At 42.6% G+C, this 72089-nt stretch overlaps 2 protein-coding genes and 1 long non-coding RNA gene across 3 annotated transcripts; 1 reads left to right on the top strand and 2 right to left on the bottom strand.

Annotated features, from left to right (window-relative positions):
• Positions 1-12455: 12455 nt before the first annotated feature.
• LOC116980237 (sodium-dependent phosphate transport protein 2B-like) lies at positions 12456-25269 on the bottom strand. The gene is made up of 12 exons (XM_033032330.1): positions 25185-25269; positions 23801-23929; positions 23562-23690; positions 23136-23279; positions 22870-22981; positions 20899-21094; positions 17488-17583; positions 16803-16923; positions 16193-16360; positions 15043-15159; positions 14807-14931; positions 12456-13062 (listed from the first exon to the last, which is right to left on the bottom strand). The coding sequence occupies exons 1-12, from the start codon at positions 25267-25269 to the stop codon at positions 12493-12495; spliced, it is 1992 nt and encodes a 663-aa protein (XP_032888221.1). The 3' UTR covers positions 12456-12492.
• A 5643-nt stretch (positions 25270-30912) lies between these two features.
• Positions 30913-36078, top strand: LOC116976665. Its single transcript, XR_004413017.1, has 3 exons — positions 30913-31010; positions 31580-31652; positions 34849-36078. It is a non-coding gene; the product is annotated as an uncharacterized LOC116976665 (long non-coding RNA).
• A 16541-nt stretch (positions 36079-52619) lies between these two features.
• LOC116973226 (sodium-dependent phosphate transport protein 2B-like) lies at positions 52620-67138 on the bottom strand. Its single transcript, XM_033021137.1, has 12 exons — positions 67054-67138; positions 65621-65749; positions 65382-65510; positions 64956-65099; positions 64671-64782; positions 62691-62886; positions 59447-59542; positions 57406-57526; positions 56792-56959; positions 55639-55755; positions 55403-55527; positions 52620-53421 (listed from the first exon to the last, which is right to left on the bottom strand). Exons 1-12 carry the CDS (start codon positions 67136-67138, stop codon positions 52852-52854), a joined length of 1992 nt encoding a protein of 663 aa, XP_032877028.1. The 3' UTR covers positions 52620-52851.
• Positions 67139-72089: the final 4951 nt, after the last annotated feature.

Below are 72089 nucleotides of genomic sequence, written 5' to 3'. Positions count from 1 at the left end.
AGGGACTTTCGGTCTGAAGAAGGGTCTCAACCCGAAACGTCACCCATTCCTTCTCTCCAGACATGCTGCCTGTCCTGTTGAATTTCTCCAGCATTCTGTGTCTATCTTCAGTTTAAACCAGCATCTGCAGTTCCTTCCTAAGCATTGCCCTCTCCTTCATGCTATTTTTAATGTACGAATTGCAGATAATGCAGGCCATTGAAATATTGCTCTGACAGTAAGCAAACATTTGTTAAAATTAATTCCATCCTGGGCTACAAGCCAAAGCTCTCATCCGTCCTCCTCAAAAAAGACAATGGTTGCATACTCCGATTCCATTCTGTTAGTACTTCAGAAACTTTTCAATTACCATACCAAATCATTCCCTTGATAGATTTCCTCATTTCTATTTTCAAATAAAGAAATCAACCCGACCCGACTCCACTCTATGATCTTTGCTGATTACACATTCTACGGAAGTTGGGTCGCGTTTGCTAAAATGGCGGACGTCCCGCCCCATTCCGTACTACACGTTAGTCCATTGGATTTTGCAGGAGCGGACCATCTTGCTCTGCTCTATGATCTTTGCTCTCAAGCTCCGTGCCGAACAACTGGCACCGGTTTACACAGACATTTCTAACCAGTCCCTGCAAACTTGTACTGTCCTTGCCTGCTTCAAAGTCTCCACTATTGTCCCTGTACCCAAAAAGGCAAGGATTACTGGTCTTAATGACTACAGGCCTGTCGCACTGACCTCTCTAGTCATGAAGACACTCGAAAGGCTTGTGCTGGACAAGCTGAAAAATTTCACAAACTCCCTGCTGGACTCTGCAGTTTGCATATCGGGCCAATAGATCTGTGGATGACGCAGTCAACCTGGGTCTGCACTTCATCCTCCAGCAACTAGACTGCCAGGGGACCTATGCGAGGATTTTGTTTGTTGATTTTAGCTCTGCATTCAACACCATTGTGCCAGAGCTACTACACTTCCAAGGAGTTGACAGTGTCTGAACCCCTCTGTCAGTGGATCATCAGCTTCGTGACAGACAGGGTGCAGCATGTGAGGCTGGGAAAGCACATCTCAGACCCGCAAACCCTCAGCATAGGAGCATCGTAAGGCTACGTACTCTCCCCTCTCCTCTACTCTTTACACCAATGACTGCACCTCCACTGATTCCGTTGTCAAGCTTCTCGAGTTTGCAGACGACACAACCCTGATTGGACTGATCCAGGATGGGGAGGAATCTGCCTACAGACAGGAAGTGTCTCAGATGGCGTCCTGGTGCCATCGCAACAACCTGGAGCTCAATGCTCTTAAGACAGTGGAATTGATTGTAGACTTTAGGAGAGCTCCCCCTCCCCTCACCCCACTCACCATCAACAACACCACAGTCACATCTATGGAGTATTTTAAGTTCCTGGGAACCATCATCTCCAAGGACCTTAAGTGGGGGGGCTATCATCGACCACAGTCAAAAAGGCACAACAGAGGATGTATTTCCTACGGCAGCTGAGGAAGCACAATCTGCCACAGGCAATGATGGTCCAATTCTATAAGGCCATCGTAGAGTCTGGCCTCACCTTCTCCATCATGGTCTGGTTTGGCTCAGCCACCAAGCACGACACCCGGAGGCTGCAGCGAATCGTCCGATCAGCTGAGATTATTGGCTGCAACCTTCCCTCCATTGACGAACTGTACACTGCAAGGACCAGGAAGCGAGCGGTCAAGATCATCTCTGGGTTCTCACCCTGGCCACAAACTCTTTGAATCACTTCCCTCTGGAAGGCGACTCCGGACTGTCAAAGCTGCCACAGCCAGACATAAAAACAGCTTTTTTCCACGAGTTGTAGCTCTGCTCAATAACCAAAAATCTGTAGCTTTCTTTTGCTCTGGTATTTTATTTGGTTCACATGTTTGATCAATGGTGTTTTATTATTAATGTTTAGTGTTTTATGTGTCATTCGTAACTGTCACTATATGTCACTGTTGTCACTTGTGGGCGGAGCACCAAGGCAAATTCCTTGAATGTGAATACTTGGCCAATAAACTTCATTCATTCAATACTATTGTGAGAGAAGGGTTAATAGGGATGGTTGATTTATCCTAGAACTCTGAAAATTATAACTTAGAAAGAAATAAGGTGTCAGCAGAAGCCAGACTGCTGGTCGAAGAAAGTAACAATATACAGGACAGAGGGAACTTCTAGATAAAGAAGTAACAGATAAAAACTCCAGCAGAAGCCTTTGACGTCAGGAGATGTTCCGAGACGTTTCTGGACGTTCTCGTGGGAATGTGGGCTTTATGTTATGATTGGACGAAGCTCGATGGGGAGACATGAGGTGGTGACCATAGTGAAGAAAGGTATAAAAAGATAGATACAACCTCCATTTTTGTGTGTCTCTAGAGGATGATAGAGGAGGGACACCCTTTTCTGCGCAGAAATGTAATAAAGGAAAACTTGTTTCTTTGATTTTGTCTCTGAAGAGTTTGTGATTGAATTTGTATCTCACAGATGGGGGCTCGGTTCCGGGATCAATTACTCCAGCCAGCTGACGGGAGTAGACGGACGAAGGGAAGGTGCACCCTGCTGATTTCAGCAGTCTCAGACTCCTTGCTTGCCGCCAGCTGTTTGAGCAGTAGTATCCAGGACCACACAGAGAGACACGAGAAACAAGTGATAGCGTGGGAGTGGTTGGAAATCGCGAAAAATCAATTGAGCAATTCCAGTGCATGGAACCCAGGTAAGAATAGACTATTAAGTACTTCCTGTGCGATTGAGAATGATGAACACGGTATTAAGAATAGACTATTAAGTACTTCCTGGGCGATTGAGAATGATGAACACGGTATTAAGAATATAAGACCTTGTACAGGCAAGGCAGGTGTGATGAACACGGTATTAAGAATATAAGACCTTGTACAGGCAAGGCAGGTATGATGAACACGGTATTAAGAATATAAGACCTTGTACAGGCAAGGCAGGTATGATGAACACGGTATTAAGAATATAAGACCTTGTACAGGCAAGGCAGGTATGATGAACACGGTATTAAGAATATAAGACCTTGTACGGGCAAGGCAGGTATGATGAACACGGTATTAAGAATATAAGACCTTGTGGTTAATGCCCTGAAAGATTCAGGGGTCTATACGGGCAAGGCAGGGATGATAAACACAGTGTTAAGAAAAAGGGAGGGAAAAGGCTGTGGGCCAAATCCCCGCATTCTGCCCAATTGGGGCAAATGCTGGACCCTGGAGGGCAGGAAATACCCAGGGGTTGGAGAAGCCAACAATGATAAGGTATAGTCAGTTGGGGAAAATGCAGAGCTGCATATGGGCAGGAGATGTCCACGGAAAATGCAGAGCCGGAGGGGGCCAAAATACCCAAAGGAAAGAGAAGACAGGGGCCGGGGTGGACGAAAATCACCCGGCCAACAAGACGGGGAGTCAAAGGGCAGAAGGGGAAGATAAGACGTTCGGTAGAAATTAGACCCGAGGGAGGTACCTAGGAAAGGACCCTGAGGGGGAAGGGAGTTTGCCTCCTTGAAGATTCATTAGGTCTGACGAGAACAGTTAGATCAATTCCTGAGAGACAGGAAAATTCCTGAGACAGGATGATAAGGGAGTTACTCCCGAAAGTAGCAGATAAGAATACGGCAGAGGCCGCGAAAGGGGGATGTGATAGAAGACGGCAAAGGCCGGGGACAACAGTGCAGGCAGGGAGAAAATATAAATTGATTAATCTATTTGAAGTAAGAATGAAACAAAGTGATTTGTTTGAAAACCGGTTTGGAACAAATGGTTAAAATGAGCAAGTTGTAAAATTGAACACAGACGCCCCGTGGCGGAGGTGGGAATTCCCACTGTGTTTGGGCCGTGGGGGATTGCGAACAAGCTGCAAAAATTAACTCTTTGTATCCTGGTAACCTGAAAAAGAGAAGTTGTAAAAATCGTTTCTTGATGTTCTTTTAGATTTCTTGTCAGTAAAGTTAACTGGAAATAAGTTAATTGATGAAACATGACCAGCTTTTATGTTGTTTTATGGTAGACATACAAGTTGAGAAACACAGACAGAGAGAGAGAGAGAGAGAGACAGACACAGAGACACAGAGAGAGCCAGATACAGAGAGAGAGAGAGAGATACAGACACAGAGACAGCCAGACAGAAAGAGAGATTTTATTTATTTAGCGAATGCAAAATCCTTTAGCCAAGCAGTTGCCTCTTGATCTGCTGTGTGAAGGGTGACAAGTCCTCCTTTGAGTCTTTGTTGAAGGCATGCTTCAATGATGTGTTGTACGGGAGTGCCACAAGCACACCGTGGGGTTGGGCTGCTGCCCCATTTGTGAAGGCTGGCCAAGCAGGGGCCATGTAGTCCTGAATCTATTCAGCGTCGAGAAAGAGAGAGAGAGAGAGAGAGAGAGAGACAGACACAGACACAGACACAGACAGAAAGAGAGAGAGACAGACAGAGAAACAGAAGTAAGAGACGACAGATTATCCCTTGGAGCACCCATGAACTGAGAGGGCTAAAATTAAAATTAGAAAAAAAAAAAAAAAAAAAAAAATGGATTAGGGCTTTGGAGGAGGAGAACGTGGGACGATTGTTGGCCATGGAAGATTTGAAGGCACCATTTGTGAAGTGGTGGGAACCACTATGTTAATTGTTACAATGACCGGCAATAGACTACAAACATGGCCGCCGTTCAAAACTTACCGGCAACAGCGCCACCGTTAGGTCAGCTGCTGTTACTGCTGCCTGACTACCGCCTACAGCGCCATCTTCTGGTTGGATGCCGTCACTGCAGCATGACTACCGGCCACAGCGCCATCTTCTGGTTGGATGCCGTCATGACCGAGGGTATGCAGGCCCCTCAGCAAATGTTACCCACTTAAGGTGAACCCCAAGGAACAAATGGGAATGAAAAGGTGGAGAGTTGAAAATGAACAAGAAATAGAAGGCAACCAGTTGATGAACATTATATTATGAACTATTGTGGTGGAAGCCATTCTTCTTAAAGTCAAGCAGAATCAGTAAACAGTTGGTCTCTGTGGTCAATGTCAATGAACAAAGCCTCTGGTTGAAAAGACTGAAATAAGTGATGAACTGACACAAGTGAGTCCTATGACGGAACCAAGCGGGGCCAGAGAATTACATGCCAATAATACATGTCTTGGGGAACTTTTCCTCGAAAAGTCCTATCAGGAGTGAAATTAATCTGGAGACGATAAGGCCTAACAGGACTGGGGTCCCCAAGAGAGAGGAAGGGATTTAAGGAAGGATGTCAAGAAAGGCTAGGATGAGGTAGGTTTTTTAAATTAGATGGGAAAGGCAGAGTTGAAAGTTGAGGGGGAACTCCTTTACTCAGAGAGTGGTAGCTGTGTGGTATGAGCTTCCAGTGAAGGTGGTGGAGGCAGGTTCGATTTTATCATTTAAAAATAAATTGGATAGTTATATGGACGGAAAAGGAATGGAGGGTTATGGTCTCAGCGCAGGTATATGGGACTAGGGGAGAATACGTGTTCGGTACGGACTAGAAGGATCGAGATGGCCTGTTTCCGTGCTGTAATGGTTATATGGCTATATGGTTATACCCTTAGAAAGTATTTGCTGATGTGGACAATTTGTTGGTTTGTTCCACAAGTAAAGAGAGAGAGAGAGAGAAATACTTCAGAATATAAGACAGCAGATGATGACCTTGGGAAAGGCAGGATATAGTTAAGACTAGGTCGGAAAATATGTTGAAATTGTATGGTGAAACGGAAAAAGTACATGTCAAAGAAGTTAAATTAAAATGCAGACAAAGCAGCTGAAACAGCATCTGGAAGAGATGTCCAGGGTAAGTCTGAATCAATTTAGGTATAAACACTAGAGTGTCGTTTATGATGAATAAGGTAATTAAGAGGTTTGGTAAACCTACAGAAATCAGCTTTGACAACGGATTGTTTTCATTTGATGAAAAGAATAAATGGAACATTTGTGTAATGCTCTTCCATTGGCACTGAAGAAATGTTGCATGCAAACTAACCAGCCGTGGGTGGCACAATGGAGAGGTCCCTGCAGGGGACCGAGTTTGGAACAGTTACAGATCGAATAATAAAAAAAAGTATATGAAACAGTTAATAATGATATACAAGTCTATTTATGAACAGGTAAAGTAAAAGCTGTCGGAGATGGACCAGGAGGAAGGACCCTTTAAACCTGAAGACAAGGTGTATGTATGAGTTTTCTAAATCACCGACCGATGTTCGTTTAGAAGGTTGAGATACCTAGTACAATTTCAATAATTACATGAGGGCTGTCCTGCAGGTATGAATAGATAATAGCCCTGAGGTAAGTGAACAAGAGGACAAAGAAGAGTAGAGTTTTAACAAGAACGTTGTTTGACATCAGTGGTGGGAAATAATGGAAAGGATACTAAAGGCAATATTATAGGGATTTGGATAAATAGGGTAGGATTAGGAAGAATTAGCATGGATTTGTGATTGTGATATTTGACTAATCTTGATTTTTTACTTTAAAAAAAAAAGGTTATTAGGGAAATTGATGAGGTTAAAGTGGTGAACTTCAGTAAGGCCTTTGACAAGGTTCAATAAGGAAATAAGGTTGGTTAAGAAGAGGTTAGTAAGGAATAGCAAGATGGATTAAAAAGTGGCTGTATGGGAAATGAGGGAGAGTAATGGTGGATGGATGTTTGTCAGGTTGGAGGTCAATGACTAGAGGGGTACCTCGGGGATGTGTGCTGGGTCCACTGTTGTTTGTCATGTGAATCAATAAAATGGATGTTGGTGTGGTAAGATAGATTAAGAAGTATGTAGATGATACTAAGATAGGTGGTGTTGTGAATAATGAAGTAGATTTTAAAAGTGTACAGAGAGATTTAGGTCATTTGGAAGAGTGGGTTGAAACATGACAGATGGATTTAATGTTGATAAGTGTGATACATCTTGGCAGGACAATTCAAATTAGACGTACATGGTAAAAGATTGTGAATTGAGGAATGAAGTTGAAATCAGAGCATTGTTTATAGAAGTTGGGTTGTAATGTTAAATTGTACAAGGTATTGGTGGGGTCAATTGTGGAGTATGGTGTATAATTTTGGTAGGCATATTTATAAGAGAAAGGTTGAACGAGTTAGATATTTGGGGAAAGAGAGAAGGAATACCCACCATAGAGGGTAGTGATGTTTTCTTAAGGAACTATTTACTGGCAGTATCTCGTTCTATTACAGAATTAAAAACCAAGGGGCTGCTGGCACAGAGTCCCGATCTCGACTTGCCACTCCATTCTGTGAAAGCAGAGAACTGGGATCTTGTAAAATCATGGAAGGAAGAAAAGCTGTAACCTAGGTGGACTGGACCCTACCTTGTGTTATTAATCACCGAGACAGCAGTACGAACAAAAAGAAAAAGGGTGGACACACGCAAGCCGATTTAAGGATCCTGTGGAGGCCCCACCGGACAATATCAGCCCATGGACTGTGCGTGAAGGGAAGGAACCATTGACTTTGTGCCTATTCGGATGTTGTATCATTCCCTGCGCACGGGGTCTGGCTCAGCGATTTATAGAGACAGCCCTGACAAAGAACAGCACCGTCATGATGGCCTTCAGAACACAGTATGACTAGCGAGAGGAGGATAGGGAGGCGAAGAATCTGCTGCTAGCACTAGAAAAGGAAGATATAGTATAAATCAAGAGTTGCGTAGCAAAAAGAAAAATGGTGGATTGTGAGAGAAGGGTTAATAGGGATGGTTGATTTATCCTAGAACTCTGAAAATTATAACTTAGAAAGAAATAAGGTGTCAGCAGAAGCCAGACTGCTGGTCGAAGAAAGTAACAATATACAGGACAGAGGGAACTTCTAGATAAAGAAGTAACAGATAAAAACTCCAGCAGAAGCCTTTGACGTCAGGAGATGTTCCGAGACGTTTCTGGACGTTCTCGTGGGAATGTGGGCTTTATGTTATGATTGGACGAAGCTCGATGGGGAGACATGAGGTGGTGACCATAGTGAAGAAAAGTATAAAAAGATAGATACAACCTCCATTTTTGTGTGTCTCTAGAGGATGATAGAGGAGGGACACCCTTTTCTGCGCAGAAATGTAAAAAAGGAAAACTTGTTTCTTTGATTTTGTCTCTGAAGAGTTTGTGATTGAATTTGTATCTCACACTATTGTAAAAAGGCAAAGATATTCTGAAAAGCTGCACTGTTTCAACTTACGCTCGGAAACTCTGGTTGCTATGACAACAGGAATCTCTGCCCTTGTATTAAGAATGGACTTAGCCCTATATCACACTTGCTCAACTGAAACCAACAGATGAAAACAAGCAGATCGGCAGCAAGGAGAGACATAATTCTGAGCTGTGTTTGTGTGAAACTGATAACTGGCTGCCAATGCTTACTGGACTTTATCTGCCATGAATGAGCTTGACGGAGTGCCTTCAGCAAATGAGCTCGGACAGACTACTGATTTTTTGAAGTAAGAAAGCACCTGGGAAGATATGGTTTCAATTGAACTTGATGAAATTGAAATTCAGTTTGACTGCTGCATATCCAAAATCTCATACAAATTACAAGGTTGCCAATCAGTCACAATTTATCACTGGGGCATCTGTATAGACAAGTAAATAATGAACATATTTTTTTACTAGAATTCAAAACTTTTCAAAATGTACGTGTTAGCATCTTACACTCAAGCGAACCTGGTTAATTGTTCAAATCTGAAGTCATGCAAAGAAGTGTAAAGCCCCTGTCTCACTTTCACGACCTAATTCACGACCTCTGACGAGTTTGCCCTTGACTCATACTCGCAGCATGGTCGTAGGAGATCTTCCTCATGCTTGTGAGTGGTCTCCGCGTACTCGTGGCATCAAGTAGGCTGCGGCGTTTTTTCTAGCCTGATAAAAAATGTCCCTAAGTAAAAAAAAGGTTGGCATGGAAAAAATTTGATACTTTTTACTCGTAGGTAGGTCGTAGTAGGTCGTGATGCTAGTTGTAGGTAGTTGTAGGTAGTCGTAGGTGATCGGAGGCAGTCGAAGGTAATAGCTCCGGGGTGAAAAAAAGGTCAGTAGAAAAAAAGGTATTGAAACAGCAGATCGTCACCTCTATCACTCCAAGGCATGTTCATTCATAGCTGCAGAGTTTTTTGGAGAGGAGACTTGTGTTTTAGAGATGGCACCAAAAAGGCAGCAGCGCAGGGGGAGGGCACAACCCTAAAAAAAAAATGGCCATGCAGGTGTTGCCCACCCAAGTGGAGGAGTGATTCCACATGTGGTGATAGTGCAGGAGGAGATAGCCCTGCATGAGAGACCCCCGGAGGAGGAGACTAGGGTGATAGTATATGTCCCCACCACCACCCCATCCTTCACTGCCTCATTTGAAGGCAGCAAAGCAGCCCTTTCTCCTGACACAGAGGCAGATGCCCCATTGGTGGTGAGGGAGGGCTGGAGGAAGGTTGTGCCCTACACCTTCACCAGGCAGCAGGAGGGGGACCTTGAGGAATGGTTCCAGCAGAATGCCATCCTGTACGAAAAGGAAAATGAGGGGTACAGGGACAGGGACCAGAATGGCATGCTTGCCATCCACTGCTCCACATGTGTGCTTAAAGTTCCATCTTTTGTCAAAGCCCAGCGCCACTCTCTTCCAGTCATCTGGTGTACTGGGACAGTCCATCACATCATCTCCATTCACCCATTGAGACCTCTTCTTGTGCTTCCTCTTCACCTTTCTTAAAAGGCTGCTGAAGCAAAAGGGCTACTGCAAACAGCAGTAAAACGTACATGGTCCAAGCCAGTCTTCAACATAGTCGAAGGAGGTCGAAGGAGGCCTTCAACATAGTCGTGGAAGGTCATAGGAATTTAGGTTGTGAAAGTGGGACAGGGGCTTAAGGCCTGAGACCACTTGCCTGAACTTACTTCAGCTAACTTCTCTTACTTTGCCGAATCAAAGTGGAACATTGGTGTTTTGAACTATGCTCGACTTAGAAAAAATAACTGGGTCATATAGGTGGTCTTAAATAAAAGTCCTATCCACAAATCTATTCTGGAAGCCTATCAGAGCCAGGAAACCCCTCACCCTTAGAGCATTTTGAGAAGGATCTAAATATTAAACTGGATCTTTTGTGTGCAAGGAAATTATTAGGTGGTGTTGAATTAAGGAACATTTCAATGTTTTTATTAATATGCTCTCAGGAAACTGTGCCTAAGGACTGCCATTCAGAAGCAATTGAAAGCTTAAAAGTGAAATATAGAATTAAAAATGCTATGCTATTAATTATTTAAAAAGAAAAAGATCAATATTTTTGAAATTATAATTTTTCTTAAACCTACCACAAATAATTTATAAAAGTAGCATAACTTATACTTCTTATTCTTCCCCACTAGCCCTGCAATCCCCATTCAAATCCCCATCAGTGAAGGGTCATTGCCCAGTGTATATGTGGGGAACCTGAGGAAGACCATCTCTACAGCCCAGCTGGCATAGCACAGCCAATAACCACAAGGAAATATATCGGCACTTACACAGAGAAATGGTGGCATTCCCATGAATGAAAGCAAGTTAGTAAAATAAATCACAGCAAAAAATGTTTTCCGTAACGTACTTGCAATATATATATTTCAAATCACACATTAAATGTTGTTTAAAATCTACAGTACAATAGAAAAATAAGTAACAAAATATACACAGATGTCCATTGTTCAAATTGATAAGTTAGAGCGCTGTTAGGCAACTAGTCATTCAATACATAAATTATATATTCTATAAAAAGAATAAAATATTGAATATGTCTCTTTACTGTCTCTTGACAAATTTACAATTTAGGGGAGTCCATTTAGTTTGTCATTATACATTTTATATAGTACATAATTTCACCATAGAATCCTAATTTCCAGTTCTGCTGCCATAAACAAAAATAACCACTCTCTCCAAGGCCGTCATAACCTTTCCTGTTCTCTCTGGGCTGAGCTGCCATCAGAGAGGAATCACCCCGTCAGTTGTGGTTTTGCCCACAGATTATTCCACAGTTCTGTATAACTTTGTTAAGAAATCCTTACGTTCTCATAGCGGCAATGAAAGGTCTTTGGCCAATGAAACCCTGAAATTCAGCCAGGACTATGAGGTCTATGAGGGTCTCTTCCTTGTTTGAATGTCCCTTTCTCATCACCGTTTTCAAACATTGTGAAAGTAGCATATGAGAGGTATTAATGCAACTCTGCAGACATCATAATATGTTCAATCTCAAAAAGTGAAATCACTGGTTGGGAAAGTGATGGAATAGTTTCAGACTGATTACAATAGTTTCTCATTATTTTTATAATTGAGGTTGTGAAAACTTGGAAGTGAAGAAAACAGTTCATTGTGAACTCTGCAAGCAAGAGTTATTATTCTAGTACCATCCAGCAGAACTAATGTATCCTTGATTACTTGGAACTTGACCTTCAATGATTTATTGTTGGAACCCCAAGCTTGTGACTGGATGAATCTGAGGGGCAGGAATCCACCTTTGGTCGCTGACGTGCAAGAGTATCTGCCTCTAGTTGTACTCAACCTCTGCACATTCGCTTCCACTGCAGCCAACAGAACTAAATGTGTCAGCATGGAGCACTGCTGCTGACGTTTCCCAAATAAATCTAGTTTGAAGTTATTTTCTATCAGTGGGAGAGAATTTTCTGGCACCATTAAATGATGAATCCCCCACTAAATAGAAACCAGCAAGGAACCACTAAATAAAATGACTCCAGTCAACATTTTACTAATAACACCTGGGATAAAGATGTTGTGTCTTTTTCATAGCTTCACTTTGAATTTGTATTAGCACCTCTTTGTTCATCTCTACATAACAAAAAGTATTTGTCTTCTTTGTGTGTATGTGTGCCAATCTGGTTAATTCCTATCTTCTTCCAAACGCTAAGTCACAGCCTTCCCATTTTCACACATCCTACTCCCATGTTTCCCCTGGTGGCGCTAAACATCTTCCCGTCGCATTTCCACCTATATTTCCAAAGTTATTAATCTTTGAAATTTTAAAAACAGCCAAAACCCCCTTCTCGCAGACAGCTTCCAGCCATCTCATAGTGATGATGTCACAATGCCTCTCCCAGTGGACCAATCACAATGGGCTCTCAAGCTGGCTGCCAATTGCCAGAATGACATCACAATGGGACGTTGCCAACAGTAACAATGGGCTCTCAAGCTGGCTGCCGACTGCCACAATTACATCACAATGGGACATTGAAAACGGTAACGAGGTTCCTGCCCCTCTACGCATTGAGGGACGGGACCCAATGGGTCCCACTTGGTCTAGTATACACTATAATAAAGGTGTGCACTTAAGAGCAAAAATTGAATACAAAACAGTATAAATTGGTGAAGGAATCACTTCTAGCACAAAATTTGTTAATGGCACTAACCATTCAGGATACCATAAGTGATAGGAACTCATATAGGTTAAACCTTACAAAATACTGCACCACTTTACAAAGACATGTTTAAGCAATTCTGTGGTTCAAATGCTACATAGCTGTTGAATTAACTCTTGTTTCACTTAAAGCTGGGAATGTCTTGAGATCTTTTTTCTCATTCTCTAAAATGACTGGATTATCATAAGCCTCCAAAGATCTGGCCAGCTTTTCCTTTTTATCAACATTTTCATCATCATTCTTCTTGCAGCAACCACACTTACGAAAACACCGATTGGAACAACATATTGTAGCATGCTGTACCACTCCGTCCCATGGTCTTAAAGAATGAAACCAAATTGGAAGGAAGTTCCATGTTTGCAAAACCTTTGGCAAGTACCTTGGACATTTTGTTTGCATAACGTTGGTAACAATAATAAAAATTACAAGCACCAGAATAGGAACACCTACTCCAGTCAGAACCTGCCAACCAGCAACAGACAGCCCAAATATAACTAGAGGGAGCAGCAGGAAACACAAAATCAAGTAGGTAACAGCAAACCACCTATAGCTGGCCGTATAAGTGCCCAAGGCTTTGGCTAGACGAATGGGCAAGCGCATGAATGGCAGAGGGTACCAAATGAGGATCCCAGAGACATTAAAAAAGAAATGACACAAAGCAATCTATAAAAATAAAAAACAACTTTTAGTATACATTTAAAGTCTATTTTTCAAAATTAAAAAATTATAATTGAATATTGACTACTTTTGTTATAATGAGAACTATTAATAATTATGTACATATAGATTCTTACTTCAGATAGCTATTCATGTATATAACAGCAAAACATGACCATTAATGTTATTATTCAGTCCTTCCTCTACAGTTGTCAAGTATTACTTATTTCAGAACAATTAAGACCATATTTGTTGCCCCAAATTGGATGTTTTGACGAGTTATGAGTTTCAGCAACATAGAATTAAAAGATCTTTGACTTCATTTCTTGCTACACATAATAACCTGTACAGTGCAGTGGTGCTGTAGGTAGAGGCCAGTCTTCCAGCTCTAGCGATTTGGGTTAAATCCTGACCTTTGGTGATGGAGTTTGCACATTTTCTCTCTGACTGTGTTGTTTTCCCTGGGTACCCCTGTTCCACCCCACTTCCCAAAGACATGCTAGTTGTGGGAAAATTAATAATGGTAAATGTGGCTGAAGGAAATCAAGGGGTTTTAAATCGTTGTATGTGATCTCGATTTTTGGGGGGAAATAAGTGAACCAGTATGAACCTGATGATCCAAATGACACCTTCTTGAAAAAAGTATTTTCGCAATCCCACTACCACCTCCCTGCTCTCTCCACAAAGCTGCAAATTTAAGTTTCTCCTTCTGAAGTATTTTTAAAGTCACTAATAATTCTGGTTTTACCACCATCCAATGTCAAACAAAAACATCTTACTTCCTCATAGAGTCATAGTCATGCAGCGTGGAAACAGGCCCTTCAGCCCAACTTGTCCAAACCGACCAACATGTCCTATCTATACTAGTTCCACCTGCCTGCATTTGGCCCATATCCCTCTAAACCTGTCTAATTATGTCTTAAACATTGCAACAGTCCTGCCTCAACTACCTCCTGTGGCAGCTTGTTCCATACACCCACCACCCTTGGTGTGAAAAAGGCACCCCTCAGATACCTATTAAATCTTTCCCCCCTTCACCTTAAACCTATGTCCTATGGTTCTGGAGTCCCCTACTCTGGGCAAGAGACCCTGTGCGTCTACCTGATCTATTCCTCTCATGATTTTATACACTTCTATAAAATCACCCCTCATCTTCCTGCACTCCTCGGAATAGAGTCCCAGCCTACTCAACGTCTCCTTATAACTCAGACTCTCGAGTCCAAGCAACATCCTTGTAAATTGTCTCTGTTCCCTTTCCTACTTGAAAACATCCTGAGTACTTTTGCAACATATCTCAAATATGATTATCAACTCTCCCATCAGATGGTTAAAATTCCCTAAATTTTCAATCAAAAACATTTATATTCTTGATTAATATTGGTTAACTTTGGGAAAGAGGCAACTGCACCTGGTACAATTGACAGGCAATTATAGAGTCGGGGGTGAAAACACCAGCCAGGATTATTGCGTTTGATCACTCTTGAGCCAATCACTCTCAGAGTAAAGGATAAATAAATCCAGTGATCAAAATGACACATGGGGAAAATATTACCCATTTGAACAAAAGACTGGATCTAATCCTGGAATGGTTCATTGTTGTCATTTGCCACATTTAGTAAAGGATGTTTACGAGAAAGATATGTTCTCTGATTATCAACTCAGGCCTCTGGATTGTCGGACTAAACCACTGAACGATCTGCCAAGTATATAAAATAACAATTACTAAAGCAGACTGGTTGTTTGTGCTCACCTGTAAAGAATTAGCTAAGGATTCTCCTGGACTGGCAAGTGCAGCTATAATAGCAGTAGTGGTTGTACCAATATTGGAACCCAGTGTAAGGGGATAGACTCGCTCAATACTGATCACACCAATTCCTGACAAGAGGGGAAAAAATACAAACATGATACATAAAACACAAAAGAAGGGAAATATTAGAACATTTTAACCACTCTGATTTCCCCATAAATGTTTTCCTCAAAACTCACCAACCAATGGTGTAAGAGCAGAGGTGAAAATAGAACTGCTTTGAACAATAAAAGTCATTCCAGCACCCACGAGAATGGCAATATATCCTGTCACCCAACCAAATGGATATTTGAAATCTGCAAAAAGATTAGGATTTAATTGAATACGGGTTATTTTGACTGTCAGAAATGACAACATGTAAATTATGGTAAAATAACTAATATATGTTTTGATATTATTGCATGTACATTCAACATTGACATACAGATTAATTGTGTTACATGTATTCAAATGATTAAAGGTCACAATGGCAATTAAATTACATCAATGTACAATAGAGATCAACTCCAACTGCTTTGAAATGTTCCTTTTTAATATTTAAAAAACATTTTAAAAGTTTTATCTTTTTACGACAATGGTCTTTGCCAGATCCTTCCTATTTATTGTACATTTTTTGCAATATGTTTGAAAGGGATACAATAAAATTGTATTGATCCAAGATTGTAAAATATATTTATATCTTACATGAAGGAAACAATATATCTAAAACTATTGTAAAACCCAATAGTGTCTCTATTTAACATGCCATTATTTTAACAATAATCTCTTTTTACATTGGAATTTTACAGCATATGTGTTACATCAAATTTAAAAAAATCACAATATCAATTGAGATAACTTTCAACCATCTTTGCCCTGGCAGTAACCTAGAAGAGAGTATTGTTGTCCGAGGGCATAGTCTCGTGTTTAACATTTATACTCCTTTTATTTCATTGATTTCAGTGGCGGACTACAATCAGGAATTGTAAATTGCAGGAATTCACTCCACTATATTAATGCCCAAACTAAAAAGATTCACATTTCTGCAGCTTCTTATAGATTTTTAAATACATTTGTATTTTAAAACATATTTTAATAATCTCAAAAAGAATAACTCCGGTTGATAAATACCTAGAATGCCCAGAAGTGTTTACAGTTCACAATCTTCAATGTCCAAATGTCTCACAGTGCAAAATATAATAAATTATTTAAGATAAGGAAGAGTAGATCCAGAATAGCACCAAATGAAAAGAGCCAAAAAGTAATCACGAACTATATAGTATGCAGGTGAAGTGCGAAGAAAAATATACATTTTATCCTAGATATTTAAAGTTTATTTTTTCCGTTTACCTGTATTAATAATTTTTTTGATAACAGTGGCGACCTGTCCTTTTAACATGGAGTTGAGAAGTTTGACAATTAATATCAAGCAGCTGCACAGAATAAACAAGGAGCCTGCAAGAAGGATGAGGCCAACTCCTAAATCTGATATGGTGGTATTCACAAATAAATGGTGACCTAAAATCAAAAAGGTAAACCAGAAGCAACATCTTGGTTAATTAATCTAATGTATATACTGGAATGCTTCTAAATATCCTTATGTTCAGGAATAATGTTTTATATCGCAGAGTACAGCATCCATACTTTGAAACTGTTTTTGATATTTAGCAAATAATGGGACATGGATGGGTAGACAATTTCATATACATCACATAAAAACATCTCAATGTGCTTCACACATAAGTAATTAGATAAAAATTGCCAACAAGCCAAAAGTTGACAGAGAGTTAAAGAAGAGATATAAGCTCAACAATTTTTAAAGAGTGTCTTCTTTCATTTATTCATATCTACCAGTATTCTTCACTATGCCAAACATGTATTTATACATGACAAAAACCTCTTCATTTTTTGCTTTTGTTCTTAAATAATATCAAAATAATCGAATGAAAAATTCACTTACATTTTTGAATATATATTGTTTCTGATATATTTTTCAGAGTCAAAGTATTATTGCCATCCATCCAACAAAATTCGGGTGATGTGCAATTGAGTGAATTTGGGACAGTCACGTTTTTTTCAACCTACAAGAGAGGAACAACCATTTCAATCATTTTCAGTCACCTTTTCCGTAGCAAATGCTGTCTGAAACTCTACACAATTACATCGGCAGTACCAGCAATTGGCAAAGGTACACTGGTTAAAGTTACCAAAGTTTTTGAAAGGACTTTTCAAAGGACTTGCGTCACTTGTTATTAGATTTAATATTGCAAGCTCAAAGACAACTATTGTGTATCAAACACTCCTCCACTGTCACCCAAAAAGACATCACACCCCTAACCTTCCAACAAAATATATCACATCTCTCCTTCCTGTCACCCAAAACCCTTCTCCTGTCAGAATCTTCTTGCCAGAAAAAAACAAAGAGAGCCCAAAATTTCTCTCTCACACAGAGATTCCACAAATTGTATCTGGGCCACAGTAACAAAGGTGGCAGCTTTTAAAAGTTTCTATGGTTTGCTTATACCACTCGACTATTATTCAATAACAAATTGTGCCAATTTTCATGATCATGTATCATATATAAGCAGTCACTGAACCAGACTGACAAAGTTGGCATGAGGTAACTACATTTTTTGTTCACTTGCCATTTCATTTGTGGTCTTGCACCATTCTTTGATGAGGCTTCGGTTTGCTGCTGCTGGATTTCCCGTTGCTATATCATTTAATACAGATTTGTCCAACTGAAATGAAGTAATTATTTTATGATTTAGACATGTCAGAAAATACCAAGTCATCGATTTTTCACTGAATATGGAATTCATGCTTTAGGGAAATGAACACAGGCCTTGGGACACAGACTGACAAAGCTCATTGTTGGTTATTCATGGACAAAGCTTATTTGCAGATCTTTTGGTGTTTTCCTGCAGTTTTTTATAGTTGGAGTACTTAATAAGCCTCGTAAGAAGGCACCCTTGTTAGTCTGACAAAAGAGTCAGGTGAGGTAAGGACTTCAGGCCTTGATCCCCAAGACACGCACTTAATGTAGGCAAGCATTGACAGAGGTTCAACAGCTTCAAGTCGACTTTTACAAATATCATTTTTTAATTTCAAAGCTGAATTACAATTCCATTGTGGAATTTGAACTCATGTTCCCATATTTACTGCCATGTATTTGCATACTGTATTTGGTGTAGTGAAAAACAAAATCTCAATATCCTTCCAAGGACCATTATCAAGTAGGATTGGATCAAGACTCTGAGATAGTAAAGAGATAGCAGTTCAGGTTGCCGAAGGTTTAATGTTGGTTTAGAGCAAGAGTTAGGGATGTGGGGGCAGGGGTATAGAAGGTGAGAATTTTAGGGAGAATAATTGAAAAATATAACCATGACAACAACCATATCCAACTTTTCACTATAAACTCCAAACTATCATGGTTTCCATTCAAAATGTTGACAGAGGATAAGGAAGAATAACAATTTAAATTAATAAATCAGCATTCCAGATTTCATGATGGTGTTAATATGCAAATGTTCTGCTTTCAGAGTGAACAATTATAATTGCAGTAGCGAAATGACTGCAGTTCAAAATATGCTCAACATGCAGAAGAATGCATTCTGCATAAAATAAAATGATGCAATACTGGAATAATAAAGCCTAATTTAGATTGAATAGAATAGAATAGTTTCTTTATTGTCATTGTAACATGAACCATGTACAACGAAATTGTAAAATGTCAGCCAGTCAGTGCACCATTCAAACATTTCTAAAAGCTAACGATACATACAAAGTAAAATATTTAAAATTGTGAAACAATGAAGTTTTGCAGTACTACACAGAATGAAGTCACTTAACCCATCATATTCATGTCAACAGAATAATCCCATCACTCCCCTGACCCTCCTCCTGTTTGTCCTTGCTGCCCTGTGATGTATCCTCACATATATGACCGCCACTTCCCTTAGATTGCTTTGCCAATTACATGCACTAAAGGTGTAGATTGCAGTAGGTAATTAACTCTCCATCATGTGTTTGGGATAATGGAATAATCTGGAGCACCCTGTAGAATCTCATCTCGTAACAGTGAAAACATGCAAACTGTATACAGACCGCACACAAGATCTGGACCCCAGGTCAGTGGAACGGTGAGGCAGCAACATTAACTGTGCTGGCACAGTGGTCCAGCAGTTAACATGACTGCTTCACAGGTCCAGAGACCCTGATATATCTGTGGTTGTGCCGCTGCATGTAACTGTGTGGATTTCTGCTGGGTGCTTTGGTTCCACCCCACATTCCCTATATGTACTGAGAAGTTGAGTAGCTGTTGTGAATTACCCTGTCAATAGCAAAAGGAATCAAGGAGGAGTCAATGGGCAAGTGAGAAAGGATAAGGTACAGGGCTACAGGGAAATCAGTAGAGGGGCAATGGTACTAATGGGATTATTCTTCTGGGAGGTAACATGGACCCAATTAATTGGATGGCCTCTTTTTGTGTAAAAGTAAGAAGGAACTGATGCAAATGTTGAACTATTCCTCACTTAATCTCCAAATTGTATAGTATAGTATAGTATACAATTTCTTTCACAGAGTTAAGTCAAAGAGAAACTTTTATTCCTCACAAAAAAACAATATAACTCATAAAGCTGCCTCTTGATATATCTCCTCGGCCCAAGTTCATGCTGGAAATATTTGTCCTACTCAATCGGACTATCAGTTCAACGACACTGCGATGCGGTTAATCAAAAAGTTTCCTTTTTGTTTTTACAGATTTTATGATTTTCTTCAAAAATTCTAATGGACAGTATGATGACAATTAACTGTATAAATTAACCATGTATTTATAAAGGAAGTTCAGTTTAAACACTCATCCAGAAGTGGCCCAAATCTCAATACAACGCTCTTTCAGCGCTAAACTACAGCGTCTGCCCAATAAAATGCTTGTCCCAATAACACAGTTGGAAACTATAGAATTTTAAATTACACGCTAACACTGATCCTTGGAGTGATCTTATTTATCTTAATGATATAAAGCATTATGATTTATCCGTCAAATAATTGATAACTTTCACTAATATTCTTTATTAGATTCAGTTGCACAATAACTATTTCACACCTTGTGTGCTGTAACCTGTAGGAACCTATGAAGGCGATAAAGTAGGAAGAAAAATTGTTTAAAAGGACACAAAATGCTGGAGTAACTCAGCAGGTCAGGCAGCATCTATGGAGAACATGGATAGGTGACGTTTCGAGTTACTCCAATACTTTGCGTCCATTCGTGAATTAATCAGCATCTGCAGTTCTTTGCTTCTCCAATAAAAATATTTTCATAGTTTTATTTGATAATATTAGTGTGAATTCTTCATCATCATAGCGGGTGTCATGGAAAGTATAGATGGTGTCCTGTTAAATCAGGCCCACTCAGGGGATATGAGATGAGTGGACATTTATGACTTACCCACCGTAGTTACACCAATATTCCCCTGAAAGGAAGAAACAAGGAAGTGCCGATGTTGGTTTACAAAAGAAGACAGAGTACTGGAGTAAGTCAGTGGATCAGGCAGCATCACATGATAACATGGATTGGCAACATTTCAATACAGGGCCCTTCTTCAGACTGAAGACTATCCATCTTCTCCTGAGATGCTTCTCCTGGTCCACTGAGCTACCCCAGTCTTCTTACTCTATAAATGATATAGTTAGGGTTTACACTGGGATCCTTGGGTTTGAAGAGGTGAAGGGAGAAAGGAAAGAGGTCTGGATGAAGTCTGGAGAGAAGTTGGAAGTCAAGTAATTAAGGTGTAAACTTTTCCCAACCAGACCTTTGGTTCAAGATCTCCAGGGTATCAGCAGCACCCAAAATATCCCTCCATATTCGTGGCCAGCACAGAACTGAGGCTCGGCAGCCACTGTCTTGCGCTTGACTCTCTGACACACCACAAGGTTCTGGAGAGCTCGCTGGCAGTTAGATACTCAGTGTTTCTCCCCACGGCACCTGTCCACAGAGAATGAAAGTAAACAATCTGTGCTGGTTTAATATGAATCCACAGCACATGGCTTACCTGCACAATAAGCTTTGTGAGGGGATTGGTAATAACTTTTAACATATCTGGAGCATCTTCACCACTCTGGATATCAAATGACTTGGCAATAATTTCAGTGAGATGGTATAGATAGCCAGAGGCTGCTTCTATCGGCAGTAGAATTAGCACCGAGAGCCAATTAAAGAAATCATGTACAGTTGCACCTGCAAAGGCTCTAGGAAGGAAATAAATATGATTAGCACATTCACAATCTTAATCATTTTTGACAAGGTTGACCCTGGCATCACAACCCAGGCCCCCACCATTCTCTGTGCAATGAAACCTGCCCTGCACATCTCTTTTAAACTTGACCATCCTGTGAAAAGGTTCTGACTGTCTAGCCTATCTATGCCTCTCAATCTTATGTACTTCTATTCTATTCACTTGGACCATCTCTGACATTTCTAGATCTCACCGTCTCCATCACAGGTAACCGACGTCTACTACAAACCTACTGACTCCCATAGCTATCTTGATTACACTTCTTCCCATCCTGCTTCCTGTAAAGTTTCTATCCCCTACTCCCAATTCCTCCGTCTACGCCGCATCTGCGCCCAGGATGAGGTGTACCATACCAGGGCATCGGAGATGTCCTCATTCTTTAGGAAACGGGGGTTCCCCTCTTCCATTATAGATGAGGCTCTCACTAGGGTCTCCTCAATATCCTGCAGCTCGCTCTTACTCCCCCTCCCCCCATTCTTAACAAGGACAGAGGCCCCCTTGTCCTCACCTTCCACCCCATCAGCCATCGCATACAGCATATAATCTTCCAACATTTTTGCCTCCTCCAACGGGATCGCAATACTGGCCTCATCTTCCCATTTCCACCCCTTTCTGCTTTCTGCAGAGACCGTTCCCCCCCAAAAACTCTGGTCAACTCAACCCTTCCCATCCAAACCACACCCTCCCCAGGTTCTTTCCCCAGCAACCGCAGGAGATGCAACACCCGTACCTTTAACCCCCCCCCCTCTCGACTCCATTCAAAGACCCAGTCTTTCCAGGTGAGGCAGAGGTTCACTTGCACCTCCTCCAAACTCATCTACTGTAATTAGGTGTCAACTTTTCTACATCGGCAAGACCAAGCACAGGCTCGGCGATCGTTTCGCTGAACACCTCCGCTCAGTCCGCCTTAACCTACCTGATCTTGCCTGTGTTTGGGAGGAAAGGTCTTCATCAAGGCCCCAGCAATCTCCTCAATAACCTGGCATAGACTATGAGGTCCTGGGAGTTGCCACCTTAATGACCCACAAGAGCCCCACCACCACTCTGATCTCACTATCCTCTCTACCCTTCTCATTAATGAAAACTGATGCAAGGTACTTGTTTGGTATCACGCCTACATCCTCTGAGTCCAAGCATAAATTCCCTCCTTTTTCCTTGAATAGTAATGTGCATTACTTTTTCTTTCTTGTTTTCTCTTGTGAAGCACCTCTATTCACCAATCCTTCTGCCAAGGGAACCAGTTTCCCCTGATTTAGTTAGTCAAAATCACATGTAATTTGAAACACCATTATCATGTCACGGCTCAAAGGAGAACTCCAATTTCCTTGCACAACTGTAGGTTAGTTCATCTTTGGTTTCATTCTGGTAAATCTGCACAACGCCCCAGTTTAATACTGAACAGCCTTCTCAAATTGGCCTGCTACAGTCCACATCTCAGGTAGACTCCAGCCTCTTTACAAATATGCCAATTAGTTTCTACTTTCTCTCCTCCTTCAAGATCAATCACTTTAAAACTCTCTGTATAAATCTAATCTGCACATTCTTTACCAGCCTCTTTGGGCAGTGAACTTCCCAACGGCCGTACAAAACAAAAAGCGATACATTCGTGGACTGCCTGCCTAAAATAATAGGACTTCTGTCTTTTCCTCCCCTCCCCTCCTAAACTGCTTTGTTCGGATGCTGTTAGCTCAGAACTTAAAAACAAGAGTCCACCCGGGGAAGGCGTACCTTCTGAATTCAGTTCGGTCTCCAGATTGCATCAGAGCCACGATGGTGTTGGTCACCGAGGTACCGATGTTGGTTCCCATTATCACAGGAATGGCTGATCGCACTCCTAACACTGAGGGGGGGAAGTAAATAGGGAAAGTGAGATGAGCGGGAGATTGAAAGTTGGAAGGTGTCTGTCGCTGCCACACCTCTCCAACATTAAAATTGTTTTTTCAAACAACAAACTCTGCGCCAGTGTGATGGATCTGAGAACACAGTATACTCACAGCCAGAGGACACCATGCTGACCACGATAGAAGACGATGTGCTGGAGCTTTGAACCAGAACTGTGACCAAGATGCCGATCACCAGGCCGGCCACAGGATTTGACAGAACCGCGTTATCTTTGAAAATATCTCCCGCGGCTTTACCTGCAGAGCAGCAAATAGCAACAGACATTAAAACAAAATGCAGACCATTCTTTCGTGAAGCTGTAAGTGCAGATGAGAGGGAACACCTTCCGATCCTGTGCCCGTGTGGACGAGCAACAAGTGCCCTGCTAACATGGGAAGCCCAATCTGCAAAGTGTTTCTCTCCTAACCTACCATGCAAAACTGAGCCTGTTTCTCGCCTGTCATTACCCATTTCCTACCCCTGGTTCTGATTCGATAACGGGGCATAAAATGTTCAGTCGAGAACCCCAGATATCTCACCTCCAACAAGTTGGAAGGCCGAGCTCAGGATGTCCAGCGAGCAGACGAAGAGGTAAAGAAATCCAAACAGTGAAGCGATCTTCAACACTGTGCTCAGCACTCGAAACATCCTCATCTTAGTGTTCAGTTCTGTCAACGAGAATGATTATTTAAAGGGTTTGACTAGTCAGCGATCAGTGTTTTCTGCCAGAGAACAAAGGCGGACATTGGCTGGGCATTGTAGAGGGACAGATAAATACCTGACCACTTGACGCCGGTAGCCTCGAGTTTAGGCAGTGCCCAGGGATCCTCAGGCTCATTCTCCGTCAGGGTTATGGTAGAATTAGCAGGGTGCAAAGGAGGTTCATTCACGGTGGTCTCTCGGATTCCTAGAAGATCAAAGATTGATGAGTGAAAGAGTCAATACCAGCACGCAGTGGTCACAACATAAAGATCTGGATACACAAGAAACTGCAGGTGCTGATTTTTAAAATCAAAACATGAAGTACTGGAGGAACTCAGCGGGTCAGGCATCATCTCTGGAGGGAATTGATAGATGACCTTTCGGGTCTGGACCCTCTTGACCGAGGTGGGGGCGGGGGAGAAAACTGGAAAAGAGAGGTCGGGAGGGATGAGCAAACCAAGGAGTTGTGGAGGGATCCATTCATCCCTTCCCACCCAACCCATACGCTCCCCAGGTACATTTTCCTGCAATTGCAGATGTAACAGCTGACCCGACACGCCCTTTCTCGGTTCCATCCAGGGATCACAGCTGTGTTTCCAGGTGAGACAGAGGTTCACCTCTTCAAATCTCATCTACTTAATTCGGTGCTCCCAATGTATAACGTGGCCCCCTTTATATCGACGAGATCAAGTATAGACTAGACGCCCATTGTGCCGAACACTTGCGCTCTGTTTGCCGCGTATTGCCAGATCTCCCGCTCTAACTAACCATTGTAACTTCCCTTTCCCATTCTCAAACCAACGTTTCTGTTCTTGGCCTCCTCCGTTGCCAGAGTGAGCCCACAAGCAAACTGGAGGAACCTTACCTCATATTCCGCTTGGGTAGCTTACAATCCAAAGGTATGAATGTCGGATTCTCCAACGATAAATTATACCCCCTACTCTCTCCCCCCCCCCCCCCCCAACCCATTCCCACACCAATATGCCCCATGAACCACTCTCCCCCAATCCCACCCCAGTCCTGCTTCATTCTCCTCCTTCCAAAAGTCTCATATCTCCATTTTATTTCCTCTCTTTTCCTTCTGCTATCCATTCCAACCCATATCCACCCCATGGCTATACATTTCACTCCCTGTCTTACACCCCCTTTTCCATCTCCAGCCTTTGTCCACGCATCTACCAATTTAACCCCACTCACCTGTATCCATCTGTCACTTGACAAGCTTTGCCTGCCTCTATCTCTCTTTACCACCTTTCTCCGCTCATCCACCCAGTCCGTTCTACCCCCACCCCCTCCCACATCTCCCACTCTCCATCGTTGTGAAGAACGGGGGGGGGGGGGGGGGGGGGTCCGGACGCCGCGAAGCATCGTCTGTCGATTCCTCCACAGATGCTGACTGGCCCCTCCAGCGTTCAGTGTTTTCCATAAGGAGCTGGTGGGTGCGTGGAGCCCCGACTCACCGTTTATCCTCGGCTTGCAGTCATCGTCGGGCTCCGCGGTCTCTGTACTGCCCTGCGAGCCCTCCAGCCCAGCCTGTGACTCCATGGTCGCCTGCAAGGAGCAGTGGTCAGATGTTAGTTCGATTCCAGACGGAGCCTGTTGGAATTTAATATTAGCCCGCTTTTCCCTTCTATTCCTGCAAATTCTCTCAGATAATATTCACCCCGCGAGAAACTCCGCAATAACTTTCTGCTCAATAGAATAGGCAAGGAAAGTCAAGGGAGAAGATAACTCGCATTTGAAAGTCAACGACAGCACAAAGACACAAGAGCTTTGAACGCGCTCTATCTAATATGTTAAAATGTTTTTAAAAAACGAATGAGTTTGAAACCAAAATAGTAAAATAAAGTTATTTTAAATTGATAATTAGTAAACTAGTGTCAATTCCGTGGGGTCTGTCGGTTAAATCGTCTGCTCACCGATTCTTGCTGTCAGAAGTTAAAGAAAATCCTTCAATATTGGTTATGAGATCTTTCCCTCGCACCCTGGGCACAGTTTATATATAGTTTGCGAGGGAGCGAACAGAATGACGACGAATCATGTGATGTACTTCCTGAAGAATTACCTGACTGGCCTTTTAACCTAACCTGCAAACTGAAATATAGCAAGTATATTGCTTTGGAGGTAGCGCCAGATCGGCTTACACTTAAATCTATGCAACTCTTCAAGATAGCTATAACTTATTAACAAAAGTGATTTCTTCTTAGTTTCACAATCAGATCTGTCCACCTGTCAGATGCAGATCCAAAGTTAAAACTTCCATAGGTTATCTATGTTTTGGATAGAGTTAGAAAGTTAGGAAGGCAGAAATTAATGGCACAGAAGAAGGAGATTTTGTCAAGACCTGTCCATTATTGCTTTAAAACTTCCTATTCCTCATCCATTGCACTGTGTACAGTGGTACAGCAAGTGCTCATCTGAGTACTTCTTAAATACCCTGAAGGATTCTGTCTTCAGTAATCTTTCGGGCAGTGCGGTCCAGACCCATGCCATCCTGTAGCTGATCAATTCTATACTGACCTGCCCTCTGGTCCTTCTTTACTCTATGTCCCCAATTTATTGACCTATCCACTGAGAATAATATGTCCTTCCCATTCATAGAACAATACAACACAGGAACAGGCCACTTGGCCCACTATGTCTGTGCTAAACATGATTCCTAGTTAAACTAATCTCCTTCACCTTCATGTGATCCATACCCCTCTATTCTCTACATATCCATGTGCCTATCTGAAAGCCTCTTAAATGTCATTATTGTTTTTGCTTCCACCACCAACCCTGTCAACTTAATCCAGGCACCTACCAGTCTCTGCAAAAAACTTGCCCTCAAACTTCTGTCTGCAACATGTCTGTAATGTAATGAAACAGTCTGAAGAAGGGTCTCGGCCCGAAACGTCACGAATTCCCTCTCTCCAGAGATGCTGCCTGTGCCGCTGAGTTATTCCAGCATGTAGTGTCTACTTTGCTCTAAGTGCTGCCACTCTCACCTTAAGGTTATGCCCTGTAGTTTTTAACAATTCCCATCCTGGCCAACATTGCCAACATTGGGTGAGAGGTGAGAGTGAGAAATTGCGTGGGAGAGGGGGGGGGAAGCTTTTGCATTTTTCAGTTTGAAATTGTGGAATCCTCTATGGAATCTGGTGCATTCTTTTAACTTAAACTTGATGCAACATTTATGCTTCAAATTGGATTAGGTGTGAGTAAGATTAGACTGAATTACATTCCTAATTACATTCCACAGTAGAGCCAGGCTTTGATCAACAGGTGCAGAAGCCACAAGAGAACCAAACATCTATCTGAGCAGGACCAAACTGAAGTATGCCCCCACTCCAACCTACCTCGGAGTGACCCTTGACAGGACCCTATCCTTCAAGGAACATCTTAAAAGAACAGCAGCTAAGGTGAAGTCCAGAAACAATCTCCTCAGTAAGCTTGCTGGCTCAAAGTGGGGGGCAGCAGCCCCCACACTGCGCATTTCAGCACTAGCCCTTGCATTTTCTTCAGCCGAATATTGTGCCCCTGTTTGTTCCAGGTCATCCCACACACACCATGTGGATACCCAATTGAACTCAACAATGAGGATCATCACAGGAACAATCCGCTCAACACCACTCCCCTGGCTCCCTGTCCTATCCAACATAGCCCCTCCACACATCCGGCGAGTAGTCCTCACTCAAAGGATGCTCCAAAAGACCAAAAACTCCCCTCATCTGCCAATTCACATGGACATCTTCAACCCACCCACTGCTCGTCTTCCATCTAGACGACCAATTTGGAAGAACCCACCACCAGCTGATTTCACCATCCAATCAGCTTGGAAAAGGGAATGGGAGTCCAAGGACGTCCCAAATAAACATCTGGTGTCAGACCCCACCCTACCGGTCCCTGGCACCAATCTCCCAAGGAAGCAGTGGACGACGCTGAATAGATTCAGGACTGGACATGGCCCCTGCTTGGCCAGCCTTCACAAATGGGGCAGCAGTCCAACCCCATGGTGTGCTTGTGGAGAGCAGCAAACAATGCAACACATCATTGAAGCATGCCCTCAACAAAGACTCAAAGGAGGACTTGTCACCCTTCATACAGCAGATCAAGAGGCAACTGCTTGGCTAAAGGACTTTGCATTCGCTAAATAAATAAATAAGCACATGAATGACCTTAGTATATTCATGTATGGAAATCAGATTATAATTCATGCTGTTATGCATATATATAGAGAAACAAAAACATAGAAACAAGGCAAGAGGAGGCAGACTTCCATTCTTAAGGGGTTGGACAGGCTAGATGCAGGAAGATTGTTCCCGATGTTGGGGAAGTCCAGAACAAGGGGTCAGTTTAAGGATAAGGGGTAAATCTTTTAGGACCGAGATGAGAAAAACATTTTTCACACAGAGAGTGGTGAATCTCTGGAATTCTCTGCCGCAGAAGGTAGTTGAGGCCAGTTCATTGGCTATATTTAAGAGGGAGTTAGATGTGGCCCTTGTGGCTAAAGGGATCAGGGGGTATGGAGAGAAGGCAGGTACAGGATACTGAGTTGGATGATCAGCCATGATCATATTGAATGGCGGTGCAGGCTCGAAGGGCCGAATGGCCTACTCCTGCACCTATTTTCTATGTTTCTATGTTTCTATCACTGTTCTGCACAAATAAATCAATTAACCTTACCCTTTGACTATAGAAACAAGATGAAAATACTGCTACATATTCAACCGTATATGGTTCAATGAAATTAAGATTTATATGTAAAACATATATATGGAAACAGGCCCTTCGGCCCACCAAGTCGACACCGACCGCAATCTACCATACACCAGTTGTAGCCTACACGCCAGGGACAATTTACAGAAGCCAATTAACCTACAAACCTGCACTTCTTTCAGATGTTATGGTGACACGTCAATAAAGATGAACACATGATTCTGATTTCTGCCTTTAGTTAGATAACACACATCTCCAGTCATTGTGTTTTATTTCTGAAACATCACCTATTCTTTCTCTCCAGAAATGCTGCCTGTCCTGCTGAGTTATTCCAGCTTTCAGTACCTATCTTCAGTTTAAACCACCATCTGCAGTTCCTTCTTACACTCTTTATTAAGCAAAACAGGTCCTATTCTCATAATATTATTCACCTCAACTAAGTATTTTCTTCACCTCTGTTGTTGCAGAGAATACAATCCCAGTTATCAAATCTTTCTTCAAAGTGAAACAAGAATTCCAGCCCTGCCAATATGTTCATAAATCGACCCTGGATCATCTCCAGAGCAATTGCACCCATTCTACAGTTTGTCATAGTCTTACCGCATGGAAACAGGCTCTTCATCCCAACTTGTTCATGCAGATCAAGATGTCCCATCTAAACTCGTCCCATTTACCCTTATTTGGCCCAAATCCCTTTAAACCTTGTGTGTGCCGGTGTGTGAGTAAGGCTGTGTGTTAGGATGTGCGTGAGAGTGTGGGTCAGTGAAGCGGCGACAACACCCGGAGTGAGCAGAGACTTGGCGATGTCCGGGGAGCATTTACCTCTCCCCCCCCTCCCCGGGAATGCGGGCCGGCCCAGGTGCTCTGTGTCCAGCTGGGGTCCAGGGGAGGTGAGGGTCAGTGTCCTGCTGGGGTCCGGGTGAGGTGAGGGACAGTGACCCGAGGTCGGGCCCTTAGCCCGAGATTCATCCCCGCGGCTCCGGAGGCGGCACCGACACCCCCACTCACCTGGTCAGCTCCTGGCTCCGGGCCGGGGTTAAAACTCCATGCGGTATGGACAGAGCGGCCACCGGACACAGAGCCGCCACAGGTGAGGATGGGAGGTGTGAGCAGTGCCTCGTGGGGGGGGGGGGGTGGGGGTCGGTGCTGGGACCACCGCCGTGTCTCACCCATCACACCATCTGCACGGGAGTGTGAATGCGGGTGAGGCAGCATCTATAGAGCAGGGGACAAAAATGCTGGAGTCTGAAGAAGGATCAAACTCAGACATAGATGCTGCTTCACCCGCTGAGTTTCTCCAGCATTTTTGTCTACATTGCCATTTTAAATACTGTGCGATGGAACCCGCTGACAAAAAAACAGTTCTCATTGGTGAGTGTGGAGGAGTGTGACTTTATTTATTTATTCATATATTTTTTAAAATATTTTTTTGAGAGTGAGAACTTCTGTTATCAGCGTGAGAGCTTGAGAATTTCCTCAAATGCGTTAGTCTCACGCTCAATGCGTGAGAGTTGGCAGCCCTGAATATACATACTTTGTGATGGACAAAAGTGCTGCAGTTACTTTCTTCATTTGACTCCTAACAGGCATTTTATAACTTGGGCTCACTGGCAGAGGAGGGTCTTCACATTCCACAGAGTGTTTCAGATCTCCTGAACCTGAACACAAGAAACCAATTCACCAACTTCACACTTCAGCAGGAATTATATGAGAGGTAATAGCAAAATATATTTAAACAATGCAAACTTTGTTTAATTCTGGTCAGCTGTCAGATTGTTGAGTCACAGAGTTTAATGATGCAAACTAACAATTTAAAATATTAAACAGTGATCACGCTGTTACGTCTTTGTCATTCAATACCGTTGCACAATCAAATCCTGTCAAGCGTTGTCAACCTAGTCAAAGAAAACTGTTGTAATGGAAGAAAATACCATGCTCAAAATTTAAAATCGACCAAGGAAATGGTGATGGACAATGAAAAAAAGAAAATGTTCAGTATTTAAAAAATTCTATTATGAAGAAAGAGAGGAATAATTGGGTTATCAATCTAAAACACGTTTTCAAATTGTGAAAGAAGTTAAACGCAGATTCAAGTCACGTCAGCTGCAAAAAGAGATTAAAAAGGCAAAGGTTGACCACGATAAAATAAAAATGACAGGAATGAGCGGGAAAACTATTGGAAAATCCACCATCACCTTGTTCAGCCACCAAATGTTCTTTTTCTAAATTAAAGAAAATTATTCTGTGCCCTATGATGAAAAAAATGAGAACTATTTTATGAATATTTTACTTTTTCTGCACATTACCATTCAGATGAATGTGTGAAAAGCAGCAATGGCTACAGGTTTATCAGGTAGCCACTATAAATCCTTTTGGGACCAGTAACTTTAAACCGCTCGTATTCTGAACTGAGAATATTTACAGAATAACACAGTAATTGAATTCTGACAACCATCTTGATTTCATTAAATTTCCTTGTTTTTAGGTGTCTAACAGTTGATGTTGAAGAGGCTTTTATCCCATGCTCGATAGCTTTGCTTCGTGTTCACTTGAAAACAATGTGGATTCATACCTACACTCCAGTTTTAGTACGTATTCCAACAAACACCTTTGATCTGTTGCTCTTTATATATTGCTTCTACATATTTAATATACAGATGACTGAACATGCAAAATATTTTCCAAATCATGTATTGAAAATGATTTTGAATTTTAATCGGCATCATCTTCATGAAATGATTGGAATCATTTTAGGTATATTTGCATTAATGGAGATTTGCAATGTTGTCATCTCGATAATTCACAATATAATTCACAGCAAGGTATGTGTTAGCAAACAAAACATACTTGCCAAATAAATTGTCATGCAGTGTGCCTCTCCATTAATAATGTTTCTGTGATGTCTACACATTCAAACTTTTTACATTTGTGTTCTGTGCCCAGTTATAGCTTAACATCCAAATGGTCAAATATTTGTCAATGGTTTATCGAACTAAAGCAAGTTGCAGTTTCCACATAAGAATTAAATATCTATGGTATCTGGTGCAGAATATTTATTCACCAATACGATCTGCAAAACTTAGTGCATTCTGTTATTGGTATACTTGTTGAAGCTTTCAAAAATGATCTATTAAATCATGTATGTTTTTGTTTCCAGTTATATACTGCAATCTCAATGCTCCTGTCCACATTGATTTGTTTTGCTATGAAACGTTACTGGGACTTTACAGGTAACATATTGTTATATCTTGAAGAAATTTAGCAGTTTGAATTTTGTACCATTTACTTTTAGAAAAATGGGGAAGTAGAATTTAAGTGATTATATTCTATTTACCAGAATGCTGCCTGGATGAGAGGTTATTAGCTATAAGGAGAGGTTGGACAAACATGGATTGTTTCCCCTGGAGCATCAGAGATAAGGGGAGATCTGATAGAAGTTTATAAAATTATGACAACAACTGATGTGGTAGACAGTCACAACTTGTTTGCCAGGTTGGAAATATTAAAGACTAGAAGGCATAGACTTAAGGTGAGAGGGGCTAGTTTAAAGACAATGTGTGGTGGAGATATTTTTTTACAGAGAGTGGTGGGTGCGTGGAATGCGCTGCCAAGGGTGGTGGTGGAGGCAGCGCATTAGCAGCATTTAAGAGGCTTTTGGATAGATACTTGGATATGCAGGGATTGGAGGGATATGAATCAGGTGCAAGCAGAGACTAGTTTAACACGTGCCTGTTTGGCACGGACAATTTAGGCCAAAGTGCTGTTCTATGTTATATGAAATTTCATGATACAAGATAAACATAAAAATATGGTAAAACAAGATAAATAAACCTAGAAATTGGATATGTTAGTGTCTGCTTTTCATGTCAAATTACTGGAAATGTAATTTAACTTCATCCAGGGTCAATCACCTTGATGGTCGTAACACAGTCAAACAGTATTCGTCAGAAAGACTGACTATTTCTGTCCACTATTCTCAATACATACCTTTGGACATCTCCAAATGGCCAGTGTTCATTTTCATCAATAAAAACATAAATTGAGCTTTAGGATACAATCCTCGAACATCGATAAACAGTTACAGCACACCCAGGAGCACATTGTGCAACATTGCTACATGTATTGTATTTAAAGTATTGGGATACCTGACTGGCAGCTTCAGAAATCATAACAAGCTGCTCAAGCACCTTCCAAATCCATAGAGTGCTAAACTGAAAGGGATTGATATGTTCAGCAGTTATCCGCCGGCATCCTTAGCTAATGATTGCCTCAGTTATGACAACTGCTGGCAGTAATCTGTTAGTGGAGGTGCTGGTATGGCAATGAATGGCCACTCAAAACTGGGTTGAGGGCTGATAAGGAGGCAAAAATATGCCCTTCTGCAAAGACCCTTGCCCTTTGACCAAACTTGCCTATGCTGGGCAAAGATGCTCCATCTATGCTAGTCCCATTTTCTCACAGTTAGCCCGTATCTAAATCTTTTCTATCCGCGTACGAATCCAAATGTATTTTAAATGCTGATATAGAACTTGCCTCAACGACCTCCACTTGCAGCTCATTTCATATATTCACCATCCTCTGTGTGAAAAAGTTGCTCCTCAGGATCCTATTAAATCTTTCCCCTCTCCCACACCAGGCGTTTTCTCATTGTAGAGACGACCACATCGTGATTGCTGAACCCAATTCACAAAATCTGGTGATGCTTCTGGTCAACAAAATGGTGGCACTGTAATGGCTGCAGCCCCTGCAGTTCGCCTGTCCTTTTTTTTTTAATGTTCCGTTGAGTGTATAGTTTGTTGTGGTTTTTATATTGTTTTTAATTGTGTATATGGGGGGGGGGAAACTTTTGACGCTGGAGCGACCTGGTGACTTACCATTGTGGGGCTGGCTGGCCTCGGAGCTTGGAGAGCTGTGGTGGCGTGCGACTGCGACCCGACTTTGGAGCTTTGGAAGCTCCAGCCATAGGCCAGGTGGACGATAACATCGGGAGCTCGCGGGTCCCTGGTGGGAGACCGCTCTTTGGAGCTCCCGCGGCGGCAGCTTCTCCCACCCGAGTTGCGGGGCTGAAAACGGAGCGGAGCCTGACATTGCCCGGCGTGGCTTTAACAGCCGCGGGACTTGCCATCGCCCACCGGGGGCTCCAACGTTAAGATCCGGAGCAGGGCCTTACATCACCGGCGCGGCCTTAACGGCCGCGGGACTTACCATCGCCCGCCGGGGGCTTTGACATCGGGAGAGGATGGAGAGCAGGGGAGAGACAAGAATTTGCCTTCCATCACAGTGAGGAGGAGATTCACTATGATGGATGTCTGTGTGAATTGAGTTGGTTGTGTGTCTTGTGGAATTGTTTCTTTTTGTTGTGTGGCTGCAGAAACCAAAGTTCCTAACGGAAAAAGAAAGTTAATTGAATTGAATTGAACTTTGTGGGGTCAAAAATGTTAGATCCAAGTATTTTTTTGGATACCAAGTAACAATAGTCACTTTTTTTAAAAATAGTGCGAGGATGAGATATTAGACAAAAAAGAAATCAAAAATTTATTAGAGCATTAAACTCTATATCCTTAGAGCTAGAATACAAAATGAATTATCTTGCAAAAAGTTTTTCAAACTACTGGTTAGAACACCTCTGATGTGCTGTGTATAGTTCTGGGAATCACACCATGGAAGAGATGTAATGTACTTGGAAGAAAGTTCCACGGCAGTGTTACAGGTCTGAAGGCATATTCTCAGAGTTGGATGCAGGCCATTGAGGAGAGAACACAGAGGGCGATATTGATGTGAAATCTTCAAAAAACAATGTATGGTGATCCCATTAATAATTGTTACTGTAATTGAAAGAGTTTTGCCAGTCAAAACAATTGAGATAAAGGGTGGGTCAATAGAGTTAGGACGGAGATGGTGTGAAAACAAGAGATAAAAAAGCATGTGGAAGGGAAGGAGATCCTACAACTTGCAATGGTAGACAAAAAAGCTGGAGAAACTCAGCGGGTGAGGCAGCATCTATCGAGCGAAGGAATAGGCGACGTTTCTTGTTGAGACCCTTCTTCAGACTTGATGTTGAATGTTGACTTCAAAGGTGCAACAGAATCTCTGGAACTGAATGAGACAAAGTCCATGGACTAATTGCATCATCGGCAATCTGATCGGAACCATTATTAAATTAATTGAGTGCTTCATCAGTCTGAAGAAGGGTCTCAACCGGAAATGTCGCATATTCCTTCGCTCCATAAATGCTGCCTCACCCACTGAGTTTCTCCAGCTTTTTTGTCTACCTTCGATTTTTCCAGCATCTGCAATTCTTTCTTAAACACTACAACTTGCAATAATCTTTTCCTATTTTGATATTTAAAAAAACTTAAATCACTACATTTGTGACAATTTATATGATATAAATAAATAAATTGTGCTGTGTTTATGTGCTTTTAGCAGTGGCCTCAAGTGTAAATGAACATCCTCCAGATTTGAACTCTTCCAGTGAAAACATTCAGGCGGGTGAGGCTTTGTCTGACGAAGCATCATGACCTCAAAGGTGCAACAGAATCTCTGGAACTGAATGAGACAAAGCCCATGGACTAATTGCATCATCGCCAGTCTGATCGGAACCATTATGAAGAAATTAATTGAGAGCTTCTTTTTGGAATATTTCTACCCTTTGCCGAGTCACATAGATATTTAGCACAGAATCATCTTGTCCATCGAAGGTGACCTACATTAGTGGTTCTGCTCCACATAAACCATTTCCCACTCTACTCCATTAAACCGATCATCACATTTCTACTATTCCATTGTTCCTCATATGCCTAATCAGTTTTCCCTTACATTATTTCATAATTCACCTCAAATGCTGGATATAGGATCAACTCCCATGTTCTTACCATTCCCTGAAGGGATCGCTCAAAGGTGAGAAGGACAACATTTAAAGTATATGTGTTGGGCAGTACTTGGTGAGTACTTGGAACGTGCTGCTGGGGTAGTGATGGCCGCAGATACAATAGTGTCTTTTAAGAGGCTGCAAGGTAGGTACACAGGTATGCAGGGAATATGAATGTAAAATGGACAGAAGAGATTAGTTTAAATTTAGCATCATGTTTGCCATTGTGGGCCGATGGGCGTTGTTGTGCTGTACTGTTCTATGTTCTAATAAGAATTATTATCTTCCCTATATTTATTCTGTTAAACCCCTTCATAATCGTGGGAACCTCCATCAGGAAATCTTTAGCCTTAAGGGTCCAGTTCTGCATTTCATGATACATTCCAGATCTTCAGTTCTAGTATCCTTGTAAATCATTTTATAGAGAGGAAGACCAGAGCTAAGATGAATATTCCAACTCTGGTCTCGCTAAAGTTCTATGCATTCTTAACACTATTTCACTATTTTGTTCTATTCATGAAAAATTTCCCCAGGGCATTGTTTATAAGTTTACAGATTTGTCATCTGGTATTTGAATGTTTTACGATGGTTTTCCTCTGTCACTTTGTTTTACTTTACCTTCCACACGTTTTAATGAGGGTAGGCAGTCAATGGATGTAATCATATGGCTAGAAATCACTGACATAAAGGCATATTCTGTATGATATGAGCCAATGTAAATATTGATTAATTTCACACACTTTCAATTGAGCTACAGTAAGTTATTCGGTTAAGTGAAAAAAAAGTTAACTAATCTTAAATGATGAAAACACTGAATAAAAATATTTACTTGAATTACTTGAATTAATTACTTTAGGTAATCATTGTCAAAAATCTGATATTGTCCATTAGATTAAATACACTTAACGTCTCTCATTAAGAATATAAATATTGCTCAGTATAATAAATAACAGAGAAACTATCACTCATTCCATAGATGCTGCCTCTTTGCACAATTTGCTGCCTACAGCACCTGCACCATTTTCCTTTAGTACTGTTAATTAAATTGCTTTCTCCGATAAATGTAGCAAACAATGCTTCCATGTGGCTGAGTTAGCATTACATTGTGTATCAGACTGATCGTGCATGATTTGGACTTTTATCAATCATTTTTGCCAATTTTATGTTGGTGGGGTTGATCACAAGATTGTGTTAGGGTTAACAGTAATCAATGTAAAGCTCTCTGTATGTATGTTTTAATCATTGAAAAATTTCATGATTAAATGTTTTAATCATGGAAAACTTCTGCAACTGGAGGGTAGTGCAGGGACAGGGGTTTGCTTGGGTCGTTGCATGAAATACTGATTTGGGAATATCTCATCATCATTGTGGCTGTGAAAAAACCCTGGAGCTCCCGATCCAACAGCATCATGCAAACATCTTCACTGGAAGGACGGCAGCTGTTCTGAGGTTGGCTGACCACCATCTTTTGAAGAACACTTAGGTATCGGAAGTAAGTGGTGGCCTTGTTAGCGATGCCCGCACTCTGAGAAATAAATACATTACTGAAAGCACTGTCCATCTCCCAGCAATGAAGGAGTAATGACATTGAGTGATTGGCATCTGGAACCAACTCCTTCATCATTTTCACAGCTGGGGTTCTCAATCTGAGGGCATATCTGTGTGGACCTGTTAAATATAAATCAAGCGTAGCCATCAGGCATTTAAATCTGTTAATTTTGTGTTGCCTTGCCATAGAAAAATGCCACTGAGCGGCCTGATGCTCAACAGAAAAAAAAAGTTATTGCAGGCAGCACAATGTTTAGTTCAGTTTAAGATAAAGCATGGAAACAGGCCCTTCGGCCCACTGAGTCCACGCCGACCAACGATCCCTGTACATTATCACTCGGGACAATTTACAATTTTACCAAAACCAATTAACCTCAACCTGTACATCTTTGGAGTGTGGGAGGAAACTGGAACATCCGGATAAAACCCACGTGGTCACGAGGAGAACTTACAAACTCTGTGCAGTCAGGATCAAACCCGGGTCACTGGAACTGTACGAAAACAACTCTAACGCTGTGCCACCCTAACGTGCAGGGGCTCGTCCTTGGACTTCAATTTAATGACAATCCATCGTATCCTGAGGGATGAGAGATTGTTAAGTCCCTTTGAGCTTAAATGGCAGCATTACTGGAGAGTGAGCTTATTTCCTTTCCATGTCCAAGTTACAAATTACTGGTAGGAGAACTGGGAAGAGAACCAATCCTCCCCCTTCCCAGTTCTATCATTCTTATGCCCCTGTCCCACTTAGGAAACCTGAACGGAAACCTCTGGAGACCTTGCGCCCCACCCAAGGTTTCCATGAGGTTCCCGGAGGTTTTGGTCACTCTCCCTAATGGTCGAAAATGGTTTCTGCGTAGTCGAGGCTTCTTCTATGTTCATGCGATTATTTCAACAAATTCAAAACCGGCCTCAACTAAACTTAGGTTGCCGTTTGGTCGAAGCCAGTGGAGTGGGGTTGCTATTTACTTACAGGCAGTCGAAGGCAATCTCCTTCGCTGACCGGCCATTTTGATTGGCTCATTGGAGTTTTCAGCAAAGATCCTGTAGGACCTTTGGTTTTCAGGACCTAGAAGATCCGCCGGCTAACTTTATTAAACACCTTCTCCACACCCACCCCCCCCCCACCCTTTTCTCCCTTTCTCCCCCCTTCTCCCCCCTTCTCTCTGTCCTTCTCTCTGTCCTTCTCTCCCCTTCTATCCCTCCCTCCCGCACTCTCTAAAGGTGCGGCCTTTCCTGCCGGAGACTGGCCGGACCTTCAGCTTCAGCAGCGGCGCAGCACTGAAGTACAATCGCGGTGCGGGCGATGTCTTACTGGCGTCACCGTGTGGAGCTCCGGAGTGCTGGGACTGCCGACTTTAACATCGTGGAGCTGTGGTCTGCGGAGCTTCCAGCCGCGGGCGGCGCTGACCTTAACATCGCGGAGTCCTGGGATCCCTTTGCCGAGGGCCGCCAATGTTGAATCTCTGCCCAGCTCGGCCTGAAGACTTTGGGAGCCAGGGTCTCGGTAGGAAGTGGCCGATTCAGAAACTCCAAGCCGCTGAGAATGTTCTTCCGTTGTGACGTCGGAGTTTCGTCGGAGTTTCGATCATCCCGGCGAGAGGGCCACCGTAGCGGCGACTGTGGAGGCCCCGACCAAGGGGAACAAAGAGGAAGGAAGATGATTGAACTTCATTGCCTTCCCTCACAGTGCTTTCTGGAGCGCTAGCATGGTGTTGTGGGCCGAAGGGACTGGTTTCCAGAGGGCTAGTATAGACATTGTGGGCCAAATGGATTCTTGGGCTGGCAGCTCAGTCACTGAGACCACAGACACTCACTTACACACACACACACACACACACACACACACACACACACACACACACACACACACACACACACACACACACACACACACATACATACACACACAGACACAGACACAGACACTCACATACACAGACACACACTCACAAACACATACACACACACTCACTGACTCGCACACCATATATATGGCAGTAAACTTTCACGACTCTCCACTTGGGGGCTTCCGCAGTCAGCGGCACTTCCGCAATCAGGGTGACCTCTGCACTTACCGGAAATTACGCAATCAGCATGACCTCTGCACCCACCGGAAATTACACAATCAGCACGACCTGTCCACTAAGCGGAAGTCACAAAATGAGCGGGATTTTTTAACCAAACACAGTCGGACCTAATAAAGTATTTATTCCTTCCAAACAGTCGGACCTAATAAAGCATTGCAGTTTCAAGCACAGGCAGGGCAGCAGGCTAAACAACTCATGGCATTGTCATTAAGGGCTAACAAATCATTTATTGCAAGTACATTGCAGACTCACAGTTCAGTTTATTCACAGCTTAGATGAGAGACGTGGCCTCTCCCTCGCGATCTTGCAGAGTGACTGAGTTACATCCAGGCATCCAATGCTTTATAGTTCTGCCCCCGCCCCCCCCGGAAGGGGCGTTACCTTCATCGCGGTGATTGACGGGCGAGAGGATCTCAAGGTTTTTAAACACTCATAACTTTTTTATTTTTCTCCGATGGGAAAAATCCTCGGGGCCTGCTCAGCAGATTCAGATTCAATTTTAATTGTCATTGTCAGTGTACAATACAGAGACAACGAAATGCATTTAGCATCTCCCTGGAAGAGCGACATAGCAAATGATTTAAATAAATAATAATAAGTGATAATAAGTGTCCGGGGGTGGGGGGTGATATGGCAGTCACCGAGGTACAAATGTTGAGTAGAGTCGACAGCCGCAGGGAAGAAGCTTTCCTGGACCTGATGATTCGGCAACAAGACCTGTAGCAATCCTATGTGGTAAGAAAGAACTGCAAATGCTGGTTTATACCAAATATAGACACAAAGTAATTGAGTAATTCAGCAGGTCAGGCAGCATCTCTAGAGACAAAAGTTAGGTGACGTTTCTGGTTTCCTTCTTGTTCAGACTGAAAGTCGGAGGCAAGGGGGGTGATAAGATGTAGGAGAGAAAAGACCAGGACCTATCAGGGCCAGCAGCAAATGACAACAATGGTGATAGCTAGGGAAGGTGTGATTTAAAGAGGGATACAATGCTGTGAACTGTGGAACTGGTTCAACGACTAAGATGGAGGAAGGGGGCAAGGGGGGAGGAGAGGGAAGCGTTAATAGAAGTTGCCAACATTTAGAGAATTCAATGTTGATACTATAGGTTGTAAGCTACCCAAGCAAAATATGAGGTGCTGGTCCTCCAGTTTGCCTGGGGCCTCACTCTGGCAATTGAGAAGACCCAAGACAGAAAGGTCAGTGTGGGAATGGGAAGGGTAGTTGAAATGGATGGCAACTGGGAGAGCCTGTAAGACTTGGCGGAAAAAGTGGAAATGTTCAGTGAAATGGTCATCGAGTGAACGTTTGGTCTTGCCAATGCATAGGAACCATATTGGGAAAACCAGGTGTAGTAGATGAGGTTAACCTCTGTCTCACCTAAAAGGACTGTCAGGGTCCCTGGATGGAGTCGCGGGAGGAGGTATAATGACATGTGTTGCACCCCCTGCTCTTGCAGGGGAAAGTACCTGGGCAGGCAGGGGTTTGGGTGGAAATGGATGAGTGAACCAAGGAGTTGCGGAGGGAGAGCTCTCTGTGGAAGGCGGAAAGGGGTGGATGAGAAGATGTGATTAGTGGTGTGATCCCGTAGGGGGTGACAGAAATGTTGGAGGATAATGTGTTGGATGGGGAGGGTGGTGGGGTGAAAGGTGAGTACCAGAGGAACTTTGTTCTTGTTGTGTTTGGGGGGAAGGGGGCGGGGGGCGAGAGCAGAACTATGGGACACAGAGGTGACACGTGTGAGAGCCCCATCTATGACAGAAGGGGGGAACCCATGTTCTCTGATGAATGAGGAAATCTCGGATGTCCAAGTATGGAACACCTTATCTTGGGAGCAGATACGGCGGAGACGGTGGAATTGAGAGTAGGGAATGGCATCTTTACAAGAGGCAGGGTGGGGAGACTAGTAGTCCAGATAACTGTGGGAGTCAGTAGGTCTGTAATACTCGTCTCCTGTGATGAAGACAGAGATATCAATACAGGGGAGAGAGGTGTCAGAGATAGTCCAGGTGAATTTAGGGTGAAAGTTCGTGATGAAGTTAAAGTTCATGAGTTCTACAGGGGTGCAGGAGGTAGCCTCAATGTCGGCATTGGTGTAGCAGAGATAGAGTTGGGGGATAGGGCCAGCGTATGCCTGGTAAAAGGACTGTTCGATGTAACCGATAAAAAGACAGGCATAGCTTGGGCCCATGCTAGTGCCCATGGCAGACAAAAATGCTGGAGAAACTCAGCGGGCGAGGCAGCGGTACCCGGACGTGGCGCTGACAAACAAGAAGCCGAAGCAAAGAAGTCGAAGCCAAAGAACCGAATGGAAATGAGGCCGAAACGGCAATAAACCGATTGAGTCCAAAGACGAAACGCCTACTAACCGAAAGGATGGGACGCCTAAAGGCAAACTAACCAAAAGGGCGGGACGCCTAAAAGCCAACGAACCGAAAAGCTGCGTCGGCTAAAAGCAAACTTACTGAATGGCTGCTCTGTCGAAACACCATGGACGGGCGGGTCTGGACCAATCACTGACAAGTCCCGCCCCCGGCAACGTCATGTCTGTTATTGGACGTTTCTGTTGAGTGGCAGTCGGTTTGTTGGCCTGTATGCGACGCCGCCTTTGGGGTAGGTGGCGTTTCGACAGAGCGGCCATTCTGTATGTTTGCTTTTAGGCTATGCAGCTTATCAGGTCGTTGGCTTTTAGGCGTCCCGCCCTTTCGGTTAGTTTGTATTTAGGCGTCCCATCCTTTCGGTTAGTAGGCGTTTCGTCTTCGTAATCTTTCGTTTTATTGGCGTTTCGGCCTCGTTTCCATTCGGTTCATTGGCTTCGACTTCTTTGCTTCAGCCTCTCGTCCGTCGGCGCCACATCCGCACACGGAGACAGCAAACAAGGGAGTGAAGGCAATGAGCAACATTTCGGGCCGAAATCCTTCTTCAGTCTGAGGAAGGGTTTCGGCCCGAAACGTTGCCTATTTCCTTCACTCCAAAGATGCTGCCTCGCCCGCTGAGTTTCTCCAGCATTTTTGTCTACCTTTGATTTTCCAGCATCTGCAGTTCCTTCTTAAACACTTAGTGCCCATGGCTACACCTTTGATTTGGAGAACATGGGAGGAGACAAAGGAGAGTTTATTTGTGGGGAGGATGTTCCATTTGGCGGAGCAGAGTTTTAGTAGAGGGAAATTGGTTGGGTCTTTGATCGAGGAAGAGAGGGATGGCCTTAAGGCCCTACTGGTGGGGGATGGAGGTGTAGAGGGACTGAACATCCATTGTAAAGATCAGTGAACAGGAGAATGGAAACTGAAAGCTATGAAAGTGTTGAAGAGCATGTGATGTATCTTGGACATTGGTGGGAAGGGATTGGTCAAGAGGGGGATAGGATAGAATCGAGGTGTGTGGAGGTGAGCTTACTGGGGCAGGAACAGGCAGAAGGAATGGGCCTGTCAGGGCAATTCTGTTTGTGGATTACTGGGAGGAGATAGAAACAGGCCATGCGGGACTGGGGAACAATGAAGTTGGAGGCTGTGGTTAAAGAAAAATGGAATTGAAACCCATCCAAGAGAAAAGGCATCTGTCACACGAACAAAAGGTGCTGTTGCTTGTTGCACAACTCTAATTCCGAAACATGACAAGATCCAACGGCACTCAACCCTTCTGCACCCACTGCTCCCCATTCACCACTTCACGTACTTAAAGCAAGACTCCAGTCTGTAAAGACTGGACCCTTTCCCACCCCAACCAACACTTCACAGCCTAACCTCAGTCTGCAAAGACTGGGCCCTTCTACACCCGCTCCTCCCCATTCACCACTTTACACATACTTAGGGCAAGATTCCAGTTTGAAAAGACTGGACCCTTTCCCGCCCACCCCTCTCCAATTACCACTTCACACCCAATTACCCACACCCTCCGTGCTGAACAACATCACTTCTCCATCATTAACAATAAAAATAGAGGAGGTGGAGAGGCTTTTCAGAAGACAGAAAAGCCAGAAATCTCCAGGACCGGACAATATTTCCCCCTCAACTCTCAAGCAAAGATCATAGAGGGGAGCAAGATAGTCCACTCGTCCAAAAAGCCATAGTAGGTCATGGGTAATCCTCAGCGCCATTTCCGTAACTGGCTTCCGTCTCCGCTCCAATCTATAATCTTTGCTCATGGCGTCCAGCCTATGAACTTTGGAGTGGACTATCTACAATCTACATTTAGATTGGGTGAATCTACATATAGATCCGGTGAATCAAATTGGCAGGGGTGCTGACGAATAAGGATTTCTTTGAATGTATGCGGGATAGTTTTCTAAGCTAACATGTAGAGGAACCAACGGGAGAGCAGGCTATTCTAGATTGGGTATTGAGTAATGAGGAAGGGTTAGTTAGCAGTCTTGTTGTGCGTGGCCCCTTGGGCAAGAGTGACCATAATATGGTTGAGTTCTTCATTAGGATGGAGAGTGACATTGTTAATTCAGAAACAAGGATTCTGAACTTAAAGAAAGGTAACTTTGAGGGTATGAGGCGTGAATTGTCCAAGATAGACTGGCAATTGATTCTTAAAGGGTTGGCGGTGGATATGCAATGGAAGGTATTTAAAGACTGCATGGATGAACTACAACAATTGTTCAGCCCAGTTTGGCAAAAGAATAAATCAGGGAAGGTAGTGCATCCGTGGATAACAAGGGAAATCAGTTATTAAAGATGGGATAGCAGCACATTTGGAAAGTGGTGAAATCATTGGACAAAGTCAGCATGAATTTATGAAAGGTAAATCATGTCTGACGAATCTTATAGAATTTTTCGAAGATGTAACTAGTTGGACGAGGGAATGATTTGGACGAGGGAATTGAATGCAACATCTCCAAGTTTGCGGATGACACGAAGCTGGGGGACAGTGTTAGCTGTGAGGAGGATGCTAGGAGGCTGCAAGGTGACTTGGATAGGTTGGCTGAGTGGGCAAATGCATGGCAGATGCAGTATAATGTGGATAAATGTGAGGTTATCCACTTTGGTGGAAAGAACAGGAACGTAGACTATTATCTGAATTGTGGCCAATTAGGAAAAGGGGAGATGCAACGAGACCTGGGTGTCATGGTACACCAGTCATTGAAAGTAGGCATACAGGTGCAGCAAGCAGTGAAGAAAGCGAATGGTATGTTAGCATTCATAGCAAAAGGATTTGAGTATAGGAGCAGGAAGGTTCTACTGCAGTTGTACAGGGCCTTGGTGAGACCACACCTGGAGTATTGCGTACAGTTTTGGTTTCCAAATCTGAAGAAAGACATTGTTGCCATAGAGGGAGTACAGAGAAGGTTCACCAGACTGATTGCTCGGATGGCAGGACTTTCATATGAAGAAAGACTGGATAGACTCAGCTTGTACTCGCTAGAATTTGGAAGATTGAGGGGGGATCTTATAGAAACGTACAAAATTCTTAAGGGGTTGGACAGGCTAGATGCAGTAAGATTGTTCTCGATGTTGGGGAAGTCCAGAACAAGGGGTCACAGTTTAAGGATAAGGGGGAAGTCTTTTAGTACCGAGATGAGAAAAACATTTTTCACTCAGAGAGTGGTGAATCTCTGGAATTATCTGCCACAGAAGGTAGTTGAGGCTAGTTCATTGGCTATATTTAAGAGGGAGTTAGATGTGGCCCTTGTGGCTAAAGGGATCAGGGGGTATGGAGAGAAGGCAGGTACAGGATACTGAGTTGGATGATCAGCCATGATCATATTGAATGGCGGTGCAAGCTCGAAGGACCGAATGGCCTACTCCTGCACCTATTTTCTATGTTTCTATCTTACTCCGCTGTATGATCTTTGGTTTACTTCCGAAGATGGACACAATAAGCTGGAGGAACTCAGCGGTTCAGGCCAGGCAGCACCTCTGGAGAGAAGGAATGGGTGACGTTTCGGGTCGAGAGCCTTCTCACCCAGGTGTTAGATAAAGTTAATTATATTTCTTTTGATTACCTGTAATTGTGCCGTTCTCTAAAACTACAGACGCTCGCTTCAACTCCGAGCTCAATATGTATGAAATTGTTGCAATGCAGAACACAGTTCTGAATCTAAAGACCGATGCATTTCATTTGCCCAAGTGCGTGCCGCACACAGAACTGTGGCGGTTCCTAATGGATCGGATTGGGAGTCTAAAATCATATTATAATCTGATGTTTCTTGATGCAGTTTCTTAATTGTGAATTAGGAATTTATGCACTCAGCACATTTTTCCTCGATTTGTGTTTTGGGAAAATATTATTGGTTTCTATTTCAAGTGGTTTACACCATTAACTAATCACAACTGAAGAAAACTTTTAAAATCACGTTGATCCTGCAATTTATTATTTACGCGGTTTAAAAAAAATATATATGAATACCAATTAGCAGAATATAGGCTAACCAGCTATGACCATGTGTAACTATTTATTTTACTGGAAAGAAATATTTAGATTTTAAAACGCAGGCATTTTAAGCGTCGGATTACAGTAACGGTGCCACAGCATTAAGTGTTCCATTTCTCTACAAATCTCCAAAATGCTACCCAGCTAGATAGGGCTCTTAAAGATTCCGGAGTCAGGGGATATGGGGAGAAGGCAGGAACGGGGTAAAGATTGTGGATGATCAGCCATAATCACATTGAATGGCGGTGCTGGCTCAAAGGGCTGAATGGCCTACTCCTGCACCTATCGTCTATTGTCTATTGTTTATAATAAAATAAATTTCCGAATTCCGTGTAAACGTCTCACTTTTATTTATTCGATCCAAAATGAAAAGGTGAAATGTTAATAAGATGCTAATCATTACAAGCTTTTTTGGTTGTTTGTGGCAAGAATCATCATGTTGTATTGTCATTTGCTTTTAAGCGCATTGAAACAAGTAAAGAAAATATCTATATTGGGCTAAGATTCAAAATCGCTGTATTTTTCACCCATTCAAACGGGCTCCAAAGCATTGTGTGCGCTGATTTTAGAAGCTGTCATACATAATGAAAAGAAGGGAATGAAGCATGTATTTACTGGTGATTAATACACCCTGGGATCGGGATGAAGTTAAGTACATAAACTGGAGCCAGGTGCATTAATCATCCTTGAACACAAAGATCAGCTCCGCTCTATGATCTTTGCTTGAACACTCGCTGTTGTATTTCGATCGGCAATTGTACCCTCGACTGGACAGACTGATGTGTGTATAGGAAGGAACTGCAGATGCTGGTTTAAACCTAAGATAAACACAAAATGCTGGAGTAACTCAGTTGGACAGGATCTCTGGAGAGAAGGAATGGGTGGTGTTTCGGGTCAAGACCATTCTTCAGACTGAAGGTCACGGGAAAGGGACTTTCGGTCTGAAGAAGGGTCTCGACCCGAAACGTCACCCATTCCTTCTCTCCAGACATGCTGCCTGTCCTGTTGAATTTCTCCAGCATTCTGTGTCTATCTTCAGTTTAAACCAGCATCTGCAGTTCCTTCCTAAGCATTGCCCTCTCCTTCATGCTATTTTTAATGTTCGAATTGCAGATAATGCAGGCCATTGAAATATTGCTCTGACAGTAAGCAAACATTTGTTAAAATGAATTCCATCCTGGGCTATAAGCCAAAGCTCTCATCCGTCCTCCTCAAAAAAGACAATGGTTGCATACTCCGATTCCATTCTGTTAGTACTTCAGAAACTTTTCAATTACCATACCAAATCATTCCCTTGATAGTTTTCCTCATTTCTATTTTCAAATAAAGAAATCAACCCGACCCGACTCTGCTCTATGATCTTTGCTGATTACACATTCTACGGAAGTTGGGTCGCGTTTGCTAAAATGGCGGACGTCCCGCCCCATTCCGTACTACACGTTAGTCCATTGGATTTTGCAGGAGCGGACCATCTTGCTCTGCTCTATGATCTTTGCTCTCAAGCTCCGTGCCGAACAACTGGCACCGGTTTACACAGACATTTCTAACCAGTCCCTGCAAACTTGTACTGTCCTTGCCTGCTTCAAAGTCTCCACTATTGTCCCTGTACCCAAAAAGGCAAGGATTACTGGTCTTAAAGACTACAGGCCTGTCGCACTGACCTCTGTAGTCATGAAGATCCTTAAAAGGCTTGTGCTGGACAAGCTGAAAAATATCACAAACTCCCTGCTGGACCCTCTGCAGTTTGCATATCGGGCCAATAGATCTGTGGATGACGCAGTCAACCTGGGTCTGCACTTCATCCTCCAGCACCTAGACTGCCAGGGGACCTATGCGAGGATTTTGTTTGTTGATTTTAGCTCTGCATTCAACACCATTGTGCCAGAGCTACTACACTTCCAAGGAGTTGACAGTGTCTGAACCCCTCTGTCAGTGGATCATCAGCTTCGTGACAGACAGGGTGCAGCATGTGAGGCTGGGAAAGCACATCTCAGACCCGCAAACCCTCAGCATAGGAGCATCGTAAGGCTACGTACTCTCCCCTCTCCTCTACTCTTTACACCAATGACTGCACCTCCACTGATTCCATTGTCAAGCTTCTCAAGTTTGCGGATGACACAACCCTGATTGGACTGATGCAGGATGGGGAGGAATCTGCCTACAGACAGGAAGTGTCTCAGCTGGCGTCCTGGTGCCATCGCAACAACCTGGAGCTCAATGCTCTTAAGACAGTGGAATTGATTGTAGACTTTAGGAGAGCTCCCCCTCCCCTCACCCCACTCACCATCAACAACACCACAGTCACATCTATGGAGTCTTTTAAGTTCCTGGGAACCATCATCTCCAAGGACCTTAAGTGGGGGGGCTATCATCGACCACAGTCAAAAAGGCACAACAGAGGATGTATTTCCTACGGCAGCTGAGGAAGCACAATCTGCCACAGGCAATGATGGTCCAATTCTATAAGGCCATCGTAGAGTCTGGCCTCACCTTCTCCATCATGGTCTGGTTTGGCTCAGCCACCAAGCACGACACCCGGAGGCTGCAGCGAATCGTCCGATCAGCTGAGATTATTGGCTGCAACCTTCCCTCCATTGATGAACTGTACACTGCAAGGACCAGGAAGCGAGCGGGCAAGATCATCTCTGGGTTCTCACCCTGGCCACAAACTCTTTGAATCACTTCCCTCTGGAAGGCGACTCCGGATTGTCAAAGCTGCCACAGCCAGACATAAAAACAGCTTTTTTCCACGAGTTGTAGCTCTGCTCAATAACCAAAAATCTGTAGCTTTCTTTTGCTCTGGTATTTTGTTTGGTTCACATGTTTGATCAATGGTGTTTTATTATTAATGTTTAGTGTTTTATGTGTCATTCGTAACTGTCACTGTATGTCACTGTTGTCACTTGTGGGCGGAGCACCAAGGCAAATCCTTGAATGTGAATACTTGGCCAATAAACTTCATTCATTCAATACTATTGTAAAAAGGCAAAGATATTCTGAAAAGCTGCACTGTTTCAACTTACGCTAGGAAACTCTGGTTGCTATGACAACAGGGATCTCTGCCCTTGTATTAAGAATGGACTTAGCCCTACATCACACTTGCTCAACTGAAACCTACAGATGAAAACAAGCAGATCGGCAGCAAGGAGAGACATAATTCTGAGCTGTGTTTGTGTGAAACTGATAACTGGCTGCCAATGCTTACTGGACTTTATCTGCCATGAATGAGCTTGACGGAGTGCCTTCAGCAAATGAGCTCGGACAGACTACTGATTTTTTGAAGTAGGAAAGCACCTGGGAAGATATGGTTTCAATTGAACTTGATGAAATTGAAATTCAGCTTGACTGCTGCATATCCAAAATCTCATACAAATTACAAGGTTGCCAATCAGTCACAATTTATCACTGGGGCATCTGTATAGACAAGTAAATAATGAACATATTTTTTTACTAGAATTCAAAACTTTTCAAAATGTACGTGTTAGCATCTTACACTCAAGCGAACCTGGTTAATTGTTCAAATCTGAAGTCATGCAAAGAAGTGTAAAGCCCCTCTCTCACTTTCACGACCTAATTCACGACCTCTGACGAGTTTGCCCTTGACTCATACTCGCAGCATGGTCGTAGGAGATCTTCCTCATGCTTGTGAGTGGTCTCCGCGTACTCGTGGCATCAAGTAGGCTGCGGCGTTTTTTCTAGCCTGATAAAAAATGACCCTAAGTAAAAAAAAGGTTGGCATGGAAAAAATTGATACTTTTTACTCGTAGGTAGGTCGTAGTAGGTCGTGATGCTTGTTGTAGGTAGTTGTAGGTAGTCGTAGGTGATCGGAGGCAGTCGAAGGTAATAGCTCCGGGGTGAAAAAAAGGTCAGTAGAAAAAAAGTTATTGAAACAGCAGATCGTCACCTCTGTCACTCCAAGGCATGTTCATTCATAGCTGCAGAGTTTTTTGGAGAGGAGACGTGTTTTAGAGATGGCACCAAAAAGGCAGCAGCGCAGGGGGAGGGCACAACCCTAAAAAAAAAATGGCCATGCAGGTGTTGCCCACCCAAGTGGAGGAGTGATTCCACATGTGGTGATAGTGCAGGAGGAGATAGCCCTGCATGAGAGACCCCCGGAGGAGGAGACTAGGGTGATAGTATATGTCCCCACCACCACCCCATCCTTCACTGCCTCATTTGAAGGCAGCAAAGCAGCCCTTTCTCCTGACACAGAGGCAGATGCCCCATTGGTGGTGAGGGAGGGCTGGAGGAAGGTTGTGCCCTACACCTTCACCAGGCAGCAGGAGGGGGACCTTGAGGAATGGTTCCAGCAGAATGCCATCCTGTACGAAAAGGAAAATGAGGGGTACAGGGACAGGGACCAGAATGGCATGCTTGCCATCCACTGCTCCACATGTGTGCTTAAAGTTCCATCTTTTGTCAAAGCCCAGCGCCACTCTCTTCCAGTCATCTGGTGTACTGGGACAGTCCATCACATCATCTCCATTCACCCATTGAGACCTCTTCTTGTGCTTCCTCTTCACCTTTCTTAAAAGGCTGCTGAAGCAAAAGGGCTACTGCAAACAGCAGTAAAACGTACATGGTCCAAGCCAGTCTTCAACATAATCGAAGGAGGTCGAAGGAGGCCTTCAACATAGTCGTGGAAGGTCATAGGAATTTAGGTTGTGAAAGTGGGACAGTGGCTTAAGGCCTGAGACCACTTGCCTGAACTTACTTCAGCTAACTTCTCTTACTTTGCCGAATCAAAGTGGAACATTGGTGTTTTGAACTATGCTCGACTTAGAAAAAATAACTGGGTCATATAGGTGGTCTTAAATAAAAGTCCTATCCACAAATCTATTCTGGAAGCCTGTCAGAGCCAGGAAACCCCTCACCCTTAGAGCATTTTGAGAAGGATCTAAATATTAAACTGGATCTTTTGTGTGCAAGGAAATTATTAGGTGGTGTTGAATTAAGGAACATTTCAATGTTTTTATTAATATACTCTCAGGAAACTGTGCCTAAGGACTGCCATTTAGAAGCAATTGAAAGCTTAAAAGTGAAATATAGAATTAAAAATGCTATGCTATTAATTATTTAAAAAGAAAAAGATCAATATTTTTGAAATTATAATTTTTCTTAAACCTACCACAAATAATTTATAAAAGTAGCATAACTTATACTTCTTATTCTTCCCCACTAGCCCTGCAATCCCCATTCAAATCCCCATCAGTGAAGGGTCATTGCCCAGTGTATATGTGGGGAACCTGAGGAAGACCATCTCTACAGCCCAGCTGGCATAGCACAGCCAATAACCACAAGGAAATATATCGGCACTTACACAGAGAAATGGTGGCATTCCCATGAATGAAAGCAAGTTAGTAAAATAAATCACAGCAAAAAATGTTTTCCGTAACGTACTTGCAATATATATATTTCAAATCACACATTAAATGTTGTTTAAAATCTACAGTACAATAGAAAAATAAGTAACAAAATATACACAGATGTCCATTGTTCAAATTGATAAGTTAGAGCGCTGTTAGGCAACTAGTCATTCAATACATAAATTATATATTCTATAAAAAGAATAAAATATTGAATATGTCTCTTTACTGTCTCTTGACAAATTTACAATTTAGGGGAGCCCATTTAGTTTGTCATTATACATTTTATATAGTACATAATTTCACCATAGAATCCTAATTTCCAGTTCTGCTGCCATAAACAAAAATAACCACTCTCTCCAAGGCCATCATAACCTTTCCTGTTCTCTCTGGGCTAAGCTGCCATCAGAGAGGAATCACCCCGTCAGTTGTGGTTTTGCCCACAGATTATTCCACAGTTCTGTATAACTTTGTTAAGAAATCCTTACGTTCTCATAGCGGCAATGAAAGGTCTTTGGCCAATGAAACCCTGAAATTCAGCCAGGACTATGAGGTCTATGGAGGTCTCTTCCTTGTTTGAATGACCCTTTCTCATCACCGTTTTCAAACATTGTGAAAGTAGCATATGAGAGGTATTAATGCAACTCTGCAGACATCATAATATGTTCAATCTCAAAAAGTGAAGTCACTGGTTGGAAAAGTGATGGAATAGTTTCAGACTGATTACAATAGTTTCTCATTATTTTTATAATTGAGGTTGTGAAAACTTGGAAGTGAAGAAAACAGTTCATTGTGAACTCTGCAAGCAAGAGTTATTATTCTAGTACCATCCAGCAGAACTAATGTACCCTTGAATACTTGGAACTTGACCTTCAATGATTTATTGTTGGAACCCCAAGCTTGTGACTGGATGAATCTGAGGGGCAGGAATCCACCTTTGGTCGCTGACGTGCAAGAGTATCTGCCTCTAGTTGTACTCAACCTCTGCACATTCGCTTCCACTGTAGCCAACAGAACTAAATGTGTCAACATGGAGCACTGCTGCTGACGTTTCCCAAATAAATGTAGTTTGAAGTTATTTTCTACCAGTGGGAGAGAATTTTCTGGCACCATTAAATGATGAATCCCCCACTAAATAGAAACCAGCAAGGAACCACTAAATAAAATGACTCCAGTCAACATTTTACAAATAACACCTGGGATAAAGATGTTGTGTCTTTTTCATAGCTTCACTTTGAATTTGTATTAGCACATCTTTGTTCATCTCTATATAACAAAAAGTATTTGTCTTGTTTGTGTGTATGTGTGCCAATCTGGTTAATTCCTATCTTCTTCCAAACGCTAAGTCACAGCCTTCCCATTTTCACACATCCTACTCCCATGTTTCCCCTGGTGGGGCTAAACATCTTCCCGTCGCATCTCCACCTATATTTCCAAAGTTATTAATCTTTGAAATTTTAAAAACAGCCAAAACCCCCTTCTCGCAGACAGCTTCCAGCCATCTCACAGTGATGATGTCACAATGCCTCTCCCAGTGGACCAATCACAATGGGCTCTCAAGCTGGCTGCTAACTGCCAGAATGACATCACAATGGGACGTTGCCAACGGTAACAATGGGCTCTCAAGCTGGCTGCCGACTGCCACAATGACATCACAATGGGACATTGAAAACGGTAACGAGGTTCCTGCCCCTCTACCAATATCTGAAGGGGCTGCTCATCAAGTTCTGGTTGCATTTTGGTCCCACGATCCTGGTGTTTTGGCACAAGGCAGGGAGTGGGGAGGGCTGATCGGGGGAGGGGGGGGAGAAACTCTCATCGCCCCCACCCCCCCAAACCCCCAACCCACTATCCCCCCCCCCCCGCCCCCGCATCCCGCACACGCCCACCCCTCACCCCCCGCGGTGAACGCCAACGCTGCACCTCCCCCCCCGCGCGCATTGGGGGACGGGACCCAATGGGTCCCACTTGGTCTAGTATACACTATAATGAAGGTGTGCACTTAAGAGCAACAATTGAATACAAAACAGTATAAATTGGTGAAGGAATCACTTCTAGCACAAAATTTGTTAATGGCACTAACCATTCAGGATACCATAAGTGATAGGAACTCATATAGGTTAAACCTTACAAAATACTGCACCACTTTACAAAGGCATGTTTAAGCAATTCTGTGGTTCAAATGCTACATAGCTGTTGAATTAACTCTTGTTTCACTTAAAGCTGGGAATGTCTTGAGATCTTTTTTCTCATTCTCTAAAATGACTGGATTATCATAAGCCTTCAAAGATCTGGCCTGATTTTCCTTTTTATCAACATTTTCATCATCATTCTTCTTGCAGCAACCACACTTACGAAAACACCGATTGGAACAACATATTGTAGCATGCTGTATCACTCCGTCCCATGGTCTTAAAGAACGAAACCAAATTGGAAGGAAGTTCCATGTTTGCAAAACCTTTGGCAAGTACCTTGGACATTTTGTTTGCATAACGTTGGTAACAATAATAAAAATTACAAGCACCAAAAAAGGAACACCTACTCCAGTCAGAACCTGCCAACCAGCAACAGACAGCCCAAATATAACTAGAGGGAGCAGCAGGAAACACAAAATCAAGTAGGTAACAGCAAACCACCTATAGCTGGCCGTATAAGTGCCCAAGGCTTTGGCTAGACGAATGGGCACGCGCATGAATGGCAGAGGGTACCAAATGAGGATCCCAGAGATATTAAAAAAGAAATGACACAAAGCAATCTATAAAAATAAAAAACAACTTTTAGTATACATTTAAAGTCTATTTTTCAAAATTTAAAAATTATAATTGAATATTGACTACTTTTGTTATAATGAGAACTATTAATAATTATGTACATATAGATTCTTACTTCAGATAGCTATTCATGTATATAACAGCAAAACATGACCATTAATGTTATTCAAAATTGCTGGGGAAACTCAGCGGGTGCAGCAGCATCTATGGAGTGAAGGAAATAGGCAACGTTTCGGGCCGAAACCCTTCTTCAGACTGATGGGGGGATCCCCCATCAGTCTGAAGAAGGGTTTCGGCCCAAAACGTCGCCTATTTCCTTCGCTCCATAGATGCTGCTGCACCCGCTGAGTTTCCCCAGCAATTTTGTGTACCTTCGATATTCCAGCATCTGCAGTTCCCTTTTGAACACATTAATGTTATTGTTCAGTCCTTCCTCTACAGTTGTCAAGTATTACTTATTTCAGAACAATTAAGACCATATTTGTTGCCCCAAATTGGATGTTTTGATGAGTTATGAGTTTCAGCAACATAGAACTAAAAGATCTTTGACTTCATTTCTTGCTACACATCATAACCTGTACAGTGCAGTGGTGCTGTAGGTAGAGACCAGTCTTCCAGCTCTAGCGATTTGGGTTAAATTCTGACCTTTGGTGATGGAGTTTGCACATTTCCTCTCTGACTGTGTTGTTTTCCCTGGGTACCCCTGTTCCACCCCACTTCCCAAAGACATGCTAGTTGTGGGAAAATTAATAATGGTAAATGTGGCTGAAGGAAATCAAGGGGTTTTAAATCGTTGTATGTGATCTCGATTTTTGGGGGGAAATAAGTGAACCAGTATGAACCTGATGATCCAAATGACACCTTCTTGAAAAAAGTATTTTCGCAATCCCACTACCACCTCCCTGCTCTCTCCACAAAGCTGCAAATTTAAGTTTCTCCTTCTGAAGTATTTTTAAAGTCACTAATAATTCTGGTTTTGCCACCATCCAATGTCAAACAAAAACATCTTACTTCCTCATAGAGTCATAGTCATGCAGCGTGGAAACAGGCCCTTCAGCCCAACTTGTCCAAACCGACCAACATGTCCTATCTATACTAGTTCCACCTGCCTGCATTTGGCCCATATCCCTCTAAACCTGTCTAATTATGTCTTAAACATTGCAACAGTCCTGCCTCCTGTGGCAGCTTGTTCCATACACCCACCACCCTTGGTGTGAAAAAGGCACCCCTCAGATACCTATTAAATCTTTCCCCCCTTCACCTTAAACCTATGTCCTATGGTCCCCTACTCTGGGCAAGAGACCCTGTGCGTCTACCTGATCTATTCCTCTCATGATTTTATACACTTCTATAAAATCACCCCTCATCTTCCTGCACTCCTCGGAATAGAGTCCCAGCCTACTCAACGTCTCCTTATAACTCAGACCCTCGAGTCCAAGCAACATCCTTGTAAATTGTCTCTGTTCCCTTTCCTACTTGAAAACATCCTGAGTACTTTTGCAACATATCTCAAATATGATTATCAACTCTCCCATCAGATGGTTAAAATTCCCTAAATTTTCAATCAAAAACATTTATATTCTTGATTAATATTGGTTAACTTTGGGAAAGAGGCAACTGCATCTGGTACAATTGACAGGCAATTATAGAGTCGGGGGTGAAAACATCTGCCAGGATTATTGCGTTTGATCACTCTTGAGCCAATCACTCTCAGAGCAAAGGATAAATAAATCCAGTGATCAAAATGACACATGGGGAAAATATTACCCATTTGAACAAAAGACTGGATCTAATCCTGGAATGGTTCATTGTTGTCATTTGCCACATTTAGTAAAGGATGTTTACGAGAAAGATATGTTCTCTGATTATCAATTCAGGCCTCTGGATTGTCGGACTAAACCACTGAACGATCTGCCAAGTATATAAAATAACAATTACTAAAGCAGACTGTTTTTTTGTGCTCACCTGTAAAGAATTAGCTAAGGTTTCTCCTGGACTGGCAAGTGCAGCTATAATAGCAGTAGTGGTTGTACCAAGATTGGAACCCAGTGTAAGGGGATAGACTCGCTCAATACTGATCACACCAATTCCTGACAAGAGGGGAAAAAATACAAACATGATACATAAAACACAAAAGAAGGGAAATATTAGAACATTTTAACCACTCTGATTTCCCCATAAATGTTTTCCTCAAAACTTACCAACCAATGGTGTAAGAGCAGAGGTGAAAATAGAACTGCTTTGAACAATAAAAGTCATTCCAGCACCCACGAGAATGGCAATATATCCTGTCACCCAACCAAATGGATATTTGAAATCTGCAAAAAGATTAGGATTTAATTGAATACGGGTTATTTTGCCTGTCAGAAATGGCAACATGTAAATTATGGTAAAATAACTAATATATGTTTTGATATTATTGCATGTACATTCGACATTGACATACAGATTAATTGTGTTACATGTATTCAAATGATTAAAGGTCACAATGGCAATTAAATTACATCAATGTACAATAGAGATCAACTCCAACTGCTTTGAAATGTTCCTTTTTAATATTTAAAAAACATTTTAAAAGTTTTATCTTTTTACGACAATGGTCTTTGCCAGATCCTTCCTATTTATTGTACATTTTTTGCAATATGTTTGAAAGGGATACAATAAAATTGTATTGATCCAAGATTGTAAAATATATTTATATCTTACATGAAGGAAACAATATATCTAAAACTATTGTAAAACCCAATAGTGTCTCTATTTAACATGCCATTATTTTAACAATAATCTCTTTTTACATTGGAATTTTACAGCATATGTGTTACATCAAATTTTTAAAAATCACAATATCAATTGAGATAACTTTCAACCATCTTTGCCCTGGCAGTAACCTAGAAGAGAGTATTGTTGTCCGAGGGCATAGTCTAAGAATGTTTAACATTTATACTCCTTTTATTTCATTGATTTCAGTGGCGGACTACAATCAGGAATTGTAAATTGCAGGAATTCACTCCACTATATTAATGCCCAAACTAAAAAGATTCACATTTCTGCAGCTTCTTATAGATTTTTAAATACATTTGTATTTTAAAACATATTTTAATAATCTCAAAAAGAATAACTCCGGTTGATAAATACCTAGAATGCCCAGAAGTGTTTACAGTTCACAATCTTCAATGTCCAAATGTCTCACAGTGCAAAATATAATAAATTATTTAAGATAAGGAAGAGTAGATCCAGAATAGCACCAAATGAAAAGAGCCAAAAAGTAATCACGAACTATATAGTATGCAGGTGAAGTGCGAAGAAAAATATACATTTTATCCTAGATATTTAAAGTTTATTTTTTCCGTTTACCTGTATTAATAATTTTTTTGATAACAGTGGCGACCTGTCCTTTTAACATGGAGTTGAGAAGTTTGACAATGAATATCAAGCAGCTGCACAGAATAAACAAGGAGCCTGCAAGAAGGATGAGGCCAACTCCTAAATCTGATATGGTGGTATTCACAAATAAATGGTGACCTAAAATCAAAAAGGTAAACCAGAAGCAACATCTTGGTTAATTAATCTAATGTATATACTGGAATGCTTCTAAATATCCTTATGTTCAGGAATAATGTTTTATATCGCAGAGTACAGCATCCATACTTTGAAACAGTTTTTGATATTTAGCAAATAATGGGACATGGATGGGTAGACAATTTCATTTACATCACATAAAAACATCTCAATGTGCTTCACACATAAGTAATTAGATAAAAATTGCCAACAAGCCAAAAGTTGACAGAGAGTTAAAGAAGAGATATAAGCTCAACAATTTTTAAAGAGTGTCTTCTTTCATTTATTCATATCTACCAGTATTCTTCACTATGCCAAACATGTATTTATACAAACATGACAAAAACCTCTTCATTTTTTGCTTTTGTTCTTAAATAATATCAAAATAATCAAATGAAACATTCACTTACATTTTTGAATATATATTGTTTCTGATATATTTTTCAGAGTCAAAGTATTATTGCCATCCATCCAACAAAATTCGGGTGATGTGCAATTGAGTGAATTTGGGACAGTCACGTTTTTTTCAACCTACAAGAGAGGAACAACCATTTCAATCATTTTCAGTCACCTTTTCCGTAGCAAATGCTGTCTGAAACTCTACACAATTACATCGGCAGTACCAGATGTTCCCTAACCATTAAAGTACATTAAAGTACATGTAAAGTACTTTTTTTCTATCAACCTTAGAACTATTTCAGTCCTCTTTCTTTAAATTAATATTTATTGCCAATTTTCCATGATAATAATCTTTTATTTTATTTCTGCTTTGGCATTCATTTATATGTAGCAACAACATTCATATCTTTCTCAGCATCTGCACAGATTTTCAATCTTGTTATCTTATTTTCTTCTATTTAGATTTAGATTTAGATAGCCTTTATTGTCATTCAGACCGAAGTCTGAACGAAATATCTTCCTCCTCACAGTTTTTAACCTGTACTTTTTTCATTGGTTGATTTATTTATTTTGACACTCCTTAATTACTCCTTATTATTGCAGAACTTTTGTCTCTCTGTCATCCATTAAATGCCCTTTCAGGTGACTCCATGATGTGAGGGCAGAATCTCTGAATAAGAAGGTGCCACAATTAAGATAAGGGTAGATTTTTTCTCTCAATGGTCCTTGAGCATTTGTTCCAGTACATTGTGAAGGCCGAATCCTTGAATTTATTCAAACCTGAAATAAGATTTTTAATCAATAAGGTAATCAAGACTTCTGGGGGCAAGAGCAGGAAAGTGGATCTGAACGTGTTGGATCATTCAGAATTATATTGAATGGTGGAGCAGGCTCAAACTTCTTCCCTGCTTCTTATGGTCTTATAAGTCCACACTAACATATCGCCACCTGCATTTATTCAAAAAGAGCTACAATTTACTATAAAAGAGATAAATCAATCTCAAACGGTGTTTGCAAATGGCTGCATTTTATAGAGCAAAAAAAGACAAATAGCATACATGTAGCTATGGGCTGGGTACCTTGAAGAACTCAACTATAGCATGTACATAACTGGTATTTTGTGGTACCCAGTCACAAGTGTTGATTAGCCGAGAGTCACTGTTGTTTATACAGGATATGTTGTTTACTTGTTTGTATGGGCCGCAACACAAAAAGCCCTACAGACATTACACCTGCCTTTAACCAGGTTTAAATACTATCTGATCCAGTGCCACTATCATTCAATATTTATATTTTTCAAACTAGCAACAAATGGAGGTAGTAGAGTTGGAGGTGGGGGCGGGGGGAGCGATAGGTTAAAATTGCCCAAAAGCTGGAAATGCAGTGGGCAAGTCTTCTGTAAACTCTGATGTAAATCCTGTGCACAATTCTAGGGAAAGAGTATTTAAAGCCCAATGCTACAGCACTCCCATTCTGACTGGGCACTGGAATTTGAAAGCAACTACTCAGCAGCTACATTGGAGGAAGGCAAGCAATTGGCAAAGGTACACTGGTTAAAGTTACCAAAGTTTTTGAAAGGACTTTTCAAAGGACTTGCGTCACTTGTTATTAGATTTAATATTGCAAGCTCAAATACAACTATTGTGTATCAAACACTCCTCCACTGTGACTGTGTCTTGGCCTGAGCAGAGGCAGCTTGGTTTCTGGAGGAGTTCTGTCACCCAAAAAGACATCACACCCCTAACCTTCCAACAAAATATATCACATCTCTCCTTCCTGTCACCCAAAACCCTTCTCCTGTCAGAATCTTCTTGCCAGAAAAAAACAAAGAGAGCCCAAAATTTCTCTCTCACACAGAGATTCCACAAATTGTATCTGGGCCACAGTAACAAAGGTGGCAGCTTTTAAAAGTTTCTATGGTTTGCTTATACCACTCGACTATTATTCAATAACAAATTGTGCCCATTTTCATGATCATGTATCATATATAAGCAGTCACTGAACCAGACTGACAAAGTTGGCATGAGGTAACTACATTTTTTGTTCACTTGCCATTTCATTTGTGGTCTTGCACCATTCTTTGATGAGGCTTCGGTTTGCTGCTGCTGGATTTCCCGTTGCTATATCATTTATTACAGATTTGTCCAACTGAAATGAAGTAATTATTTTATGATTTAGACATGTCAGAAAATACCAAGTCATCGATTTTTCACTGAATATGGAATTCATGCTTTAGGGAAATGAACACAGGCCTTGGGACACAGACTGACAAAGCTCATTGTTGGTTATTCATGGACAAAGCTTATTTGCAGATCTTTTGGTGTTTTCCTGCAGTTTTTTTATAGTTGGAGTACTTAATAAGCCTCGTAAGAAGGCACCCTTGTTAGTCTGACAAAAGAGTCAGGTGAGGTAAGGACTTCAGGCCTTTATCCCCAAGACACACACTTAATGTAGGCAAGCATTGACAGAGGTTCAACAGCTTCAAGTTGACTTTTACAAATATCATTTTTTAATTTCAAAGCTGAATTACAATTCCATTGTGGAATTTGAACTCATGTTCCCATATTTACTGCCATGTATTTGCATACTGTATTGGGTGTAGTGAAAAACAAAATCTCAATATCCTTCCAAGGACCATTATCAAGTAGGATTGGATCAAGACTCTGAGATAGTAAAGAGATAGCAGTTCAGGTTGCCGAAGGTTTAATGTTGGTTTAGAGCAAGAGTTAGGGATGTGGGGGCAGGGGTATAGAAGGTGAGAATTTTAGGGAGAATAATTGAAAAATATAACCATGACAACAACCATATCCAACTTTTCACTATAAACTCCAATCTATCATGGTTTCCATTCAAAATGTTGACAGAGGATAAGGAAGAATAACAATTTAAATTAATAAATCAGCATTCCAGATTTCATGATGGTGTTAATATGCAAATATTCTGCTTTCAGAGTGAACAATTATAATTGCAGTAGCGAAATGACTGCAGTTCAAAATATGCTCAACATGCAGAAGAATGCATTCTGCATAAAATAAAATGATGCAATACTGGAATAATAACGCCTAATTGTGAAACAATGAAGTTTTGCAGTACTACACAGAAGGAAGTCACTTAACCCATCATATTCATGTCAACAGAATAATCCCATCACTCCCCTGACCCTCCTCCTGTTTGTCCTTGCTGCCATGTGATGTATCCTCACATATATGACCGCCACTTCCCTTTGATTGCTTTGCCAATTACATGCACTAAAGGTGTAGATTGCAGTAGGTAATTAACTCTCCATCATGTGTTTGGGATAATGGAATAATCTAGAGCACCCTGTAGAATCTCATCTCGTAACAGTGAAAACATGCAAACTGTATACAGACCGCACACAAGATCTGGACCCCAGGTCAGTGAAACGGTGAGGCAGCAACATTAACTGTCAGTTAACATGACTGCTTCACAGGTCCAGAGACCCTGATATATCTGTGGTTGTGTCGCTGCATGTAACTGTGTGGATTTCTGCTGGGTGCTTTGGTTCCACCCCACATTCCCTATATGTACTGAGAAGTTGAGTAGCTGTTGTGAATTACCCTGTCAATAGCAAAAGGAATCAAGGAGGAGTCAATGGGCAAGTGAGAAAGGATAAGGTACAGGGCTACAGGGAAATCAGTAGAGGGGCAATGGTACTAATGGGATTATTCTTCTGGGAGGTAACATGGACCCAATGAATTGGATGGCCTCTTTTTGTGTAAAAGTAAGAAGGAACTGATGCAAATGTTGAACTATTCCTCACTTAATCTCCAAATTGTATAGTATAGTATACAATTTCTTTCACAGAGTTAAGTCAAAGAGAAACTTTTATTCCTCACAAAAAAACAATATAACTCATAAAGCTGCCTCTTGATATATCTCCTCTGCCCAAGTTCATGCTGGAAATATTTGTCCTACTCAATCGGACTATCAGTTCAACGACACTGCGATGCGGGGAATCAAAAAGTTTCCTTTTTGTTTTTACAGATTTTATGAATTTCTTCAAAAATTCTAATGGACAGTATGATGACAATTAACTGTATAAATTAACCATGTATTTATAAAGGAAGTTCAGTTTAAACACTCATCCAGAAGTGGCCCAAATCTCAATACAACGCTCTTTCAGCGCTAAACTACAGCGTCTGCCCAATAAAATGCTTGTCCCAATAACACAGTTGGAAACTATAGAATTTTAAATTACACGCTAAACCTGATCCTTGGAGTGATCTTATTTATCTTAATGATATAAAGCATTATGATTTATCCATCAAATAATTGATAACTTTCACTAATATTCTTTATTAGATTCAGTTGCACAATAACTATTTCACACCTTGTGTGCTGTAACCTGTAGGAACCTATGGAGGCGATAAAGTAGGAAGAAAATTGTTTAAAAGGACACAAAATGCTGGAGTAACTCAGCAGGTCAGGCAGCATCTATGGAGAACATGGATAGGTGACGTTTCGAGTTACTCCAATACTTTGCGTCCATTCGTGAATTAATCAGCATCTGCAGTTCTTTGCTTCTCCAATAAAAATATTTTCATAGTTTTATTTGATAATATTAGTGTGAATTCTTCATCATCATAGCGGGTGTCATGGAAAGTATAGATGGTGTCCTGTTAAATCAGGCCCACTCAGGGGATATGAGATGAGTGGACATTTATGACTTACCCACCGTAGTTACACCAATATTCCCCTGAAACGAAGAAACAAGGAAGTGCCGATGCTGGTTTACAAAAGAAGACAGAGTACTGGAGTAAGTCAGTGGATCAGGCAGCATCACATGATAACATGGATTGGCAACATTTCAAGACAGGGCCCTTCTTCAGACTGAAGACTATCCATCTTCTCCTGAGATGCTTCTCCTGGTCCACTGAGCTACCCCAGTCTTCTTACTCTATAAATGATATAGTTAGGGTTTACACTGGGATCCTTGGGTTTGAAGAGGTGAAGGGAGAAAGGAAAGAGGTCTGGTTGAAGTCTGGAGAGAAGTTGGAAGTCAAGTAATTAAGGTGCAAACTTTTCCCAACCAGACCTTTGGTTCAAGATCTCCAGGGTATCAGCAGCACCCAAAATATCCCTCCATATTTGTGGCCAGCACAGAACTGAGGCTCGGCAGCCACTGTCTTGCGCTTGACTCTCTGACACACCACAAGGTTCTGGAGAGCTCGCTGGCAGTTAGATACTCAGTGTTTCTCCCCACGGCACCTGTCCACAGAGAATGAAAGTAAACAATCTGTGCTGGTTTAATATGAATCCACAGCACATGGCTTACCTGCACAATAAGTTTTGTGAGGGGATTTGTAATAACTTTTAACATATCTGGAGCATCTTCACCACTCTGGATATCAAATGACTTGACAATAATTTCAGTGAGATAGTATAGATAGCCAGAGGCTGCTTCTATCGGCAGTAGGATTAGCACCGAGAGCCAATTAAAGAAATCATGTACAGTTGCACCTGCAAAGGCTCTAGGAAGGAAATAAATATGATTAGCACATTCACAATCTTAATCATTTTTGACAAGGTTGACCCTGGCATCACAACCCAGGCCCCCACCATTCTCTGTGCAATGAAACCTGCCCTGCACATCTCTTTTAAACTTGACCATCCTGTGAAAAGGTTCTGACTGTCTAGCCTATCTATGCCTCTCAATCTTATGTACTTCTATTCTATTCACTTGGACCATCTCTGACATTTCTAGATCTCACCGTCTCCATCACAGGTAACCGACATCTACTGCAAACCTACTGACTCCCATAGCTATCTTGATTACACTTCTTCCCACCCTGCTTCCTGTAAAGTTTCTATCCCCTACTCCCAATTCCTCCGTCTACGCCGCATCTGCGCCCAGGATGAGGTGTACCATACCAGGGCATCGGAGATGTCCTCATTCTTTAGGAAACGGGGGTTCCCCTCTTCCATTATAGATGAGACTCTCACTAGGGTCTCCTCGATATCCTGCAGCTCGCTCTTACTCCCCCTCCCCCCATTCTTAACAAGGACAGAGGCCTCCTTGTCCTCACCTTCCACCCCATCAGCCATCGCATACAGCATATAATCTTCCAACATTTTTGCCTCCTCCAACGGGATCGCAATACTGGCCTCATCTTCCCATCTCCACCCCTTTCTGCTTTCTGCAGAGACCGTTCCCCCCCAAAACTCTGGTCAACTCAACCCTTCCCATCCAAACCACCCCCTCCCCAGGTTCTTTCCCCAGCAACCGCAGGAGATGCAACACCTGTACCTTTACCCCCCCCCCCCCCCCTCTCGACTCCATCCAAAGACCCAGTCTTTCCAGGTGAGGCAGAGGTTCACTTGCACCTCCTCCAAACTCATCTACTGTATCCAGGTGTCAACTTTTCTACATCGGCAAGACCAAGCACAGGCTCGGCGATCGTTTCGCTGAACACCTCCGCTCAGTCCGCCTTAGCCTACCTGATCTTGCCTGTGTTTGGGAGGAAAGGTCTTCATCAAGACCCCAGCAATCTCCTCAATAACCTGGCATAGACTATGAGGTCCTGGGAGTTGCCACCTTAATGACCCACAAGAGCCCCACCACCACTCTGATCTCACTATCCTCTTTGCCCTTCTCATTAATGAAAACTGATGCAAGGTACTTGTTTGGTATCACGCCTACATCCTCTGAGTCCAAGCATAAATTCCCTCCTTTTTCCTTGAATAGTAATGTGCATTACTTTTTCTTTCTTGTTTTCTCTTGTGAAGCACCTCTATTCACCAATCCTTCTGCCAAGGGAGCCAGTTTCCCCTGATTTAGTTAATCAAAATCACATGTAATTTGAAACACCATTATCATGTCACGGCTCAAAGGAGAACTCCAATTTCCTTGCACAACTGTAGGTTAGTTCATCTTTGGTTTCATTCTGGTAAATCTGCACAACGCCCCAGTTTAATACTGAACAGCCTTCTCAAATTGGCCTGCTACAGTCCACATCTCAGGTAGACTCCAGCCTCTTTACAAATATGCCAATTAGTTTCTACTTTCTCTCCTCCTTCAAGATCAATCACTTTAAAACTATCTGTATAAATCTAATCTGCACATTCTTTACCAGCCTCTTTGGGCAGTGAACTTCCCAACGGTCGTACAAAACAAAAAGCGATACATTCGTGGACTGCCTGCCTAAAAGAATAGGACTTCTGTCTTTTCCTCCCCTCCCCTCCCCTCCTAAACTGCTTTGTTCGGATGCTGTTAGCTCAGAACTTAAAAACAAGAGTCCACCCGGGGAAGGCGTACCTTCTGAATTCAGTTCGGTCTCCAGATTGCATCAGAGCCACGATGGTGTTGGTCACCGAGGTACCGATGTTGGTTCCCATTATCACAGGAATGGCTGATCGCACTCCTAACACTGAGGGGGGGGGGGGGGGGGGGGGGGGGGGAGTAAATAGGGAAAGTGAGATGAGCGGGAGATTGAAAGTTGGAAGGTGTCTGTCGCTGCCACACCTCTCCAACATTAAAATTGTTTTTTCAAACAACAAACTCTGCGCCAGTGTGATGGATCTGAGAACACAGTATACTCACAGCCAGAGGACACCATGCTGACCACGATAGAAGACGATGTGCTGGAGCTTTGAACCAGAACTGTGACCAAGATGCCGATCACCAGGCCGGCCACAGGATTTGACAGAACCGCGTTATCTTTGAAAATATCTCCCGCGGCTTTACCTGCAGAGCAGCAAATAGCAACAGACATTAAAACAAAATGCAGACCATTCTTTCGTGAAGCTGTAAGTTCAGATGAGAGGGAGCACCTTCCGACCCTGTGCCCGTGTGGACGAGCAACAAGTGCCCTGCTAACATGGGAAGCCCAATCTGCAAAGTGTTTCTCTCCTAACCTACCATGCAAAGCTGAGCCTGTTTCTCGCCTGTCATTACCCATTTCCTACCCCTGGTTCTGATTCGATAACAGGGCATAAAATGTTCAGTCAAGAACCCCAGATATCTCACCTCCAACAAGTTGGAAGGCCGAGCTGAGGATGTCCAGCGAGCAGACGAAGAGGTAAAGAAATCCAAACAGTGAAGCGATCTTCAACACTGTGCTCAGCACTCGAAACACCCTCATCTTAGTGTTCAGTTCTGTCAACGAGAATGATTATTTAAAGGGTTTGACTAGTCAGCGATCAGTGTTTTCTGCCAGAGAACAAAGGCGGACATTGGCTGGGCATTGTAGAGGGACAGATAAATACCTGACCACTTGACGCCGGTAGCCTCGAGTTTAGGCAGTGCCCAGGGATCCTCAGGCTCATTCTCCGTCAGGGTTATGGTAGAATTAGCAGGGTGCAAAGTAGGTTCATTCACGGTGGTCTCTCCGATTCCTAGAAGATCAAAGATTGATGAGTGAAAGAGTCAATACCAGCACGAAGTGGTCACAACATAAAGATCTGGATACACAAGAAACTGCAGGTGCTGATTTTTAAAATCAAAACATGAAGTACTGGAGGAACTCAGCGGGTCAGGCACCATCTCTGGAGGGAATTGATAGATGACCTTTCGGGTCTGGACCCTTTTGACCGAGGTGGGGGCGGGGGAGAAAACTGGAAAAGGGAGGTCGGGAGGGATGAGCAAACCAAGGAGTTGTGGAGGGATCCATTCATCCCTTCCCACCCAACCCATACTGGACCCTTTTGGGAGGGATGAGCAAACCAAGGAGTTGTGGAGGGATCCATTCATCCCTTCCCACCCAGGTACATTTTCCTGCAATTGCAGATGTAACAGCTTACCCGACACGCCCTTTCTCAGTTCCATCCCGGGATCACAGCTGTGTTTCCAGGTGAGACAGAGGTTCACCTCTTCAAATCTCATCTACTTAATTCGGTGCTCCCAATGTATAACGTGGCCCCCTTTATATCGACGAGATCAAGTATAGACTAGACGCCCATTGTGCCGAACACTTGCGCTCTGTTTGCCGCGTATTGCCAGATCTCCCGCTCTAACTAACCATTGTAACTTCCCTTTCCCATTCTCAAACCAACGTTTCTGTTCTTGGCCTCCTCCGTTGCCAGAGTGAGCCCACAAGCAAACTGGAGGAACCTCACCTCATATTCCGCTTGGGCAGTTTACAATCCAAAGGTATGAATGTCGGATTCCCCAACGATAAATTATACCCCCTACTCTCTCCCCCCCCCCCCCCAACCCATTCCCACACCAATATGCCCCATGAACCACTCTCCCCCAATCCCACCCCAGTCCTGCTTCATTCTCCTCCTTCCAAAAGTCTCATATCTCCATTTTATTTCCTCTCTTTTCCTTCTGCTATCCATTCCAACCCATATCCACCCCATGGCTATACATTTCACTCCCTGTCTTACACCCCTTTTTCCATCTCCAGCCTTTGTCCACGCATCTACCAATTTAACCCCACTCACCTGTATCCATCTGTCACTTGACAAGCTTTGCCTGCCTCTATCTCTCTTTACCACCTTTCTCCGCTCATCCACCCAGTCCGTTCTACCCCCACCCCCTCCCACATCTCCCACTCTCCATCGTTGTGAAGAACGGGGGGGGGGGGTCCGGACGCCGCGAAGCATCGTCTGTCGATTCCTCCACAGATGCTGACTGGCCCCTCCAGCGTTCAGTGTTTTCCATAAGGAGCTGGTGGGTGCGTGGAGCCCCGACTCACCGTTCATCCTCGGCTTGCAGTCATCGTCGGGCTCCGCGGTCTCTGTACTGCCCTGCGAGCCCTCCAGCCCAGCCTGTGACTCCATGGTCGCCTGCAAGGAGCAGTGGTCAGATGTTAGTTCGATTCCAGACGGAGCCTGTTGGAATTTAATATTAGCCCGCTTTTCCCTTCTATTCCTGCAAATTCTCTCAGATAATATTCACCCCGCGAGAAACTCCGCAATAACTTTCTGCTCAATAGAATAGGCAAGGAAAGTCAAGGGAGAAGATAACTCGCATTTGAAAGTCAACGACAGCACAAAGACACAAGAGCTTTGAACGCGCTCTATCTAATATATTAAAATGATTTTAAAAAAACGAATGAGTTTGAAAGCAAAATAGTAAAATAAAGTTATTTTAAATTGATAAATAGTAAACTATTAAGTGTCAATTCCGTGGGGTCTGTCGGTTAAATCGTCTGCTCACCGATTCTTGCTGGCAGAAGTTAAAGAAAATCCTTCAATATTGGTTATGAGATCTTTCCCTCGCACCCTGGGCACAGTTTATATATAGTTTGCGAGGGAACGAACAGAATGACGACGAATCATGTGATGTACTTTCTGAAGAATTACCTGACTGGCCTTTTAACCTAACCTGCAAACTGAAATATAGCAAGTATATTGCTTTGGAGATAGCGCCAGGTCGGCTTACACTTAAATCTATGCAACTCTTCAAGATAGCTATAACTTATTAACAAAAGTGATTTCTTCTTAGTTTCACAATCAGATCTGTCCACCTGTCAGATGCAGATCCAAAGTTAAAACTTCCATAGGTTATCTATGTTTTGGATAGAGTTAGAAAGTTAGGAAGGCAGAAATTAATGGCACAGAAGAAGGAGATTTTGTCAAGACCTGTCCATTATTGCTTTAAAACTTCCTATTCCTCATCCATTGCACTGTGTACAGTGGTACAGCAAGTGCTCATCTGAGTACTTCTTAAATACCCTGAAGGATTCTGTCTTCAGTAATCTTTCGGGCAGTGCGGTCCAGACCCATGCCATCCTGTAGCTGATCAATTCTTTACTGACCTGCCCTCTGGTCCTTCTTTACTCTATGTCCCCAATTTATTGACCTATCCACTGAGAATAATATGTCCTTCCCATTCATAGAACAATACAACACAGGAACAGGCCCCTTGGCCCACTATGTCTGTGCTAAACATGATTCCTAGTTAAACTAATCTCCTTCACCTTCATGTGATCCATACCCCTCTATTCTCTACATATCCATGTGCCTATCTGAAAGCCTCTTAAATGTCATTATTGTTTTTGCTTCCACCACCAACCCTGTCAACTTAATCCAGGCACCTACCAGTCTCTGCAAAAAACTTGCCCTCAAACTTCTGTCTGCAACATGTCTGTAATGTAATGAAACAGTCTGAAGAAGGGTCTTGGCCCGAAACGTCACAAATTCCCTCTCTCCAGAGATGCTGCCTGTGCCGCTGAGTTATTCCAGCATGTTGTGTCTACCTTGCTCTAAGTGCTGCCACTCTCACCTTAAGGTTATGCCCTGTAGTTTTTAACAATTCCCATCCTGGGAAAAAGGTTCTGACCATTTGCCCTATCAGTAAATTTATATGCCCTATCCCATAATTTTATATCAGCTCTCCCGTCAACCTCTGACGCTCCAGGGAAAATAATCCAGGTAGACATAAGGAACTGCAGTTGCTGGTTAAAAAAACCCCACCAAGTGTGGGAGTGACTCAGCGAATTAGGCAGCATCTCGGGAGAACATGGGTAGATTTTGTTTAGTTTGGTTTATTGTCGAGGCACAGTGAAAAGATGTTGTTGCATGCTAACCAGTCAGCGGAAAGACCATACGTGATTACAATTGAGCCATTCACAGTGTACAGATACCTGATAAAGGGAATAATGTGTACAATGTTTAGTGCTAGATAAAGCCATTAAAATCCGATCAAAGATAGTCTGATGGTCTCCAATAAGGTAGATAGTAGTTCAGGACTGCTTTTGTGGTAAGATGGTTCAGTTGCCTGATAACAGCTGGGAAGAAACTGTTCCTGAATCTGGAGGTGTGCATTTTCACACTTCTATACCTTTTGCCCGATAGGAGATGGGAGAAGAGGGATTGGCCAGGGTGCGACCCATCCTTGATTAGGCTGGTGACCTTGCCAAGGCAACGTGAGGAATAAATGGGAGTCAATGGAATGGAGTTTGGTTTGTGTGATAGTCTGGGCGACGTCCACAATTCTCTGCAAATTCTTGCGGTCTTGGATGGAGCTGTTCCCAAACAACGTTTTGATGCATCTTGATAAAATGCTTTCTAGGCGCATCTGGTGGGAGATGTTGGGGTCAACACGATGACCCTTCTCCTAGGGACCCCACAGGAAATGTCACCTATCCATTTTCTCCAGAGATGATGCCTGACCCGCTGTGATACTCCAGACTTTGTGTCTTTTTTTCAAATTTAAATCACCATTGATCCCATGCATCCTAATCTTCTGGATTAGTTTACCATAGGGACTTTATCAAATGCCTTACTAAAATCCATGTACATAACATTCACTGCCTTACCCTCACCAACCACCATCATCATCTCCTCAAAAACTAATCTTATCACATTCGTCCTATCCTGGCCTCTCATAATGTTAAACACCTCAATTACATTACCCTTTCAAGGGCTTTGTTCCAAGGCAACAATCCCAGCCTAGATTGATTTTACTTCATATCTAAAAATCTCCAGCTCTGACAATATAATTGTAAATCTCATCTGCAATCTCTGCCATGCAATTACAACCTGTAACCTGGTAGCTAGAACTGTTTGCTTTACTGATAATTTATACAGTGCCTGGGTGATGTTCTAATTCTTTTTGCGAGGCCTGCCAATAAAATAAGTATCCTGTCATGCTTTCTTAATCATCTTATCTACATACCCTTCAGGTACATAGAGACAAAGTTTGTTTTGGATTTCTACATTTCTGTTCCCTGCCATTTATTATGTAGGGTCTCTTCAAATGCATAGCTTCATACTCACTGGAGTGAGCTGCATTTGCTCCTGGTCTAGTCCATTGACAACTCCTTAAAGTCTACAGCATTATTCCCACTATCAGCCATTCAGCCATTTTTTGATTAATCTACATCAATCTTAATCATGGCTCCCACCTTTTTATGTTTGAATCATTGACATAAGCACAATGCAAGCAGCATTCCAGTGATTAAAACACCCTTTAACCATGACCCTTTGCTCCCAGGCATTATACCAATTTGGATCTAAATTCCATCAACCCTTCCCCAGCCCACCTGGCCAATCGATCCAGGTTTTGCTGCAATCTTTCACAACCACCTTCACTATATGCAAAGCCGCCCGCTTTTGTATCATCAGCAAACATGCCAATTTTGCCCTGTATGTTTTTATCCAAATCATTGATGTAGATGACAAACAGTAACTGGCCCAGCACCGAACCCTGAGGCACACCACTAGTCACAGGCCTCCATTCCGAGAAGCTACCTTCCATCATCACCATCTGCTTCCTTCCATGGAGGCAATTTGCTATCCATTCAGCTATCTCTCTTTGGATCCCATGCGATCTAACCTTCCAGAGCAGCCTACCATGCGGAACCTTGTCGAAGGCCTTACTGAAATCCATGTACACATCTACAGCTCTGCCCTCATTGACCTTTTTGGTCACAGCTTCAAAAAACTCAATCAGATTTGTGAAACACGACCTCCCATGTACAAAACCTATCCCTAATCAGCCCTTGCCCATCCAAATGCCTGTATAACCCATCCCTCAGAATACTCTCTAGTAACTTTCCAACTATAGATTTTATGCTCACAAGCCTATAGTTCCCAGCATTTCCCCTGCAGTCCTTCTTGAAAAGAGGCACAACATTTGCCACCCTCCAGTCTTCTGGCACCTCTCCTGTATTTAAGGATGACTCGTAAGTTTTGAACATTAGCCAAAGATCCCATGATATGGTCCTGCCCTTTCAAGCTGTGATGCACTTGGCTTGTAAAGCTTGCATATGTGTGTTCCCTAGAACTAAGTCCAATTTTCTTTTTAGGCTGTCCTCAGGGTTGAAAATGGCATACGTCCATTCTAGTTTTGTAGGTTCTCATGTGGATAATGAGACCATTGTGGGAACCACAAACTCTTCAACAGACGGAGCAGAAGCTAACCAGCAAGGTAGACAGATGGGTAACTTGTGAAGTGCAGATTTCCCAATGCATGACCTTGAAGTCAATCCCATTTGATATGCTCATTCTCTACTAACTCACTTTCCCTCTTGGGATAAATAAAGTTCTATCATATCGTATCGTATCATACCATATCTATATTACTAAAACTCTGTTCTTGACCGGTTTTGGCGATCTGTGCTGCGATTTCCGAGAGAACGCCGCCACCTACGGTCGTCATTTTTGGCCACCTCGCTCAGAGCCCCCCTCCGCCGCATGTGTGCCGAGGATTTTTCCCGTCGATGAAAAATGACAGAGATATTAATGTTTTTACAAAATTCCCCATTCTCTCTGCTGCCCCTGCTAGAGGGAGGGGGAGGGACTATAAAACCAGGAAGTGGTGTGCCTCAATCAGTCTCTGTAAGTGGTGTGCCTCAATCAGTCTCTGCAAGTGGTGTGCCTCAATCAGAGCTCTGAATAACACTGAACGACACTGAACAAATGTCTCCACAGCTGTGAGTACCCATAATGTGGTTTGAAAATGAATATATGGTTAGTTGGATGTAAAAAAGCACTGCCTGCATCTGGTTGTTTGGGTTTGGGTTGAAGTAAAAAGGCACTCTCTCTCTCTCTCCCCTCCTCTCTCTCCCCCACCTCTCTCTCTCTCCCTATCCCTCTCTCTCCCCCTATCCCTCCCCCTATCCCTCTCTCCCCCCTGTCTCTCTCCCTTACTCTCTCAAATCTCCCTCTCTCCCCTCCTCTCCTCTTCCCCCTCTCCTCTCTCCCCCCCTTCTCCTCTCTCCATCCCTCTCCCCTTTCCCCCTTCCCCCCCTCTCCCCCTCTCCTTTCCCCCTCCTCTCTTACC

Source organism: Amblyraja radiata, chromosome 1, assembly GCF_010909765.2.
Source record: "Amblyraja radiata isolate CabotCenter1 chromosome 1, sAmbRad1.1.pri, whole genome shotgun sequence".
NCBI lineage: Eukaryota > Metazoa > Chordata > Chondrichthyes > Rajiformes > Rajidae > Amblyraja > Amblyraja radiata.
The sequence above is the reverse complement of the archived record's forward strand: the minus strand, read 5'-3'. Positions and strand labels throughout refer to the sequence as shown.

What these genes read in the sequence shown, in the direction of transcription:
- LOC116980237 (XM_033032330.1), bottom strand. Translation starts at nt 25,269, where the DNA reads ATGGAGTCACAGGCTGGGCTGGAGGGCTCGCAGGGCAGTACAGAGACC. An exon ending in CAGCATGGTGTCCTCTGGCT is followed by an intron (nt 22,982 to 23,135) that starts GTGAGTATACTG and finishes TCCCCCCCTCAG; the next exon opens with TGTTAGGAGTGCGATCAGCC. An exon ending in CCTTAGCTAATTCTTTACAG is followed by an intron (nt 13,063 to 14,806) that starts GTGAGCACAAAC and finishes TTATTTTTATAG; the next exon opens with ATTGCTTTGTGTCATTTCTT.
- LOC116973226 (XM_033021137.1), bottom strand. Translation starts at nt 67,138, where the DNA reads ATGGAGTCACAGGCTGGGCTGGAGGGCTCGCAGGGCAGTACAGAGACC. An exon ending in TACCGGCGTCAAGTGGTCAG is followed by an intron (nt 65,511 to 65,620) that starts GTATTTATCTGT and finishes TCTCGTTGACAG; the next exon opens with AACTGAACACTAAGATGAGG. An exon ending in CAGCATGGTGTCCTCTGGCT is followed by an intron (nt 64,783 to 64,955) that starts GTGAGTATACTG and finishes CCCCCCCCTCAG; the next exon opens with TGTTAGGAGTGCGATCAGCC.